Source organism: Miniopterus schreibersii, assembly GCF_964146895.1.
Source record: "Miniopterus schreibersii genome assembly, chromosome: X".
Lineage (NCBI taxonomy): Eukaryota > Metazoa > Chordata > Mammalia > Chiroptera > Miniopteridae > Miniopterus > Miniopterus schreibersii.
Genome location: NC_138104.1, coordinates 27,628,621 through 27,686,622, shown reverse-complemented (window position 1 = coordinate 27,686,622; position 58,002 = coordinate 27,628,621). Strand labels below are relative to the sequence as shown.

General features: G+C 38.4%; 1 protein-coding gene across 1 annotated transcript; it reads left to right on the top strand.

Annotated features, from left to right (window-relative positions):
* Window positions 1-5,674: 5,674 nt before the first annotated feature.
* FAM199X (family with sequence similarity 199, X-linked) lies at window positions 5,675-32,342 on the top strand. Its single transcript, XM_081126614.1, has 6 exons — window positions 5,675-6,206; window positions 14,212-14,431; window positions 25,526-25,675; window positions 25,925-26,086; window positions 27,380-27,640; window positions 29,528-32,342. The coding sequence occupies exons 1-6, from the start codon at window positions 6,010-6,012 to the stop codon at window positions 29,696-29,698; spliced, it is 1,161 nt and encodes a 386-aa protein (XP_080982740.1). The 5' UTR covers window positions 5,675-6,009; the 3' UTR covers window positions 29,699-32,342.
* Window positions 32,343-58,002: the final 25,660 nt, after the last annotated feature.

Sequence of the window (58,002 nt, the reverse complement as noted above, 5' to 3'; positions counted from 1 at the left end):
CAGGATCCTCACCTCACCCCACCATTCTGCAAAGCTTGTATATTATCAAAGATTTTATTTTAAAAATTTTGCTTGTTTTAGGACAGCACCAAGAGACTCTTTAATATACTATCCCAACTCCAGCCAAAGAGGTAGTAATTTCCACATTAGCAGTCCACAGAATCAGGTATTTCTACCTCAGCCCAAGAACAAAGGGAAATCTCCTCTTTCACAGATTAAAACAACAACAACAAAAGAATCCCCTCCTCTCCCTCAGAGCCTACAGTACCCAGGGTCTTGTTATTCTTGCTGCACAACCACCTACTTTCACTTCCCAATTTATCCTCAGGCAGTCCCCAGTGGTGTTTTCAGGAGAAAGTCTGGTGATGGTAAACCAAATACTGTTTTGTTCCCACGCCGTACCACGTTTGTAGTTCCCTGACCATCTTCACTCCCTTTTTGCACTTCAGAATGCATTACCCTGCACACCTCTGGACTTGAATTGCAGAACAGCAACATGGTATATTTTTTCCCCCAACACCCAACAATAACACACACGTCTGGGCTTGGTCTTACTTAAATTGGATACACTTAAAAAAGAAAAAGGAGAGATAAACATAAGAAGGTGTTTTACTTAATTTCCCCATATTTCTAGTTGTCAAACTATTAGGAAATGCCAACATAGTGGTAAAGCTGTGAGAAGTCCAGTTCCAGCGGCCAGGAAAGGTAAAAATCTTTGTGCAAAGCAAAAGTGTTGACAGAAGAAAAACAGCAGACAGGGGTAACTTTGGGGCCAGTAGGAATAAACAAGGGGAGGGAAGGTTTGGGTGCAGAACTCAGACACAAACAAGAGACCCTGCCTTTACAGCTCCTTTCATCTTAAGCCCCATATCCCCATTCCAGAGACTTCATCTGTTTTAAATTCTCCTAACCAACCCGGTTCTTTCACTGTGGGCAAAAATCACCAGCTGCTAATGCTTAGCAAAGAGAGTAGGCGAGGGGAGAGGATATTCCTAAATACAATGTTAGAAAGGGAGATGTGTTCCCAACATCCCTAGTTGTTTCCATAACATAGTTTCAGAAATATCACACATAGTTTAAGTGTTCAAGTTCTGCAGTGCTTTCTATAGTATGTTTCAGTTATATGTTTCTTAACGGCTGGTCTGGGGTACTAATGCCCTTGACAGTGCTTCTGTATGTAGTGTGCATACACTGCTGGTCACCAGTTTAGCCCCCTTTACAAGGCAGATAGACCCACCCCTCAGCAGCTGGGGGTGCTAGCTGCAAACTACAGCTGCTCTCTTCTCTGGAGAATTGCACTCTACAGAATAAGAGCTTCAGTTCTCTGCAACATACCCACTCCCCTCACAGCCCTGAAAACTGCAGTAAATGACTGACTGACGATGAGGGTACATAATGCCAGCCACCTTGCCTCCAGTGGACAAATTCTGTCGTGCAAATCTTACTCCAGCACTCCTTGTGGGGTCAGGCTAAAGCCGGTCTCCAACTGGCTTAGTGTCTTTCCCCCTGTCCTATCCTGCTTCCTTCATTCCTCAAACATAGGACCCAAACATACCTAAAAAACAATTTTTGAGTATATTTGAATACATTTCAAATATATTTGAATTACATTTGAACTGTAATTCAAGTATATTTGAATTACATTTGTAATTAGTTCCCATAATTATTTATTTTTACTTATTTAAAAATAATTATTTATACGTTATAATTTATTCTTTTAATTCTTTTAAAAATGTGTTGTTTAGAATATATTGATCATATCCTCCCTCCAAAATAATCAGATTATAGAGGGCCCATTAATTGGTTGCTTTTGATTTTCCCAGTGTAACTGAAATAAACATTCTCTATTTCATAAGAAAACAATATCATTAATTAAAATTTTCTACTGATGTGAGAAATGTTGTTTCTGAAAACCAATTTTACATTAGTCAAATAAATCACAATATTTATAGGTCTTGTGTGGTAATTTAGCTGCATACAAGACTGTCAGTATAGTGTAGGAAAGACTACTATATGTACTTGCTTAACACATGTGTATATTGAAGAGGAGATATGACTTTCCTAACCTATCTGTAATAATGGTTAAATGAAGGTTTGGTAAGAACTGAAGAATGGTGAATCACCCATTCATTTAAAATTTTAAAGTACTTAAACATTAGGATAGATAGAATTACACAGAGGAACAATATATCTTATTTTCTTTTCAGAAATAAGATGAAAACTATATGAGGGCAAATATGTAAATTTTATTATAATAGTTCCCTTGGTTGATATTTCTCAAAAATGTTTTGGCCATCGACCCTTAAGAGTTTCCATGATTGCTTATGACTAATGTCACATCATCCATTGCTAATCAAAAATGTTTTCTAAGTCCATCATCTTTCAAAATTCACCAGTTTTACCACAGAAATTATATGGAATTTCAGTACTACAGTGTTTCATCGAAAATACACATCTTTCCCAGCTTAGTAGACAGCTGCTCATATTCTAAAAGCCCGGGTCAAATGTCACTCCCTTTGTGAATCCCCCCACAATCTCCTTTCTCTCAGGCAGAACTCATCCTTTCCTTATATGTGCAGTCATAGATTTTTATACATATCTCTTTTAGACCCTGTATCTCACTGTATTATAATTATATGATGCACCACTTAGCAGTTGTGTTTAGCAGTCATTAAAAAACCATTATTTTTCTATCACATACAAGAAATCCAAAGGTAGGCAATTCAATATTGTTATGTTGGCTCCTTTTACCTTTCTGCTATTTTGCAAGATCAAGCTCTGCCTTCCTAGTTCAAATTTTCCTCAATGTAACATTATTGCTGTAGCTCCAGCCATCACATCCATACCTGGACGAGAATGTGTAGGAAGGTGATGTAAAAGGGCCCCTGACTTTAGCAGCCTCATAGGTACCATTATTCCTACCCCCCACACCAGGGCATGCATGTACACACACAGACAAAATTATGAAGCGTTCTAGGAAGCCCCACCCAACAACTTCCACCCACATACCATTGTCCTATATTTAGTCACATTGACACGCCTTTCAGAAAGGCTGGGGAATTAATTTTTTCATCTGGGTACATAGCTACCCTCCAACAAAATAAGGTTTTGTTATTTAGAAATAACACATAGAAAGGGTGTGTGATATTTAAATAGCAACCCCTGCCCCCTTCAATCCCTTTTGTCTTACCTGTTTCTTTACCTAGGTTGTTAATTTCTGGAAGGTTTAGCATATGTCACATTCATTTTGAATCTCCAGGACCTAGAACAGTACAAGACACTCAGTGATTTACTGTTTATTTCCTTTACCTGCAACATGAAGGGTTAGTCTGTGTAACCTGATTCCATGATTTATCACAATAACTTTCTGTGCTTTATGCTGACTTTACTATCTCCTTAATTAAGAAAACAAAGCTTCCTCACCTACAAAAGGGCTAAGGTTTTTTTTTTGTTTTTTTAATATATCTTTATTGATTTCAGAGAGAGGAAGGGAGAGGGAGTGAGAGAGAAGAAACATCAATGATGAGACTCATTGTTCAGGAGCCCACAGCCCGGGCATGTGCCCTGACCGGGCATCAAACCTTAATCTCCTGGATCCTAGGTCGATGCTCAACCGCTGAGCCATGCCCGGCCAGCTGTGGGCTAAGGTTCTTGATCATCACGTTATCTATTATTATTTTTAAATGTTTTGTTACTTTCGGTGAATAGCCAAATCGTTTCTCATCACCAACTGTCCTATTTTAAGCGTTCAAATATCCTGACAACTTTTGATTGAACCCTAAATGTAAAATGAAATAAAATAGTTTTCAGTGTATCTTTGGCACCTAAAGCTATTTTTGTTATTTCCCAGAGGGCCCCTGGACAGAGAGGTACTAAAAAGTGTTTATGATGTTAGTATTGATACGTTGCACGGGAAGAGCTTTCCAATCAGAAAGCACGCTAGGCCTTCCAGAAATTAAGTATATTTAATGATTTATTGAGATTACATATGCCTTTACTGTAAGCCAATGGCTTCTGGCGCCAACAAAAAACCCCAAGTCGGGATATGGTGGAGAAGGAAACCAGTTATTGCTTCACAGTAATATAACATAGCTGTAAAACAGCGCGGCTGTGGGAAAATAAACAGTGCTTCAGCGTGAGCGCTGTGAAACCAGCAAAGCCTTCGCGGAGACACCTGGAGCAGCGCGCCGCTCTGCGCCGCTCTGCGCCGCTCTGCGCCGCTCTGCGCCGCTCTGCGCCGCTCTGCGCCGCTCTGCGCCGCTCTGCGCCGCTCTGCGCCGCTCTGCGCCGCTCTGCGCCGCTCTGCGCCGCTCTGCGCCGCTCTGCGCCGCTCTGCGCCGCTCTGCGCCGCTCTGCGCCGCTCTGCGCCGCTCTGCGCCGCTCTGCGCCGCTGCGATCTTCGGTTCTTCAGCTCCAGAAGCAAACAGCAGTCTTCAATCTTCCGTGGAAAATGCTTGAGATGGTCGCCGGGGAGCTGACTTATATAGCCAGAAGGCCCCGCCCCTCGTCCCTGATTGGTCAGCATAGAGCCTCTCTGATTGGTCAGAGCTGCACAGCTCCGATTGGATGGGTAAAGACTCTGTCTTATTGGTTGAAATGGGACGCCAGGAACTCCTTTATAAGGGCTGGCTCAGTTGGCAGAAACAAAATGCAGGCGTGTAGTGTAGCCTTACGCTGCAAGTGCATTTTGCCTGAGAGGCTCCTGTGCAGAAATGGCTGCGAGGCTCTGCTTTTTCTAAAAAAATTTTAGCACAGTTAGCCACCAGGATCCATTCTTAGATCTCAGGGTTCACATCATTTTATATGGAAATGTGCTTCTTTCTACAAAATACTAGTAGGTAATTTTTGAAATCGCGTTCAGTTGGCAAAATAAATTGGCAATCTTGTGTTTTCCTCTGAATATTTAAAAAAATATATGCATCCACAATCTGGAACCACTTATCTAAATACAGATAAAAGAATGAACAGTATGTGACACTGTAAGTTGATTTAAATTGAACAAGTTAAGCACCCTTTCTATGGGAGCATTGGCAGGAATACTTAATTCTCCTTTGAGAGTCAGGGAAGGTTTCACAACGTAGGTAGCGTTTTAGCTGTGGCTTTAAGGATTAGTAAGGGAGAAATGGCAGGGCAGTCCAACCAGAATGCATAATGCAAGCCACAGCACAGAGTACAAAAGACCTCTTCGTGTTCAGCAGCCCTAAGTACCCTGGTGGCCGTTCCTGTAATTCTCAGTGTTTGGTGAGAATTATAGGCAGGGACTATTTTTCTCTGCTTGGCTCATTTTCCCTCAAGTCCATTGCACAGTACTGGGCACACATCTGCAGGAGCTCAATAAATACTTTAAAATTGGGACAGGGTGATCGAATGTGCTGGGAACCAGGGCATCTGGATTCTTTCTCACACAACCACAGTATTACCTTGGCCAAGTCCCTTTTCAAAGGCCTGCAGCTACTGCTTAGTAACGAGCCGCTGATGCAAAGGCTGAGGAGGGGGTTGCCGTGAAGTGCCCCCGGCCCTTTAGCACCTGGAATCCCTGATTGGCGGCGTGGAGGGCGGTGCGGCGGCGGCTGCAGCGCGCAGAGATTCAGTTCTTCCTCCGCTCCAGCAGGGGGCGCAGGGAGCGGCGTCCCGCCGTCCTTCCCCTCCAGGCGGGTGCCAGGCGGACTGCAGCAGTCGCGGGCAGCTAGCACAGTGGGCGGGCCTGGGGCGGCGGCGCTGCGCTGACGAGGCTGGGCTCGGTGGCAGCAGCTGCGGTGACTGGGGCGGCTGCGGAGGCCACTGGGAAACTGACTCGGGGGCCGGCAGGTTGCAGTGGCCTGGAGCAACCTCCTCGGCAACTGCCACATTGCCGGGGCAGCGGCGGGTCGCGGCGATCAGCCTGCTAGTGAACTGTGGCGGGCAAAGCCAGGCGCGGCGGCGACAGTGGACAGGTTGGAGTGGGGGCAGGGGCGGACGTGGGAGCAGCCCGGGACCAGAGAGGTAGCCTGAGCCCGGCCATCTCCAGCCATGTCCGACGAGGCATCAGCCACCACTTCGTACGAGAAGTTTCTGACCCCCGAGGAACCCTTCCCGATTCTTGGACCCCCTCGCGGGGTGGGCACCTGCCCGAGCGAGGAGCCGGGCTGCCTGGACATCAGCGACTTCGGCTGCCAGCTGTCCTCTTGCCATCGCACCGACCCCCTCCACCGCTTCCACACCAACAGGTATGAAGCGCTGCTGGGGGCAGGGGCGGATTGCCCACACCCCTGCCTCAAGTCTGGGACCACTGGGTCACCCCCCGAGCCTGGCGCTCCGCCCAGGGTCTGCACTTCCATTCACCCCTCCCCCACCTTTCTCTCCCACTAGCCAGCATTCCTGGGCCCCTTCCCGCTCCCCCTCCCTCTTTTCACCCTTGCCCTCCCGATTTTCCTTTAGGCCGGCCGGCATTTTACTCTCTTCCCCATTCATCATCTGACCGTAGCGACTCCTCCTCCTCCCTCCCCTCGTCTGTCCTCTGCGAATCCCAAATCCCCACCTTTGATTTTTAGCTGCTCCCATTTCCTTTCACCCGCAAAAGTTTAACCCCTTCCATTCCCGGTAAGTGGGTTTTGAATGGCTCAAAATTAACCCATGGATCTTTTGAAAGGTACTTTTAAAGCTATCTTAATTTTCCCAATTTTTAACCTGTCTCACAACTCTATTTCTACCCTCCCCCCCCCATTTTTTAGCGAAGCTCTAGGAAACCGGACGGTTTTTTTTTTTCTTTCTCTTTTATGAACTCTTTGCCTTCGAGCTTTAGGCCCTTCCAAAATGTTTAAGCTTAAATCTGGAAGATTCCTTCATGTAGCACATGCCTTGGTTTGCTCCCTGGGTGGAAAGATGGAGGGAGGCTTAGGACAGGCTTGCTTAATACAAATTTATTCAGGGGGTGCATATCCTAACTGGTTTTATTAGAAGAGAGTATTTTGGGGAATTCTCTCAAGCAAGCATTTAAGTGTTATACCGAATATGGGGGATTTGAAGATGCTTTAACACTTAGCCCCAACCTTTAATATAGGTAGATGTTTGAGATACATATACAAAGGACTGGGAAGGTGTGTGGAGAAAAGGAGAGCAGGAGAGGGGTTCAGCTATAGAAGTTGAATTAAGGAGTCTAGTTCTGATTTCTCATCCAGTTTATAATATGAGCACGAACAACCCTTCTTTTCACATTTTAATGTCTTTTGTATTTTCCTGGCCATCTCTTAAATCAGTCTACAGATTTACTGAGCTTCTACCAGATACAAGGGATGTATAAAACATGATTCTTACCTAAAAAAGAAAGTTATTATCATCTGGAAGCAAGGTTCTATAGTTAAGCAATTATCCGAAACATCACTACAACATTTTAAAAGGAAGTGGTGGTAAACTGAGGTCCAGAGAGAAAAGACTGAATTCAAGGTCATAAAACTGAGTTAGGCAAAACCAGGACCGCTCCTTTGGAGCCAGTGCTGAAACTTGGAACAGAACTAATGGCTACAGTGTTATAAATGGTGGTTATAGTTTTTTAGACTAACTCACAGAAGCCTATTTAACCCATGCGGTAACTATTACATGAATGTCACATATGCATGAAATCTAGTATGCTTAGGATTGTTTGCATTGGAAAATAGTGTGAAATAATATGTTTGCACATATTTGATACTTACATTTTGCAGCATTGGATTCGGTTAAATACACAGAAAAGTGAAATGATTTCAGTACTAGCTTGCTCTGATAATGAGGTCAAGGGAGTGTAAGGACAGAGGCTGAGGGTAAGCCCTGCCAAAATGGGCTGGGGTGATGGGGGAGTGAAGCAAAGAGAATAATATGTTCCCTACAGCTTTCCCCTCCCCATTTGTTCCTCGTGTTTTTCTTAGAGATGCTGTAAAATCAAGGTTGTTTTGCAGAATAGGGCAGTGAAGATGGAGGAGGAAGTTCCTGTTCAGCCACAGTTTTCCCAAGTCAGGTGTTATTTTTCCTAGATACTGCCTGCTTTTTGAAAACCCCCCTCTCCTCCCCTGCATTTTGCAAGGCTTGGAATGGCAGTAGGAGGTCTAATGTATCTTTCTTTGTATCCTTTTCAGCAGAGATTAGGGGAAGCAGAATTCACAATATTTATAGCAGATGATGTTTCTTCCCCGGGTTACCTTGCTTTTTAAATCTTTTCTCCTTCTGAAATGTTCTGCCTTCTTATCCTTCCTCATGATGGTGTTTGAGAGGACCATATGTTTCCAGTCATTTCTTTTCAGGAAGAAGCAAACAGCTAAATCAGGTATATGGATCAAGTTTAGGGAGTTCTTTTATTTGGAGTTTTTATGTGTCACTTTTTTTTATTCACATCACATCATTCACCAATTCAAGCAACAGTCCAAAAATCATAGCTGTATAGTTGAGTACTGATATTCTGCTTTGGGTTTAGTCATTATAAAAAAATTTTCATTGAAAGTAGAAAGCATGTCAGTGGGTAGACACTTGATTTACCTTTATTTTGCTTCTTCCTTGTTGCCTGATAAGAAAACTGTGGAGATTGTTTAAATAATGCTGTTGATAAGGGCCTTAGTGCTGTGACGATGACAGTTCTGCATCTGTTCATTTATTGGACTCTGGGCTATATTTGCAACCTTCATTGACCAGGAAAGTCAGGCACTATTACTTATGATCCCTAAGGTTGAATGTGTGTAGTGTTCAGGTTAGAGTCACCTGTTACTTAGATTGGTGTATCACTGGTCTAGGTTCAGTGGAAAGTAAATTACATGAACATAGCCAGTTTCCTAAGAGCCTACACTTTTTTAGTAGTATATTTTAGGATTTTATGACCAAGTAGGGTTTGTCTGAAATTTTGGGAGAATAAAATAAATTTCAATAAGCAAAAAGACTTAAATATTTTAAAATTGAAATATCAATATCGATATGGAATATATGGTATATAATGTTAAAGACATTTTTATTTTATTTTATTTTTTTGGTTTTGGGAACAGGATTTTTCTGATGTAGTTGTGGGTTTTGTCTTAGCAGTTATCCACCCCAACCTCCACCATCATCAAAAAGGATGTCATTTAGCAAATTGAGAAAAAGTATAATGTTATTGATAGGTCCTATAATTAAATTGTGAGATAAAGGGGGTTAATATGAACTACTCTACGTGTTATTTTTTTTCATCTTTCGGGAGTATATCCGTAACTTTGACATTGAAAAATTGTGAAAAGTGTTCGGGAGGACAGTGCCTCACTTTTGTACACCCTATTGGCAGGATAGGAAATAAAATACTATGTAAAGCCTGTTACTCGGTTATGTGATTTTAAAGCCCTGTTTACAGTCACAGTAACCAGAAAAACCCCAAGTTGACTGTGTGCTTTTTGTACCACCCACAGTAGAAATCAAGGTGCAGAAGAGCTGTGAGTTGCAGGTGGAGAACCACGTTCCATGAAGTGAGGTTACAGAGGCAAGAGGAATTTGGTTTGGGGACTTGTTGAGACAAGTTAAAAATGGGGATCAGGCTTTGGAGAACTATCCAGGCTAGGAATGTAGATTTGGGAGTAATCAGAATAGAAATTCCAGGAGCATGACATGAATGGAACTGTGGGTTACAAAGGTTGAGGCAGTAGATGAAACTTTTCAATAAATTTAGCTGTGAAAGGAAGGAGAGGAGATGTGGTAATATTTGAAAAAATAAAGTGAAGATTTCTTTTTTTTTTTTTGGCCTTGTTTAGTTTTTCTTTTCCAGGAATAGAGATTTTAGCTCCTTAGAAGCAGCCCATAGGAAAGGGAGAAATTGAAAATACAGGAGAGGGTGGTATGGCAGGAGATGGATGGGATTAACTCAGAAGCCCAAGTGGAAGAAATAGCCTTAACAATGACCTGGAGTGTTTTAATTTTCAGACTGTAGAGGGGGTAGGAGGAATGTGTAATGATCCCAAGACTATTGAGGTCACTGGGAAGAGAGTTAGGGGGGTTGTGTCCTCTGCTCTGACTTGGGACTTGGGGCTCCACAGGAGTAGCCGAGGTCAGGCTTGCTGTATGGGGATTCTGGCGGTGAGTCAGTGATGAATACTCAGGATATTAGGGGACTGGACCCTTAGAGTGAATGGCATAGATTTGGAATGACTTTCATCAGCCTGACAGGAGGATTTTATTCCACAGTACTCACTGGCTGGATTCTCATCCTGAGAGGTAATGGTTAGGTCTACATGAGAGAAAAAGGGCTTCAGAAGAATGTGTATATGGTTCATGTGCTTTTCTTAATTTTACCAAAATACCATTGAAAGTCTTTTGTGTATTCTTAGTGAAAAAGCTTTGCAGATAAATCTTGGCTTTACCTTTTTTAAAAAAAAATTAAAATTTGGGCAGCAAGCCTAGTTACTGAGTTAAACCCCATTTCATTGGGATTCTTTTCGACATTTTTCTTTTAAGGTAGTGGAGAAAGTCTCCTTTGTGAATAATTTTATGGTTATAGCTAGGCTCTCAGTTTTAGGTAGCTTTCTCTTAGCGGAATAAGATGTAAAGGCTTTGTAAATTTGAATAATTTAGTGCTAAGCACGTGCACACAGTAATTATTTGTTACATATTTGAAACTGACAGAACAGTCTAAAAGAATCACAAATTTTTCTATGAAAGCTCACGATAGAAAATTGTAGGCATATACAAAAGTGTATAGACCACTCATGATCCCTTTCGCTAAAGATAAGTGTCAATATTTTGATGTTGTTGCTTTTAATGTTCTTTTTATGTACACATACAAGTTTTAAAATCAGGATCAGGCCATATATATAATTTGTGACCATGTTATTTGCACTTACATTGTGAGTGTTTTCCTTTTCAATAAATAGTCTGAAAATAAGATTTTTATTACTATAAAACACTGTTATTTAATTGTTCCCCATCCTTGGAGTCATGTATTTTTCCCCTTTTTGGCTATTATAATATTGTTTAGATATGTTTGTGTGTACATCTTTTTCCCCAAATTTCTGTTTGGAGAAGGGGATAGATTTCTAGATTACTGAGTCGAAAGGAATAAACATTTTTAAAGCTCTTGATATATATACACTACCAAATGCTTTCCAGAAAAATTATGCCAATTTAACGTTACCACAAGTAGTGGATAAAAGTCCTTCCTGTTTTGTTTTTATCCACATTGCCTTTAACAATAAAAATATTTGCAAATTAGAAGATAATAGAATTAAAAATAACTCTAATAGTAAAACATGCTATTTTTCTGTTTTGTAAATGATTTGTTTCAAGTATGAGCCAGGTTTCACGCCACTGTTAATTATTTTTTAAAAAGAAAAAAGGCTTCTAAGAATATCCAGAACCCTTTTGTATCTGTTATAAAGTCATGGATCTGGAAAACTGAAGAACATCCTGATTTTGCTCTAAGATAACATGAAACCAATAATAAAGTCTGTAAAATTCCTGACTCCCTGGTCAGTGATCTAACCATAAGATTATTAAAAAGATTTTTTTGAAGTCATTATTGCTCATAGAGGGAAATACACATTTCTACCAAAGATTTTCAAGCTGAAAAGGAATTCTCATTAAAAACAATTATCTAACAGCTTTTCCTAGCATATAACACAGTACTTGGTACATAGAAGATACTGACTAAATGTTGGTTGAGTGGGTCAGGGAATAAAGGTTCAAAAAAAGTCATGTGGGATTTGAAGGCACAAGAGAAAAAGTAGTTTGCACAGGACACAATGTAGACAGTTTACTTGTGTCTAGGACAGAATTTACGATTGCTGTTCAAAGCTTTTATATTGTCTTCTTGCATAACACGGGCAATTTGGTGAATTCTACTTGGTATGTTGATTTTTAAAAAATGAGGATACTTGCTACCTAGCAAGCATGTGATGAAATTAGGCAATATTACAAGGTATATCCTTGGATTCTTAGATGAATTTTATAATTTGCCTATTAATAAAAGTTTGTTGACATCAGCTTTTATATTTACTGAACTTTAATGGTTTAGGGTGTATGTTTCTCTGTGTCTGTTTCAGTTATTTAAAATACTTTATCTTTAGCTCAGTGGAAAAAGTGCGATAGAAATTGCTGGGCTGCCCAAATTTTATAAATTAAGAACTTTGGAATTAAGGTTAATCATACAAATTAAGAGAGGGAGTTAAAAAATGAAATACACAATTCAAGAAAAAACTGGATTTAATGAATGAGAAACAACCTAATTATAGGTAAAAGGCTTTTCTTCAGGAAATCATTATTTCAGTACCTTATTAGTATTGAATATACTAAATCACTATCTTAAGGATTAATTCCCTAGGTTACTGCCAAAGCAGTGAAGATTATCGCCTTACTAGAATAAAGCAACTGGAAATTTACAAAAGAAAACAGACTTGTAGATTTCAAGACCAAAAAAAAATAAGTAAATTATAACCCTCCAACAAATATTACACATGAAATGTTAATATTCTTAATGCATAAAGAATTCTTTACAAAACCAATAAGGAAAACATTAATGAAGAGAAAAACGCTGTAGCAAAATAGCTAATAAAATTTTTAATTTTGATGTTACCAGTAATTAAAGAATTAAAAATTGATGTAAAAATGTTTTCTCTCATCAGGTAAAATTTTAGAAATGAAAATTCCAGTGCTGTTAAGGTTGTAGTGAAATGAGCACTTTTATATACTGCTCTGCAGAGTGTAAATTGGTGCAGCCTTTCAGAAAGGTATTTGACTAAGTATATTATGGTCTTTAGAAGTGTTTATATTCTTTGGTTCAGTACTTTCCTTTCAAGTAATCTATCCTGAGAGATTATATATTTGGATAAGTAATTACAAACAAAATATTTTATCTCAGTATTACTTGTAATACCAAAAAATTGGGAACAGCTTAAGTATATATTATTGAAGGAATAAGGTTAAATAAATTATGATACAGTTAACCAATGGAATATTATATAGGCCTTAAATTTTTTTTTTTAAAGTAATATACTTGGGGAAATACTCAGTAGATAATGTTAAGTAAAAGAAAGCTGGATACTTAAATACATGCAGAATGCTGATTCTGTGAAAAAATATATATTCATGCAGGAAAAGGTACCAGAATATTACAGATTAGTTATTGCTGGGTATTATTGGTCATTTTAATCTCCTTAGTTACCCCATTCTTATTCAAACACCTTTGTAATTATCATGTATAACATTGATATGTAAAGGTTTTTAAATATAAGAAACACTTTTGCCCCACTAGCGTGGCTCAGTGGTTGAACATCGACCTGTGATCCCGGAGGTCACGGTTCTGTTCCTGTCAGGGCACATGCCCAGGTTGTGGGCTCGATCCCCAGCAGGGGACATGAAGGATATAGCCCATCCATGACTCTCTCTCCTCATCACTGATGTCTCTCTCTCTCTCTCTCTCTCTCTCTCTCTCCCTCTCCCTCTCCCTCTCTCCCTCTCTCCCTCTCTCCCTCTCTCCCTCTCTCCCTCTCTCTCTCTCTCTCTCTCTCTCTCTCTCTCTCTCTCTCTCTCTCTCTCTGAAATCAATAAAAAGAAAAAAAAGAAACACTTTTGAGTTTCTACCTGTGTACTCTGTTGGTGCTTTTCTCTGCTCTGCAATGACTGCTGTCTTCCTTTAATGATAATAATAGCTGCCATGTAATGAGCGCTTTTTATGTCTGCTAAAAGCTCTATATGCACTCTCTTGCAGTTTTCACAATAACTGCATTTTAAAAATAAGGACACAGGCTTGGAGAGGGTGTGTTTTGCTTAAGATCAAATAGCAGGCAAGTGACAGAGCAAAAATTTGAACTCAGTTTGACCACAGCTTTACTCATAACCAGTATGTTATATGTTTTGCTTATGGATGAAGGTTTTACTTTATCCCTAATTTAAGTAAATTTTTCTTTTAAAATATTGTATTATAAAAATTTTCAGACAGATGCACAGTTAGAGAGACTAGTGTAATGCACCCAATATGCCCATCACCCTGTGCAAGTTATTCACATATGGCAGTGTGCTTTATCAATACCCCTACTCATTTGTCAACCCCATCCTTATTATGTTGAGGCAAATCCCAGACATATTTCATTCATAAATATTTTAGTCCATAGCCTTAAAAGATAAGGGCTCTTTTGAAAATAGTCACAATATCATTATCATACCCCAAATAGACCCCCATTCCTTATAAATGTATTATATCTTTAAATTAGGTGGATTCTGTAATTCCTGTTGTGATTTCTTTTGTGTCCTTTTTTAAAGGTGGAACTTAACTTCTTGTGGAACAAGTGTTGCCAGCTCGGAATGCAGTGAGGAGCTGTTTTCATCAGTTTCTGTTGGAGATCAAGATGATTGTTATTCCCTGTTAGATGATCAAGACTTCACTTCTTTTGATTTATTTCCTGAGGGGAGTGTCTGCAGCGATGTCTCTTCTTCTATCAGCACATACTGGGATTGGTCGGACAGCGAGTTTGAATGGCAGGTAGGTTTTTTCCCTTATATTGCCATCATTATTTCCTAAGAAGTATGAATTTCTCTTGTGATATTTTCATCTCTACCTCAAAGCAAATTTCTCCAGTGTCTATCTAATCCTACAGATTCTCTGTCAGCATTAAGAATTAGATGGAATATGTATCCTTTATTTTTGCTGATGTACCTTTTAGGCTTCTGATACTACTAATATCCTTTTGTAGATTTTCAAATAATTTAATACTTGTAAAATGTTCCCATTATTATATATCATCAGTACCTTTCCATGCATGAATCTAAGCAAATTTACTCTTCCTACATTATAATAGCTTTCATGTCCTGATAGGCATAGCATCCTTATATCACGGTCATGTTATATATCTAAGATCAGAAACCACTATTACCATAAATATATAATTTTGAGTTCTGTTATTAGAAATATAGTTTCTCATTTTGTATTCTTTTTGTATGTAGAAATTTTTTTTTCCTGATAGTGTTTTTTCTTCTTGTAAAATGGCTTTGTGGCAAATTGTTTGGAAATGCTGCCTGATAATGAATGTAGTCTATCAGAAAATATAGATTGTGTTATTGCAATATCCATTTTCTGATTGTGAAAGACAATAACATTTAAAGAAGCTTTTTTTGCATACAGCAAATGTTATATTCAACAGATACTTGAATGCTTAATATGTTTGAAAGCCATCTAAATACTTGGAAGTTGTATTCCAAAGAGGAATGAAATATTTTATTTCAAACAAATTTTATTAAACTAATATAGAATGACATAAAATTAAAAATAAGAGCTTCCAAGTTCCACACTGCTGCGGTTAGCACTTTTAAGAGCTTGTGCAGATACAAGTATGTTTGCATAGAATTAAATCATACGTCAACCACTGTTTGGCCCTGTGCTTTTTTCAGCTAATATATCTCAATCATTCTGATAGCTGCATCATAATTTAGATTGGTTTCAATTTTTTTCTTGTTATAAAAAATGCTATGAGGACAGAAAAAATCCACAACTTCTATATTTTTGTTTTATATAATTTCAAAGGCTTCTGTTTTATGTATAGTTGTAAATGTGATTTGGATAAAAATTATAATTTTTTAAACTTAAAAAAATTAAGATAAAATTTGCCATTTAAATAATTTTACAGTGTGTAATTCAGCAATTTTTAATATATTCACAATGTTATGTAGCAATCACCACTAATTCTAGGACATTTCCATCGCCCATAAAGAAATCCATACCTGTTAAGAGATAGTCCCAACTCCCCCCGGCCCCATCACCTAGCAGTCACTAATCTACTTTCTCTATGGACTTACCTTTCTGGAGATTTCATATAAATGGACTCATATATGTAGCCTTTTGTTTCTGAATTCTTTTACTTACCATGTTTTAAAGGTTCATCCATGTTGTAGCATGTAACAGTACTTTATTCCTGTCTTAGTTAGCTCAAGTTGCTATAACAAATACTATAGTCTGGGTGGCTTAAACAACAAACATTTATTTCTATAGTTCTGGAGGCTGGAAGTTTGAGATCTGAATGGCAGCATAGTCAGGTTCTGGTCAGAGCCCTCTTCCTGGTTTGCAGATGGCTTCGTTTTGCTGTATCTTCATGTGGAAGGGGAAGAGAGAAAAGAGAAAGAGAGCTCAAGCGCACGAGCATGAGAGTGCAAGCAACTGTGGTCTCTCTATCCCTTTATAAAGTCACCAGTCCCATCATGGGGCCTTTCCCTCATGAATTATATATACCTAGTTGCCTCCCAAAGTCCTACCTTCAAATAGCATCACATTTGGGATTAGGGCTTCAAGGTACAGAGTTTGAGGGAGGGGACACAGAAACAGTCCATAGCAATTTCTTTCTGTGGCTGAATATTCCATTGGTTGTATGGATACACCACATTTTGTTTATCCATTTATCAGCTGATGGGCATTTGATTTGTTTCCACTTTTGGGCTGCTATGAGCATTTAGGGACAAGTTTTTATATGGATGTGTATTTTTAATTCGCTTGGATATACACTTAGGAGTGGAATTGTTGGATCATGTGATAACTTTATATATTTAACTTTTTGAGGAACTGCCAAAATGTTTTCCAAGGTGGCTGTACCATTTTACATTTCTGTCAGTAGTACAGTCATGCCCCACTTGACAGGGATACATTTTGAGAAATGCATTGTTAGGTGATTTTGTCTTGTGGACCTCATAGAGTGCACTTACACAAACCTAGATGGTATAGCCTATTACACACCTAGGCTTGTGGTACAGCCTGTTCCTCCTAGGCTGCAAGCCTGTACAGCACGTTACTTTATAAAACAACACAAGATTGAATCCAACACGTAGAAAATAATGCAATCAAGAAGCACGATAAACACAAGATGCATGAGGCTGCTGCCAGAGTAACATGACACTGTTTGACAGCAAACTTTTTTTAATAAGTAGAAAGTACTCTAAAATAATGATAAAAAGTACAGTATAGTAAATATATTAACCAGTAACATAGTCATTTGTTATCATTATCAAGTATTATGTACTGTACGTAATTGTACGTGCTATACTTTTATACCACTGGCAGCACAGTAGGTTTGTTTACGTTAGCATCACAACAAACACATGAGTAGTGCGTTGTGCTTTGATGTTATGACTGCTGAGACATCACTAGGCAGTAGGAATTTTTCAGCTCTGTTATAACCTTAAGGGATTACCCTCATATATGTGGTCTGTTGTTGACTGAAACATAATGTGGCACTTGACTGTATGAAAGTTCCAGTTTCTCCACATCCTTGGAGATAGCACTTGGTATTGTTTGTCTTTTGGTGTAGCCATCCTGCTATTTGTAAAGTGGTATCTCATTGTAGTTTTGCTTTGCATTTCCCTAATGATTAATGATGTTGAGCATCCTTTCATGTGCTTATTGGCCATTTGTATATCTTCTTTGGAAAAATGTCCATTCAAACCAGTTGCCTATTTTTAAATTGTATTGTTCATCTTTTATTGTTGAATTGTAAGAGTTCTTTATATGTTATGGCGACTAGACCCTTATTCTACATGTTTTGCAAAAATGTTTACCATTTTGTGTGTTGTCTTTTCACTTGATAGTGTCTGTTCACTTGGTAAGTGTTCTTTGACACACAAAACTTTTTAATTTTTTTAATTGAATTTATTGGGATGACATTGGTTAAGAGGACTGTAAGGTTTCAAGCGTATAACTCAGTAACATATCACCTGCATGTTGCATTGTGTGCTTACCACCCAAAGTGAGTCTCTTTCTGCCGCCATTTATACCCCCTTTGCCCTCTTTTACCTCCTCCCACCCCCAAAAGCTTTTAATTTTAATGAAGTCCAATCTGCCTTTTTTTTCCCTTGAATGCTGTGCTTATGATGTCTTTTTTTTTTTTTTTTTTTTGAAACACACCACATTGGTTATGCCGATTTTCACTTATTTCGTTTTCAGAGTTTTTTTTTCTTACATTTAGGTCTTTGATCAATTTTGAGTTACTTTTTGTATATGGTGTAAGATACGGGTCCAAATTCATTCTTTTGCATGTAGATATTTCAGTTGTCCCAGCACCATTTGTTGAAAAGGCTATATTCTTTCCTTATCAAATGGTCTTGATACCTTTGTGGAAAATGAATTGGCCATAGATATATAGGTTTAGTTCTGGACTCTCAGTTCTATTTGGTTGGTTGAATATATATGCGTGTGTGTGTGTGTGTGTGTGTGTGTGTATGTATATATATCCTTATGCCGGTACCACACTGCTTTTTTAACTTTATTTTTATTGTTGACACTATTACAAATGTCCCTATTCCTTCCCCCACCTTTGCTCACCTCCACCCATCCCCCCTGCCCTTCCCTCTGGCCGTCACCACACTGTTGTCTGTGTCTATGTATCATGTATATTTGTTCTTTGGCTAATCCCTTCACGTTCTTTCGTCCAGTCCCCCTCTCCCCTCTCCCCTCTGACAGCTGTCAGTTTGTTCCATGTATCCGTTTCTCTGTTTCTATTTTGTTACTTTATTTTGTTCATTAGATTCCACATATAAGTGAGATCATATGGTATTTCTCTTTCTCTGACTGGCTTATTTCACTTAGCATAAAAATCTCCAGGTCCATCTATGCTGTCACAAAAGGTAAGATTTCCTTATTTTTTACAGCGTGTTGTCTTTCATTGTGTAGATGTCCCACAGCTTTTTTATCCACTCATCTACTGATGGGCACTTGGGCTGTTTCCAGATCTTGACTATTGTAAACAACACTGCAACGAACATAGGGGTGCATAGATTCTTTCAAATTACTGTATTGGGATTCTTAGGATACATTCCTAGAAGTGGGATCACTGGGTCAAAAGGCAGTTCCATTTTTAATTTTTTGAGGAAACTCTGTACTGTTTTCACAGTGGCTGCACCAGTCTGCATTCCCACATAGTGCACAAGGATTCTCTTTTTCTCCACATCCTTGCCAGCACTTGCGGTTTGTTGATTTGTGGATGGCAGCCATTCAGACAGGCACGAGGTGATATCTCATTGTGGTTTTAATTTGCATCTTTCTGATTAGTGCTGTTGAGCTTTTTTTCATGTCTCTTGGCCATCTGTATGTCCTCTTTGGAGAAGTGTTTATTTAGGTCATTTGCCCATTTTTTAATCGGATTGTTTGTCTTTTGTTGACTTGTATAAGTTCTTTACGTATTTTGGAAATTAAGCACTTATAAGATGTATCATTGGCAAATATAGGGTGTCCCAAAAAATGTACACACACTTTGAATGATTATAAAGGCAGTGTTTGTACTTCAACTGTGTTTTCAAACTTACAGTAGCATTTTAGGACGAATTTCCTTTGTTCGAAGCTTAGTCTGGCTGAAAAGAACGAAACGTCAATTTAGCTATCAGCTGTTAAAGTGTGTATACATGTTTTTCGGATACCCTGTATGTTCTCCCATACAGTGGGTTCCCTTTTCATTTTGTTGATGGTTTCTTTTGCTGTGCAGAAGCTTTTTAGTTTGATGTAGTCCCATTTGTTTATTTTTTCTTTTGTTTCCCTTGCCCTAGAAGATGTATCAGCAAAAATATTGCTATGAAACATGTCTGAGATTTTACTGCCTGTGCTTTCTTCTAGGATTCTTACTGTTTAGTCACTTACATTTAAGTCTTTTATCCATTTTGAGTTTATTATTGTATATGGTGTAAGTTTGTGGTCTAGTTTCATTTTTTTGCATGTACCTGTCCAATTTTCCCAACACCATTTATGAAAGAAACTGTGTTTATTGTATGCTCTTGTCTCTTTTGTCGAGTATTAATTAATCATAAAGGTGTGGATTTGTTTCTGGGCTCTGTTCTGTTCCATTTATCTATATGCCTCTTCTTATGCCAGTACCAGGCTGTTTTGAGTACAAGGCCTTGCACTATAGTTTGATATCAGGTATTATGACACCTCCAACTTTCTTCTTTCTCAAGATCACACTGTTTTTAACTTCCCTGGCTTTGTAGAAAGGTTTGAAAGCAGGAAGTGTGAGCTCTCCCACTTTGTTCTTTAGCAAGATTGTTTTGGCCATTTGAGGTCCCTTTTGCAATTCCCTGTGAAAGTTAGGATTAGGTTGTCCATTTCTGCAAATAGGGCAGTTAGAATTTTGATAGGAATTGCATTGAATCTGTAGATCGATTTTGGGAGTGTTGCCTTCTTAATAGTACTAAATATTCCAGTCTATGGACATGGGGTGGAATGTCTTATTTAGGTCTTCTTTAGTTTCTTTCAATGATGTTTTGTAGTTTTCAGTGTCCAGGTTTTGTACTTCATTGGTTCAGTATATTCCTAAATATTTCATTCTTTCGATGCAATTGTAAATGGAATTTTTTAAAATTTAATTTTCAGACTGTTCATTTCTAGTGTATAGAAATACAACTATTTTTGTATTTTGATTTTATATCCTGCAACTTTGCTGAACTCATTTGTTAGCTTTAATAGCTTATTTTTCTCTGTGGATTCTTTAGGGTTTCCTGTATTTAAGATCATGTCATCTGTGAATAGAGGTAGTGTTTCTTCTTCCTTTCCAATATGGATAGCTTTTTTTCTTATGTAATCGCCCTGCCTAGATCTCTAGTACGGTGTTGATAAAAGTGGCAAAAGCTGGCATCGTTTTCTTTTTTTCAGTCTTAGCGGAAGAGCTTTCAGTCATATTTTCACCATTGAGTATAATAAATACTAGCTGTAGATTTTTCATAAATGCCCTATAACCTATTGAGGGATTTCCATTTTGTTGCAGTTTGTTCAGTGTTTTTATCTGAAAGGGTATTAGATTTTTGTCAAATGCTTTTTTTTTGCATCTGTTGAAATGATCATGCAGTTTCTCTCCTTCATTGTATTAATATGATATACAACATTGAGTGATTTTTGTATGTTGACTCTTCCTTGCATTCCTGGAATTAATCCTAATTGGTCATGGTATTCTAAACCTTTTAATATGCTGCTGGGTTTTGTTTGCTAGTGTTTTGTTGAGGATTTTTCCATCTGTATTCATAAGGGATATTGGTCTCTAATTTTCTTGTTATGGCTTTGGCCTTGTAAACTGAGTTAGGAAGTGTTCCCTTTTCTTCAGCATAAAATATTGTAATAAGATTTTCTCATTTAACATATAAACTTTTTCATGATCTTCATAATGACTTTTTAAATGACTACATAATGTTCCTGGTACTAGATGTGTCATTTCCCTGTGTACGTGTGTTTAATTTTTTTTCTCTTAAGGTAAGACAGAAGTGAGCATCTTTGTGTGGGTACCTTTTTCAGTGCCTCATTTTTTTAAGCTCACACTTTGTGTTTAAAATCAGACTACAAGGATTCTTAATGAAGTGTAATTGGATGGAGTCCTGATAATTCAGAGAAACAATTTTCTGCTTATTTCATGTGACTTATTTAGAGTTCGTATAATGTTGCAAAGTGGCACTGGCAAGCATTTTTAAATTGCTGACTTCTTCACTCATTTCATGAGGAGTTAGAGTGGGGAGCTGTCCTCAATCACTCACTGTTAATGTGCATGACTGACTAGAACGCTGGAACAAAAATCAGGCCTGCCTTAGTAATGTGTTTTTCCACTTATGAAATTGGAGTGTGGGTACTCTGTTGCCATGGATATTTTCTATTTAAATATGCTGAAAGGTTTAAAATGCTCTCTTGTTTTTGTAGGACCTTATAATGATGAGCAGTAAATTATCCAGGAAGATAATTATAAATGGTGTGTTAGGATTAATATAGACTAAAAATTGTTGACTGTAGTTTAAAAATTCGTGTTACCTCTGTTGTGATTAAAAACTGCATCTGTTTAAATCTTTCTTTTAAACAGATGTTTCAGTTACTAAAGTAAATATAAATGATTCATAGATTCTGGAAAGATAATACTAACTACTTAATAAGGCATGATTTTAACCTTAGAATGAAGTAGCATCTTAGCATTTGAAATAGCCTCAAAGCATTAAGCTTTGCTCATCATTTTCTTTTCTTGCAGTCCTTTCATTATTAAAGATATATGTAACTAGTCTTAGAGCATGAGAAATTATTTTATTGTTGAGCAGGAAAGTATAGAAAATTTAAAGAGTAATTCAACTGTCACACTTGAAACCTAGCGGTGCAATCTGAAATTACATGTCAGCTGTTACAGAAATGAGCTTACTTATAAAATTTTGCTGAATACTGCAGTAAATAATGTCAGAGGTTTGATTTAATTCACCCTATGTGTCACAATTACCGATTATAATATAAATATAGCAGATACCCTTGTCTATGGAAAATATGCAGTGAGAATTACTAAGCACTTTTATCTTGAAACGTATTATCAGGTATAAAATGGAAAATTGCTGGTCTAATAAATATACAGGAGCCCATATAATTAATTGTCATGTACATCTGCTGCTCTCATCCCATATCTCCAGTTGATTACTTCGCATTTCTACTTGGATGACCTTATTATTTAATGCTAACCTAATATATGATGCTGAGTCCTTGATCAGTAATGAAACTTTCAATTGTAGTGCTTCTGTGGGAAAAAAATAAATTCTGCTTTGTGACCTGTCTTAGAGTGTAGTGAAAAATGACTATTATCATTTCAAAGGACACTTGTACTTGCTTCTCTCATAATCACTGCAAACTCCATATCCCAAATTGCATCCTATTCTCATCCCCAAAACCTGCAAGGCAAGACATCCTTGCATAGTTGAAAGCACTGGACTTGTGTCCTACTTTGGACATCACTTTTCCTTATTTGTAAAATGAGGGTGTTAGACTAGAAGATCTATAACATTGCTTCAGGTGTCTTGCTCTAATAACTGAGGTGTTTGAGTGCATCACCCTGGATGGGTTATATGACTGAAATGCTGCTAGTTTTCTAATGGTCTCACGTTGGTCATCTGGCTATTACTCTTATCCATTCAGTTATAAACAGCCTTGTAAATTGTTTTTCATTTGAAGTTTTCTCTGTTCTCATTTTTCTTTCCATTTTTGCTTATCTTGGTCCAAGCCTAGATCAAACAAGAGCTTCCTATTTCCAGTCTTTCCTCATTCTGTTTTGTCCCCACACTGCTTTTCAGCTCATCTTCCCCCAAGACCAGTTTCATCAGGTTGCTTCTACTTAGGAAGTGTTATTGGCTTACTTCCACATAGCATATAAATTTCTGTTTCTTCTGGTAGCTTTCAAATCCCTAGCACGATTTTCTGTTTTAATCGTATTGGTGTCCTGAACCTCATCCTATGTTTTTTCCATCTTTTTTACTAAATTATTCTCCTTTCCTGAATGCCTTTTCCTTTAACCCGCTTCTGCCGTTCTGAGAGACTGACTACCTTGTGAAACTTAACCCAGCCACTTTGGTAGCATATGGCATTCTCTGAGGGTTTGTGCCACCTTTTTTAAGGGTCCAAAACCATGGCAAGAGATGGAAAACGCAAAATATGCCACTTTATTAAGTGTCACCTATGTGCCAGGCATGTTACCTAATTTAATTTAAACCTTTCAACAATCCTTGAGGTGGATGTCATTAACCATAACTTATACGGAGGGTTCTGAGGCCCAGAGAAGTGAACTAACTGCCACAAGATCGTGGAGCTGGGATTTGAATTCTGTTTGGCATCTTTTTCCTTCTCCTTAAAAAAACTGACCAAAGGGTCATTAGTTGCCTTTTTTACAAACACCCCCAACAAACACATAGAGTTAAAGACACAGATTTAAAGTGCTCAATCTAATCTGGCACCTAGCATGTATTTGCTAAAAATTTAGATGGGCATTTTTCTTAAATTTTGAGAGTATAGATATTTTGAGAGTTTCTTTCTCTACCTAATTTATCAAAGGAGCTCAAAGTAGGGTAGGCCTTTCATCTGATGAGTGTCTCATTTTCTTTTAGGAACCCTAGGGAGATCTTTAATGAAGTCTTTCAAAGGGAAAATAGTAAAACATTTTCTCTTTTGACATTAAAGGCTGAAAAAGAGATGGCCTTTATTTGTATGTTCAGTAATCATCCTTTCATGACAGTGAATAGATAACATCGGGGCTAAGAGTGAGCAATTCAAACACTGTTGTTAATGAGATTTTAAAGGAAGTCATACAGATTGTTGGAAGTTACTGAAGCACTTGGACTCATCAGTGACTGTCAAAATGAAAATGTGATTTTTAAGAGCAGTAGCTAACTTAGACAGTTTCCTTCTAAACATTGAGGTCACCTTGCATGGTGATCGACCCTATTTTTGTGGCTTCATTCCCCTCTTCTTATGCGATTGACTCCCCAATGCTTGGTCCTGTGTAGCTCTCCTAAGCTTTAATCCTGCAGCTTCAACTTGCTGCTAGATCTTTCCATTGGTGACCTGTCATCTCAAACCTAACATTCATAGTTTGCTATGTTGTATAATTGTATGTTTATGTTGTATTATGTTCTCGAGTATAAAGTTCTTGTGTGAGGATCATGACTTACACTGCTTTGAATCCCCTGTACCTATTATAGTGCTGTGGGTACAATAGGAAGCCAAATACATGTGATTACAGTAATTTCATGGCAAAAGTAGCTTTTCTCTTTTGGTAACTTCAAAAGCCTGGTCGATATTCATCCAGAGTTCAGATATAATTGCAAAGTCTATGGAACCAAACAACAACTAAAAGGTCCTGTTTTGTATCTTGTAAAAACAAAAGCATTGTCTTAAAAATTGTTACGTAGTCCTTGCAGAAGAAAAGATTTTATCTTTTTGATGAATGACTTAAACACATTTATTTAAACTTAAACCCTGTCTGAGTTTTGGAGGTGATAAATGTTTATTACCTTGATTGTGGTGATGGTTTCAGCGTAAATGCATATGTCCAAACTCATCAAATTGTGTACATTAAATATGTTATAGTTCTTTGTATATTAGTTATAAATCAATAAAGCTGTTAAAAATTCATTCTAACTGGCTTTTGATAGGCAATACAAAATTGTAGCACATATTTTTGCTGTTCACCTCACTTTAAACATTTGATTTTCTGCATATTAGGCTTGCTTGCATTTCTCCTTTGCCTACACGTTGTCTCTTACCTTTTTTCCCTAAGTTTTCTTTTATAATCCTTCTGGTCTTTAAAGTGCTTTGCTTTATATTAAGGACATATTTTAAATTATTTTCATTATCTCGAGGTTGTTAGTACAGACTTGAGAACAAAGACCATGATTTATTTGTCTTTAGGTTGGCACTATGTCTAGCACAGTATCTGGCAAAGAGCCAGGTAACAGCAGATCACTCAGGTCTCCTGAGATGGAGACCAGAGCTCCTTTTTCATTATGAAAAAGGGCCCTAGCCTGCATTCACATTATGAATTAAAAAACTTGATGATGATTGACTCTTAAGTTCGCACTTTAACAGGTCTTGATTTTAAGCTTTTGGAAAATATCTCCCATTGAATAAGTGACTGACTATATACAGAGTATATTGATGCTGCTGTACTGCCTAAAATAGGAGTGAATCGGAATTAATGTCTTCTGATTCTGTATTTATCATTAGTCTTTGATTAAAGTAATTTTTAATAAATACAAAATATGTTGTGGTATTTTAAATGTATTTTTAAAAATATTTTTCTTTCCCTACCCCCTTCTCCTTATTTTTATAAAGTTACCGGGCAGTGACATTGCCAGTGGGAGTGATGTGCTTTCTGATGTCATACCCAGTATTCCAAGTTCACCTTGCCTGCTTCCTAAAAAGAAAAACAAGCATCGGAATTTAGATGAGCTTCCTTGGAGTGCAATGACAAATGATGAACAGGTAGAGATCTTGGCATTCTTAATTAAAAGCATATAAGTGGAGAATATGTGAAGCTCAATTTATTGCCTGTTTAAGGTCACAGGGTAAATATGGATTGCTTAGTGAATCTGAATTTGAGCTATAACTAATTGCTTTATAGGGAACAAATATAATATTAAGTGCTTTGGTATTTAAAACACATTATAAATGACACACTAAACAGTCAGGTTTTGGCATTGATCTTGCTTATTATAATTTTTCATCACATAGGTGGAATATATTGAGTACCTGAGTCGTAAAGTCAGTACTGAGATGGGTCTTCGGGAGCAACTTGATATTATTAAAATAATTGATCCTTCTGCTCAAATCTCTCCTACAGACAGTGAGTTTATTATTGAACTTAACTGTCTCACAGATGAAAAACTGAAGCAGGTATGTATAGAAAATACAGATTGTTCAGCTATTAAAAATACCATTGTTTTATAACATGTATACTGAATAATCATATGTAAATGCATACATAATTAAGGTAAAAAATCACTGCTGTGACATGTAATAGTAGAAAAATGATGGTAATATTTGAGAACACTTTTTTAAATAAAGATTTTTTTTTATTGATTTTTAGAGAGAGAGGAAGGGAGGGAGAGAGAGAGAAATGTCTGTGTAAGAGCAAAACATTGATCAACTGCCTCCTGCATGCCCCCTACCAGGGATCAAGTCCACAACTGGCTCATGTGTCCCGACCAGCAGCCTTTTGGTACACGGGACAATGCCCAACCAACTGAGCCAAACTGGCCAAGGTGAGAACACGTGGTTTTAAGAGGTTTTATGTACATCTCACTTGGCAGGATCATGTGGGTCTAGAACCTGCTTTTTAGTTGTATAGGCTTTGAAACTTAATTTCACTACATGAGGGGTGGTTACACTAAAATATAGATTTATTCTAACTCAGCTTAGAAAAGATTGATCGACAGAATGAAAATACTGATTGAGAGGTATGCTTGAATGAACATCTGAACTTGAAGGATTTGAGTAGTCTTACGGAGTAATTGAGTCTGGCTAGGATAAAATGTAATTAATTTTTCCTTCTGCTATTTTGAAATACACATTTCTGTTATCTTCTAAATACAGTTTTTAGTGCTCTCTTTTTCGCTGGTACATAGCTAAAACGTTCTACTTTTTAAATTTTTTGCATTTATCATTTATGAAATATTTTTCTCTTTTCAGTATGTCTCTCAACAGACTTACTATAATTTTCTATATTCCAGCCCATTTTTCAATAGTATGGTAAATAGATGCCTTGCATTTGAAGGCAGGTACCATAGGCCCCTAGCTAAGCTTTATGAGACACCCTAATGTTAGATATAATTAGCATTTTACATAAATCATCTTTAGTGGAGACCTTTTAAAAATCTCATCTATATTATTTTATTGTTAGTTTCTCTCTCTGACTCTTATTATCCTATAATCCTAAATTCTGGAGGCCAGTAGCCTTTCATTTACTGATTATATTTTGTGTGCTTTTAAAATCTGACTCCATTATATGTATTCTAGAATTTTGAACATTGTCAAGAGATTTCTTTTTGTCCTTATATTCTACCTATGTATATCTGTAACACTTTTGACAGTCCTTTAACTTAAGTACACCATTCTTCTTTTCTCCGGTATTTTGAGGGTAGAACCTCAAGTAACAATAGTAACCAGTTTTTATCTGCGTGTTCCAAGGTCAGAAACTATATCAAGGAGCATAGCCCTCGCCAACGGCCTGTAAGAGAGGCCTGGAAGAGAAGCAACTTTAGTTGTGCAAGCACCAGTGGAGTGAGCGGTGCCAGTGCCAGCAGCAGCAGTGCCAGCATGGTCAGTTCTGCAAGCAGCAGTGGGTCCAGTGTTGGAAACTCTGCTTCAAACTCCAGCGCCAACATGAGTCGAGCACACAGCGACAGCAACTTGTCTGCAAGTGCAGCAGAGCGGATTCGGGATTCAAAAGTAAAACATTTAATACAAAACGTTACCTTTCAATATTAACACTAATACCCCCTCATATGAATTTTTTGAAGAGTTAAACTTATCCTGCTATTTAGATGCCCAGGGGCTTTGGTTTTAATTTTTTGTCTTACATTCTTTTATTTATTATGTATATGCAGATCTGTTTTTTGTACGATATTTGGTTATACAGTGGTACCTCGGTTTTCGAATGTAATCCATTCCAGAAGACCGTTCGAGTTCTGAAACTTTCGAAAACTGAAGAATCAGCAGCCAACAGCTGGGCCTCAGGATCTTGCTCTCAGCGGGAGCCGTGTGGCGTGTTCCACTTCCAAGGCCTGTTCGAAAACTGAAGCATTTCCTTCGGGGTTTACAGCGTTCTAAACCGAAATGTTCATCAACGGAAATATTTGAAAACCGAGGCACCACTGTACCAAATAATCATACCAAGGCATTCTATTGGTAATCTTCCCTAAATCTGTGGTGACTGCATAAGGGGGTAGGGTTGGCAAGCAGGTGGTTCAATTGAACAATTGAACAAAACCTTCTAGGCTGAGTGCTTTGAAATACTGTTGTGACCTGCTGCGATATCATTCAATTTTATCTGATTTTTGTGTCTGTTTTAAGTAAGATAAATTGATGGAAACAATGAGTGAGTCTCAGGATTGCAATAGTGACTGTTAACTCACTTGCTGAGCGCATCTCACTATATTGCTGATGTTGCTGTCTATTAACTCCTAAGAAAGTTCTGTCTGTTTTTTGTGTATGTTAAATGTTTTGTTAATGTTTTAGTCTTAAATGTTTCTTCTTAACCCTTTTATAAAAATGTAATAATGCTTTCTCTAATTTCTGTCTACTGTTTTCACAAATGAAAAAAGTCTGGCCTGGCTGGGCATGGCTCAGTGGTTGAGCATCGACCTAGGATCCAGGCGATCAGGGTTCAATTCCCGGTCAGGGCACAGGCCCGGGTTGTGGGTTAGATCCCCAGTCAGGGGCGTGCAGGAGGCAGCCGATCAATGACTCATTATTGATGTTTCTATCTCTCTCTCTCCCTCTCCTTTCCTCTGTCTGAAATCAATAAAGATATATTAAAAAAGAAAAAGAAAAAAAGTCTATAATACTGAGCATATAAAAATAGGAGTGTAAGTATATGTATGGTTCTGTGACGCTTAGCAGGGGAGTTCAGCTCTTGCAGCAGTGGTCTGGAGTGAACTTAAGGAAGATAGGGGTATCTTTATAACTCTTTGGGAGCCCAGTGGTGACTAGACGATACACAATGATTTCTTCTCTGGCTTTTACCGAAGTAACAGAAATGTAGCCAGCTTTGTTGGTTGCCAAGGGATTCCTCTGGATCTGTGGTCATTCTTTTTTAGCAACGGTTCACCAGTGACAAGGAATAGAGTGCCCACTGCATTTCTAACGGGCTTTTAAGAAAGTATTTGCCTAATATGGAAAATACATTATTTTTTTTTTCCAGTCATGGTAAAACTGCTAGTGCTTTTGAATGAAAGGCACATTAGAGATTTTGGAGATGTTCTCTACATTTGTGTTCAGTATTGTTTACTATGTGTTCACTCTGCACTGACACCAATGTACCTTAATTTGATTTCTAAATCTTTGAAACGATTAGTTATCCATAACTAGTTAAAATGATCAAGTTTCAACCTTCCCTTATCAGAAGATTCACTGGTCAAATACCATAAAAATAGACTCTTGAAGAATAATTTTCAAGTCTAAGCCAGAGGCTCACTTACTGGAAGCAGGATCATACTGCAGAGGAATTTGAACACCTCTAAAAATTCTGAAAATACAGAACTTGGTCTGTAAAATACTTTGGGGTGGACATGCCTGAACTAAACCTTACTGATTTAGAAAATTTTATTTTGACAGAAGCGATCCAAACAGCGGAAGTTGCAGCAGAAGGCCTTACGCAAGAGGCAGCTGAAAGAACAGAGGCAGGCTCGGAAGGAGCGGCTCAGTGGGCTCTTCCTTAACGAAGAAGTGCTGTCCTTGAAAGTAACCGAGGAAGACCACGAAGCAGATGTAGATGTTTTGATGTAATAAGGGTGAAGTTATCAGCATTCTTTCTAAGCATTAAAGCATTCTATTCTTACTCGTTTACATGCATCTTGACCAAACTTTTGGTTAGGGCTGTGCTGATGTACCATTAATAATTTAGGCCAGTGGTTCTCAGCAGGTGGTCCCTGGACCATCATCTTCAGCATCACTTGAGAAGGTGTTAGAAATGCTTACGACCGGGCCCCACCCCAGACCTAGTGAATCAGAAACCCCAGGGGAGAGTCCCAGCATTGTGCTGTAACAAGCGCCAGGTTCTTCTGTCGTGCACGCTAGTTTTAAGAACCACTGATTCAGTAAATCTTTTGACTATTTAAACTTTAGGGTGGTTAAGTAGGTTTTTTCAAATAGTAACTTTAAAGTTTAGAAGATTTCAAGGTACTGCTGACAAGTAGTTTATTATGTCAGTATATGTACATGTGTAGAGATCATAATTCAGTTTCCTTAATGTTATGATTTCTTAGTTTACTTTTTCTAAAGGGCCACAGCGTAATTCTCAGTTTCTAGTGGAAGTCTTTTTTTGAGGTTGTGGGGATGGAGTGTGGACTGCTGTTTACAATAGTGCCTTCAATAGGTTTAGTTCTATCTGTTTTCATTAATTATTAACTCAGAAGTGTAAAAACAGGCCCTACTATCTTTCCTGTTAGGTTTGGTTTTGTTTTTCACTTTATGTACATTTAGAATCCTTTCTGTAAGTGATGACTACTGAGGAAATAGTGTTACTAAGAGCTGAATTTTAGACTCGATGCTATGTTGATTAATATTCAAATGAGAAAGCAATTAAAACAACTCATTCTACTTTTTAAGTGCTTTCTGAAGTTTAAGGCTGTGAAACTGTCTTAAAGGCAGAAAATATCTCAAGTTCTTTTTGGAGGTCTTTTTTTTTTTCTTTTTTTCAGCACAGCTCTAATTTTAAAATATTTGGTATAACAGCATCTGGCATGTGAACAGGTTAATGTTCAAAATTAACTAAAGGAAACCCTTACAGTTCTGCTAACCTTCCCTATAAAACTTTAGAAATACATAAAGCAGTGATATATTAGAAAAGAAACTTAGGTTGTTGGTGGTTAAAGTAGAACTAATTTTAAATGTGAAATCATGGAGTTTCTTTAAATGCTTTCATGGAGAGTTTGTTATGAACATTCAAAGTAGTGTGACTCCTTTTCTTCTACCACACATCTTTAATCATTCACATGGGCTAACGAAGGTGGAAACTGATACTACTGACAATCAAGCTGCTTTCTGATTTTCATAATTTTTATTTTATTGTAGATAACTTTTGGAAGGTAATCATGATACTATAGGAGTTGCAGTCAGTATTTTTAAAACTGGAGTCAGAAGTTGATGGGAATTTCTACTTTTTTTTAACTTTCTAATTATAGCAAGTAACTTGTTAAGATAAAGATTAATGACTTAAATTATTAATTTAAAATTCTTAATCTAAAGGCGTAACCTTTGCTTATAGTCATGTGTTTTGAAAATTTGATTTCATTTTGGTTCCTTGAAGATTAAAGAATTGAAACTGAGGATAAAAATTGATATATTGCAGCTTTGCTGAGGTCTATAACATTTTGAAGACCATTATACTTTAAAATGTTACTAAAATAAAAAATAAAAGTATATATGCATATATGGTTATCAGGTGGAATAGTTTTTCTGACTTTCCTCTTACCCCTCTTTGGTGCTCCTAACCAGCTTAGAGAGCCCAAAGAGAGCTTGGGGATAGACCCCAGAATTCTCTGAGGAAGGTGGAAAGGTAAAACTCATGTTTTCCCTTTCAAGTATAGGGAGAGTAAATGGAGAGAAGAGCAAATACAGCTGAATTTTCTGTCTGCTCTTAGCAAAAGCAGATTCTAGCGAATGATTGTTCTCTTTATCTGCTATTCAAGAAAACAGGCCCCTTTTGGAGACCACAGAGCAGAATTTATCTGTTAAACACTTTGAAACAGTTTACTTGACAGTGACCAGTAAGAGAAAATCCTAAACAGGGTTGTGATGTAATAAAGCGAATTTCTCTACTCTCCCAACAATCACATAGTCTTATTACCTCAGATTTAACTTAGGTCACTATTAAACAAGTTTACCAAAGCACCACAAAGCCAATTTTAAAAGTATATAAAGGTTTGAGAGTTTATAGTAAAGTGCACCATGAAATTTTGTGTAAATCTGGGTGAACTGTCTTTATGGTACTATAAATTAGAGATAGCTCATAAAGTGGGTTTGGAGGAGATTGAAATACTTCCTTTGATTAAAAGAAAAAAGTAACACAACTTGGGTTTGCGTATGACTGAAGAGGGAGATTATAATGTTTTTTTCCATTCCCCTTCAAAAAAACCCAGCAGAAAAAGACAAAAAGTTCTGTTGTCTTTGTTAATGTGCTATACCCTTGTTCTAATGCCTCGTGTAGATAATTTAAATTTGAATTATTTCTTTCTTGGAATAAATAATAACTTATTCAGTCTGTTATATCTCTGAGTTCAATTTAAAACAAACCCAACTCTGTTTTTTTTTTTTTCTTTTTAAATATAAGCCCCAACTAAGCCTTGTTAACAGAGAACATGATAAAGTCCCCTCAGATTTTTCCAGAAACATTTTATTAAAGATCTTGTATGTATGTCAATTATATTTCAATAAAAAGAAGAAAAAGAAATATCATAGAAGTCTGTCAGTCCCCACCACAGCTTTTTAAAGTATGAACCCCAAGTTAAACAAAATGCCATGTCTTTTTTAGATTTACAATGGAATTAAAGTAAGGTGGTGTAGTTTGAAGCATAGTGGAGTATAAAGGGCCAGTTCATTGTTTTCCAACAAAAACTTAGAATTAAATGACACATTTTTCCCCATGAGACTTGTCTCATTTTTTGTTAAGTTGTGGCTGTTTTTTCCATTTCCTCAGTCCTTAATATTAATTAGTATTACTGAATTAATCCTAGAAACTGACTTGTAATTTTGACTTTATAGATTGGGTGGACATCTCATTTTATGGAGTTTTTAAAAGTGCTAAATCCTCTCATAAAGGCAAAATTCAAAGAACCTATACTATGTAGGTATCCAGATTCTGATAAGCTTTAGAAATTGTGAAATTTATCAAATATGTTAATAATTTATGCTTAAAATATTAGTTACTACATGACAAATATAGAAGCCTTGTTTCCAGATTCTCTAGCAGAGATTTTTGTTTGTGGCTCACTCTATATAGCCTCATGTGCCTTAAAGGTGAACTCCATACTTTTTGTCAATATCAGGCTTTTCCAAACTAAAAAATAATCTAAATGTTGTAATTAGTTTTCTAAAATGCCCATGCTGTTGGATATTGGTAAGAAAAGCCATTAAATTGAACCAATCAGTGGTAATAGAGTATAAGAAAACAAAAACCTTCAGATTTTAAATTTCACTTGCCTAACTATGTTTTGACCCATCTAGGTCATTGAAGAACATTGAAAGTTATCTAAAATATAGCTTAATGTATTCTTTTATTTTTTCCCCCTGAAAAACATCATAAGCCAGAATACTTTTTAAAACCAGGTAATAATTTTTAATGCGAAAGTACTTCAAGAACAGAGATTATATAGCAAGTTGATTCTTTTGTTAACTTTAAGGATTCTTTGCATTCATTTGTGTAATAGCTGGAACACTCCTCTCCCCTTTAACAAATTACTTTTTAGCACTCCTATCTCCAAGAAAAATGTTTGCTTGGAATTGAAAGGGAGTTACTTAAAGTCAGTTTATAGTTTGAGAGGGTTGATAGGAAAATTTCCAGTTGCATTCAAATAATAGTATTGATGGTGAGCACACTGACATTCAGCATGTCTAAACTTAGAGGTAAATTTAATCCTTAAAGGGACTGTTAGTTAAAAAAGAAGTATTTGTATATACATGTACTGTGGTAATTTTGGATTCATTTTAAGTCTGACAAAGTAAGATACATTTTGTCTTTATAATGAAAATATGATAAATGGGTGAGAAGCATCTGAGAGATAGTTAAACGTAGGCATCTGTCAGGATAGTATCTGGCACATAGCTCCTTAGGGTGCTTAATTCTTAATTCTTTGGAAAATAATTTACTTATTCCAAAAGGTTTAGAAGGAACTCAGATTCCTCTAGCTGGGTGTTAAGAGTAAGGAAGTTGCATGGTATAGCTGAAGATCTGAGTTGACTCACTAAAATTTCATTTTCATATTTTTCTAATATTAAAATTATTTTCAGCCCCCCTCACAGTTATATTTTAAATTAAGGTTATTAATGTTTTAACCTAGCTCACATTATAATAATTAATTTTTAATTGACATTCATATTGAACTCAGCAAAACTGGTTTGATCTCAGATTTCAATATGTAGTATGTTTTCTTTGTTGTCAAGTTTCGATGTTGCATCTTTGGTCAGTGGAATCTATGGAAATATGTGTTCTTTTATGTGGTAAGGGATGGGAGTGGAAAAGAGAAGAATTGCTCTAATTATACATAGGCATTTTGACTATATAAAGGTAGTTGTAGACTTAATCTGTATAAATGACAAGTTAATATTTACGTATTCTGAATTGTTCTAAGGAACAGTGGCCTGAAGCCATGGCTTGTTTTGTGGAGCTGCTTGCTCTTTAATGGTAGTTGACCAATTGGATTTAAGTTGAAACTTCGGGGGTAGGTTATCTAGCTCAGGCTTTTAGGAATAGAGCAGACCAGGTCTGTTCCTGTAGTGGATCAATTTAATTTCTTTTTTAAGTACTCTAATTTAGATATAGGCATTATCCATTCTAAATCTTTGGGTTGGGGGTTTAATAAGACTGTTGTCAAAAGCTATTAAGGATAAACACAAATACATGTAAAACATTTCACAGATAGTTAAAAATTTCCCTTTTTTGGTTTCAAAGGGTTAGTTCTATAGCATCAGTATCATAACCAAAGCAAGTAGGAAGTTGACTCGTTTGGAGAATCTTCAAGTAGTCTTAAATGCTGTAATGTATCAGATTGTTAACCAGGATTTTTTCCTGTATTTCTGCTAAATGTATTATTATATTAAGGCACTTTTGTATATAACTGTCTTCTGTACATTCTGTACTTACTACAGTGCACATAAAAGCTGTTTTTCCTGAAGCTGTGAGGGGGAAACAATAGGTGTAACACAAGTCATTTCTATTTTGAGTTCCTTCTTGTACTTGAAAGTAGTAGTTCAGTAGTTAAATCTAAATGAGTGTGTATGGTTGTAATTAAAACTGGCAATGTGACAGAACTGTCTTTTGAAACTGAATATCAGAATGAAAAGAGTTGTTTCGCTTATTAAGTACTCTTGTAATATGTTAATTCGTTTTTGTGTGTGTGTGTGTGTGTGTGTGTTTTTATGTACCATGAGTTTTTACAAACCCCATTGCTGCTGAATCCACTCCTTTCCATGTTCCATCCCAGAAAATTTATCAAGTGAGAATTGCTCTCATTTTTTTTGCTCACAGTTTGATTAAGGCTCCATAAACTTTTGTTTTGTAAAAGCCTCAATTTCTCAAATTTCATTGACAAATCATTTTTTTCTGGAGAGATCAGATTTCTATAGAGATTAGAATTCATAGCAATTGAAAATTAGGTCTAACTTTTGTTTACAAAAAATCAGATCTATTTTCCTTATATACTGATCTAGAATCTTTTAAAGTTGTAATTATATAAAAGAAATGGCTGTGAGCAGTTTTATATGTAGATACAGAAGCAATTCAGCTTTTCAGCAGCAACTTTATCTCTTGCCGCTAGAGGGGGGTCTGGTTGCTCGCTCCTTCAGAAAATGTCTTAGCTGCTTTTCTTTTGTTTTTTAGAGGTTGAAATCAACCTCATTCTCAAAATTCCTTTTGTGATATTAAATTCTTTCATTTATTAGTCTAAGGTGAGTTAATTAAGCTTGTGTAATAAAGCTAGTCTTACTCATGCTTTTCTGTAATCTTCAGTTTTTAATAAATGTTAGATATTAAGTAAAACGTGTGTTTGTGTTTTATTTATTTATTGTTTTATTTATTTATTTATTTTAGAGCTGTACTGTCCATTATGGTAATTACTAGCCACATGTGGCTATTTAAAATAAATTAAAATTAAAATTTAAAATTTAGTTCTTTGGTCCCGTTAGCAAAACTTCAAGTGCCAAGTAGCCACATATAGTGAGAGGCTACTATATTTGAAACCACAGGATACGGAACATTTCCATTATCTAAGAAAGTTCTGTTGGGCAGTACTGATCCTAGAGATTTGATGACTTATATAGAGACTGTTATCATTTTACCAATGAAGAGTAATCAGTGGCTCGAAACTGCTGCCCATAATTAATTGTTGTAGGTGACTGGTGTGAGAAGGACAACAAGCTGTATTAAATAAGTAGAGGTGTCAATTTAAGAATCATCCCTAGAGTGTTTCTCTATTCTTGTGATGTAAGAGCCTTAATAGAGTCACTGTTACTTGGGTCTGACAATTCCCTACCCTGTCAATATCAGTTTGTATCTTATGGTGGGATGTTTGCATTACATTATCCATGTTTCTTAGTAACAGGTTGACAAATACTAGATTTAGGTAAATGGTTTTCCCTTTGTAATGGGGAAAACATTTTTAACATTCCAGTTTATTTGATTGCCAGGATCCTAGTATATGCCTATTTTTTCTTTTAAAAGTAGCAGATAACTGAATTTATATACTTTCAGCTTGGTCTTATAAAACTTTTCAAGTAGGACAGTAAAATGAATCCCCACATACCCATATCTACTTCAGCTCTTCTCTCATGGCTAATCTGTTGTTTTTTTTTTTTACCCTGTCACCCACTCACCTTATCTCAACTCCCAGTGATACTAAAGCTAACTCCAGGTAACTTTTCATTTTTATATATTTCAGTATCAGATTTTAAAAACAAATAAGGACACTCTTGTTTTATACTTAACTATGGCACCATCATCATACCTCCATAAATGAAAGTAATTCATTATATTAAGTATCTGTTGCACTTACTTGGCTTGGAATCAAAACCATAACCATTTGAAATCTTTCTGTATTTTGTTAGCAGTAAGGAAGAATAATTACATTGCTTGATAAGTTGTGATGGTATGTCTTGAGCACATTTTCATTGAAAGTGAGATATCTATTGCTTTTAGATTAAGACAATTCCAGTAGTTTTCTTTACTACTTTGTTCATAAAGCCATGGCATAATTTGGGTAGCAGGCAGGAGGGAGGGATGGAACTATCCTTGGACAAGGTAAAGTTGAACAAGGTATTTTTTGTCTCACCTACCTCTGGGTCTAATTTTTTTTTTTTTAAGTCAAAATTGGCCCACATGGTGAAGATTTGAATACCTAGTATTTATAAGTTTTGAAAGGGTACTATGAGGGATATAAAGAAAAATAGAGAGTCTTTTATCCCTTAGAAATTAAGTGTAAGAAATCTTTTTTAACAGATGTGACTGGGACTGTTGCTTTTGGTTTTATATTCTAACTTACTGAAGTTTATCCTTTCCAAATAAATTGTACAGTTTGGGAGCTTGAAGGGACTTTGGAGGTCATTTAGCTGTTTGTTTCTCAAATTTGAGTGTGCATCAGCATCCCCTGGAGGGCTTTTAAAACACAGATGGCCAGGCCTCACTTCCAGATTTGGTCTGGGATGGGGTCTGAGAATTTGCATATTTAACAAGCTCCTAGGTGCTGCTGATGCTGCTGGTTTAATGAACACACAGAGAAGCATTGGTGCAACCCCTTTTTTCCCTGCCTCCATTTTGCACATGAGGAAATTTACTCTAACAGGAAAGTGACTTCTTTGCCCTAAACTGGTTAGTGACATAGCCAAATCAGAATTCTGATCTTAAGTTTCCGTATTCACACCCCAAGTCCAGTGCTTTTCCTATTGTGCATTTGTTTCCTTCAGACTAGTCTTCAAATGACTCCTCTGAATCTTCTCTGAACATTTGTATTTTCTTGGTAGTGGTAAATCTTTATCTCCCTAGATGGGAAGTTTCTAAGTTGTAGTCTGGGGATTAAAATTGTTGGCAAATTTTTGTGTGTGTGCTGATGTCTTTTTCTGGGGAGGGTGCCATCCCTTTTATCAAATTCTCAAATGAGTTTTCTTACCCCTAATGGCTAAAAAGACTGTCCTTTTAGGGAAATTGTGATTTTTGGACATAACCAAGGGTGATTTGGAGGCTGTCTGGTGCTTAATGTGGGTGAGAAAGCTAGAAATTATCACATTTGGTCAGTGGGGTGTGATTTTTCAAATGTAATAAGACAGGTTTTCTTTTGTGGCCTAAAAATTGGCTATGATGTATATTAAAGAGTTACAGAAATGTTTTGGGCAATAACAGCATCACTGGACTAGGCTATAGTGATGACATGGAATGAGGATGTTTTAAATTTGGATATATTGGCTTAATGGTTAAAAAGTCTTCATTACTTCAGTCATAATGTGTTCTAGAGAAAAATCTTCCACTCATGCTTTAGGCATATTGGTGTCTAAATTAGATTTTGCAAAATTGTTTATCAAATCCGAGATAACTAGATAGTAATCTAAAACTTGGAAGATGTATAGACTTCTTGATTTAGTGGTCATTAAACCAGGCTCTTTATTTTGCATATGAGAAGTTTCAGGCTAAGAGGTGAAGTGCTTCATACAGGTCCTATGACTGAATGATAACAGATTCAGGACTAGAATCCAAGTCTCTTGAGCTGTAAACTAGAGCTCTTTTCACTGTATCACACTGCTTTATCTCATGCTGCTACTTTTCACAGTGGTTTGGTAGAAACCACCTTAAGAGTTTGGTATAGACCAGTGGTTAAAAGCGGACCCCACACCAGCAAAATCAGCATCACCTGAGAACTTGTAAGAGGTGCAAACTCCCAAGCTCCACACCAGACCTACCAAAGTTAAAACTCTGGGGGTGGGACCCAGCAATCTGTGTCTTAACAATCCCTTCCCCCCACAAAGGATTCTGATACATGTTCAAGTTTGAGAGCCACTAGTATAGAGTAAGGATTCTCTACTCTGGCTGAACATCATCATCATCTGGGGAACTCTTAGAAAATAATGGTGCCCAAGTACCATCATCTTCACTAACCAAGAAATTAAAATTAGAACCTTATAGGTGAGGCTCAGACATCTATTGTTTTATAATAAACATTTTGGAATAATTTTAAGTTTGTAGAAAAGTTGTAAAGATAATACAGAGAGTTCATGTAAGCATACCCATTACTCAGTCCCCTAATGTTCACATCTTTTGTAACTGGTACGTTTGTCAAAACTAAGACATTAACATTGGTACATTACTGTGAACTAAAGACTTTATTCAGAGGTCACTTGTTTTTCTATGAATGACCTTTTCCTATCCAGAATTCAATCCATGATTGCTCATTGCATTTAATCATCATGTCTCCTTAGACTCCTCTGGTCTGTGACAGTTTCTGTCTTTCCTTGTTCATGATCTTGACAAATATGAGAATAATCGGTCAGGTATTTTTTGGAAAGTCGTCCCTCAATTTGGGTTTGTCTGATGTTTTCTTCATGGTAGGCAGGTATTGGGATTTGGGGAGGATTACTACAAAGGTGAGGTGCTATTCTCATTACATCATCCTGAAGGGTACATACTATCAACACGACAACATGAGGCATGCTGAGTTTGACCATCTGGCTAAGGTAGCATTCTCCAGGCTCTTCATTGCAAAGCTATTTTTCCCTTTCCATACTCTGGAAACAAGTCACTCAGTCCAGCCCACACTCAAGTGGGAGAGGGGAAATAGGCTCTACCTCCTAGGAAGTGAAGTATCTACATATATTATTGGGAATTCTCTTTGGAAGACTTGCTTTTCCTTCACTTATTTAATCATTTATATCAGCATCCATTCATGGATCTTTATATGTTGCATTATAACAATATTATGTTATTTATTTTGTTCAGATTTTTTCAGCTTTGGACATTGGGGATTCTTAAAGGTTGGATCCAGTGTCCATTTGACCTATCTCCATTTTCTATTTTGAGTACTTTGTCCACAATGATGCTTCCGCACTAGAATCAGCATTTCTACAAGGACCTGGGCATTAAAAGCTGCTCAGGTGGCTAGGGAGGGCAAGATGGCTACAGCCTAAGGAAGCTTCCTCCACTTGCTCACAGCCTTGGACCAGACTTGTGGCTAAACTGAAGAATGTTCTACTTGGAAAACCAGATGAAAATAACTGAACTGAAATGCTGTGAGTGGGGAGAGTAGAGAGGGGACAGGAGAAGATGCAGAGTGGATGAACCAACTCATGCAGCTGTGCAGTGTGGCTGGGAAGTGGGAGGGAAGGTGCAGCAGTATAGCTCCTGCCCCCTGGGAGCATAGGGTTTCAGCCCCACACAGGGCCCCCCAAACCAGTGCAGCAGAAGGGAAGGGGAACCCATGTAACATCAGACAGTGGTAATCAGTGGTGATTCAGTCCCCGGGGGGGGGGGGGGTGCTCAGGCCACACTGTCCCAGGCAAAAAAATGAGTGCTTGGTTACACCACCAGCCTGGGAAGTTCTCCCTGATCTGTGTTTGCAGGAGGGGCCAGTCAGCAGAACTCCGGACCTGCCGAGGGTCTGACCCAACAGTGAATCTGGGGCTGATTATTCTCTGAAAGAACTTGTGGCAGAAAGCAGGATGGGGGCCACTGAGAGTGCCCTGGGAAAGAGGCATGATCTTCTCCACTTCCAACAAAGAGGAGGCCCCCCTTCTCCCACCTGTGGAACTGCTCTGGGCTGAAAAGCTGCACCCATGTGGCTAGGCCTGCGGGTGTGGGGGACTCAGACATCTGGCCTGGTGGGAGCCTGGGCAGAAGCCCTACTCAGCAAGAGCTGGCCATGTTGAAGGATTATTGAGCCAAGGGGGGGGCTGTTTTTTTGGTGGGTTTTTTTTTTTTTTTGGATTTTTTAAAAATCCCCTCTTGCTTGGGGTGGCAACAAGGGGGTGCCAGGGACCCAGACAGAGCTGAGGCATTGGAAGGAGAGGAAGCACCCACTTGCCCCTCCTACAAGCTACGGCACATGCAAAACTGTTTAAACCATCCTGACACAATCCGTTACCCTCACAGAGCCCATTTCAGTGGAGGAAGAGAAAGCAGCTCAGTACAAGTACATTGAAGGGGCAAGTCCTGGAGCAGTCACAGCCTCTGTGCTAGGGAGGCCCTGCCCACTGGACTACTTGGGGATCCACTCTGCAAGGCTTCAGCCAGGTTGCTCAGGGCCAGGCAAGGACAGTGACTCACATTGGCCTGCACCAGAGAACTGCCCAGAAGGCCTGGGACCCACAAACCAAGGGGCAAGATCCAACAACATTGGAGCAAAATCTAGCAAGCTCCACAAAGAGCAGGTCCAAAGGATTTTTTGTTTATTTGTTTCTGTTTGTTTTTTCTTTGGTTTGTTTTTTCTTTCTTCTCTCATTCTTCTTCTTCTTCTTCTTTTTTTAAACATATTCTCCTATTGCTATCTTTCATTTTAGTGAATTTTTTTCTCATCCTCTTTACTTTTGTTGTTTGTTTTTCGTGTTGTTTTTGGTTTTGTCTGGTTTTGTCTTGCTTTGTTCTATCAGCACCTGCATAACAGTTGGCCCAATGTGGTCAGGGTTAAGACTCACAGTCAGCAACCCTGGGGGCTGAGCCTACCCACAAATGGAACAACAGCAATCAAGACCCAAATTCAACAGAAGAGCCCACATGATCCACACAAGAGTCATTCCTAGAGCACCCAGCTCAGAAGATCAAGCTGGGTGCTCTTCTGGTTCCCACAAGAAGGCCACCCCACCAAGACTGGGAGGCATAGCAGTCTTATCCAATACACAGAAACAAACACAAAGAAACAGCAAAAATGGGGAAACAAGAAAGAAGCCCCAAATGAAAGAACAAGAGGAATCTCCAGAAAAAGAGATAAATAAAATGGAGGCAAGCAATTTATTATATATAGATCTGAAAGTAATGGTTATAGGATGCTCAAACAACTTAGTAAAAACTACAAGAAACTTAATGGAACTACAAGAAACTTAGTGGAAACAGCATAAAAACAGATATAGAAACCATGAATAAGAACCAATTGGAAATGAAGAATAACGTAGCTGAAATAAAGAATACCCTGGAAGGATCAGCAGTAGACTAGAAGAAGCTGAGGACCAAATCAGTGAATTAGAACACAAGATAGGAAAAAAATCACTCAATCAGAGCAGCAAAATGAAAAAGTACTTAAAAAGCATGAGGACAGTGTAAGGGAATTGTGGGACAACATGAAACAGAACAACATCTGCATCATAGGGGTACCTGAGGGAGAAGAAACTGAGCAAAGGATAGAGAACCTGTTTGAAGAAATATTGACCAAAAACTTCCCAAACCTGGCGAAGGAAAAAGTCACACAAGTTCAGGAAGCACAGAGATTCCCAATCAAAATGAACACAAAGAGAACCACAGCAAGACACATCATAATTAAAATGGCAAATGTTAAGGACAAAGAATTTTAAGGGCAGCAAGAAAGAGACAGTCAGTTACCTACAAGGGAGCTCCCATAAAGCTGTCAGCTGGTTTCTCAACAGAAACACAACAAGCCAGAAAGGAATGGCATGAAGTATTTATAGTAATAAAAAAGAAGGAATTGAAACCAAGACTATTCTATCCAGTAAGGCTATCATTCAAAATATATGAATGATAAAAATAGATGAAATAAATAGCTTCGCAGACTAAAAAAAGTCTAAATGAGTTTATTACCACCAAACAAGCACTACAAAAGGCTAAAGGGACTGTTGTAAGAAGAAGAAATAGAAAGGGAGGAAAATAGGCATAAAAAATAAATGACAATAAATAAGGAGCTATCAATAATAACCTTAAGTGTAAATGAATTAAGTGCTCCAATCAAAAGACATAGAGTAGCTGAACTGATAAGAAAACATGAACCAAATATATGCTATCTACAAGAGACCCACCTCAGAACAAAAGATTCACACAGGCTGAAAGTGAAGGGATGGAAAAAATTTTTCCATGCAAATGGAAATAAGAAAAAAGCTGGGGTAGCAATACTCATATCTGATGAACTAGACTTCAAAATGAAGGCCATAACAAGAGACAATGAAGGTCGCTACATAATACTAAAGGGATCTATTCAACAAGAGGATATAACACTGGTAAACATATATGCACCTATTATAGGAGCACTTAAATATATTAAAAACTTCTGGTGGACTTTAAGGGAGAGATCAACAGGAATACAATCATAGTAGGGAATTTTAACACCCCATTAACATCACTGGATAGATTTTCTAGACAAAAACAATCAAGGAAACCACTACATTAATGACACACTAGATCAGATGGATTGAATTTACATTTACAGAAAATTTCACCCCAAAGCTGCAGAATATACATTCTTCTCAAGTGCACATGGGATATCCTCAAAGATAGACCACTTGTTAAGACACAAACTAAGTTGCTACAAGTTCAAGATTGAAATCATATCATGCATCTTCTCATATCACAATAGCCTGAAACTAGAAATCAACTACAATAAGAACACATGGAGGCTAAATAGCATGTTATTAAACAATGAATGGGTTACCAATGAAATCAAGGAAGAAATAAAAACTTCCTGGAAACAAATGAAAATGAACGCACAAGAGCCCCAAATCTTTGGGACACAGCAAAACCAATCCTGAGAGGGAAGTTCATAGCACTACAGGCCTACCTCAAGAAATAAACAAACAAAAAAAACTCTAATAAACTACCTAACCCTACAACTAAAAGAATTAGAGAACAGCAAGAAAGGCGTAGATGTTAAAGTACAGTAGTGTCATACAGCAGAAAAGACTAGATGGGTGCTAGGCAAGAGGGGTAGGGTCATGGATGGAGCTAAGAAGGGGCAGAACTAGAGTGTGAACCTATTTACTTCTCATTGCAAAGCCCACACTTTGGACCTCTAACAGTAAGTTACATCTTTGCTCAAACTGTTGCCTTTTTCTGTCATCTCTGCCTGAGGAAATCCTGTCCTCTCAAGGCCCATTTCAAATGCAGCCTCCTCTGTGACACCTTCTCAATTTCATGCTCTCGATGTCTAGTAGATGTCAGCTCTTCTGTTGCTATGAGATTGGGGATTAGGGAGAACCAGGCCTCTGAGGAGTCAGAGCAGTGAATTCAAATTTTAACCACATAGAAACCACATTTGGGAGGGAGGGGGTTGGGTGGAGGTGGAGACACCCCACTGAATAGGGAAAGGTTCTTTTCTGTCCAGAGACCAAGGACAATAAGGCCACCCTCTCTCTAATTGAGCATGTGCTGTTGGAAGTGTTCCATGACCCAATGGCTAGGGACCTATGTGTAGAGGGAAGGGTGGCAAGAATGCCAGAAAGGCAAAATAGTTTGAGAAACTTGTTAAAAAGGTAAACTGGTGGTTCACACTTCCAGATATTGTTGACTGACACTTGAAATGGAGTACAGGAATCTGCCTTTTAAACAAGTGCCTCATATATTTTGGATGCAAGTGGTCTATGGAGCACTCTGAGAAACCTGGCTCAAGTAAGGTGATCTGGGTGACCTTGGCTGCATGTCACCTAGGTAGTTTTAAAATTAACAATGGACAAGCCCCACCCAGGACCAAAAAAAAAAAAAAATCAGAATTGTTGGGGAGTGAACACAGATAGCAGATTTTAAAACTCCCCAGGTAATTCCAATATGCAGCCAGGGTTGAAAGCCAGTGATCTGAATAACAGCAGGTCTTTTCCTAGTACCAGGGAGAAGTGGAGAGAATCTGAGAGACTGAAACGTAAATACATTAAAAAGACAAGTATATTTCATTTTTATTTCCCACTTTAATACACTTTATACTTTCATGTTAATTTTTCTTAAGCAGTACCTTTGAATCCCTCCACTATTTGAGGAACTCAGCAGAATTTAGTTCAATTTAGTAAACATACATTAGTTGGCAACCATGGATGCTCTCTGGATCCTACAGTAACTACAATGATTATACTAGTAATGACGCTTTTTCTGTGTCCTAAGCTGCATGTAAAGCCACTACTCATATTTTCTCATTTATCTTCACTGCAACCCTATGAGGTAAGTACTATATTGTTCCCATTTTACAGATACTAGCATTGAGACACAGAGAGGTTAAGCAATTAGTCCAGAACACACAGCTATAAGCCACAGAACTGGGATTTGAACCCCTGGGGCAAGATTCCTGAACTTCACTGTACAATGTGGTAGCCACTAGCCACATAGGGCTATTGACCACTTGAAATGTAGCTAGTCCAAATTGAGATGTGCTGTAAATTTTAAAAAACCTGGTTTCAAAGACAGTATGAAAGAATAAAAACATCTCAATAATATTTCTATATTATTACATGTAGAAATGCTAATGTTTTAATATGAGTTAAAATACATGGTTACAATTAATTTTATCTGTATCTTTTTACCTTTTTAACATGGCTACCAGAGAGTTTACAATCACATATATGGATCATATTATATTTTCACTGCACAGATCTGCTCCGGTGGCTTCATGCTAAACCATGACTTTTGCTTGAATTACAGATTCAGCAGATGGTTCACACTGTAAAGAAGCTTACAATTGGAGTAGAGAGCATATATGAATCAAATATTCCTTTCTAAGATTGTATTATAATTAAGTGCTATGAAGGAGAAAGGAGAGAGACTATCTAATGTGTTATGTGGCATGGGGAACTTATAAACTGGTTCCGAGAAATATTAATAGTGAAAGTGAGGATAAGGGAAAACATGGGTTCATTTGGGAAAAGGCTAATGGTCTAATTTGGGACATATGGTACAGCAAGGATAATAGAAGATGAGGCTGAATAAATGAGGACCAATTTCTAGCAGGCTTTGAATACCAGGCCAGGAAGTTGGGACTGTTTGTTGTCTATTATAGGGAGCCATTGAGAGGTGTAAAGCACAGGTGTCATAAAATGACTTGGTTTTAGAAATGGTTAACCTTCCAGTTGTATGGAAGTGGCAGTGGAGATGAGGTTGGAGACAGAGAAACTGGTGGTTGGGAAGAGTTAGGAGGCTGTGTCAATAATGCTGGGAAGAGGCTATGAGCACCTGAACTTGATTGTTGGCAGTAGAAATTAGGAAGGCCTGGGTTGATTTGGAGAATACTGCTGAATTAGAATCACTAGATTTGGCAGTGGGTTGGTGCAAGTCCTGAAGAATGGGTCGAGTAAGATTCAGTAAATGCAAACGTCAATAAACATTGAAGGGGGTCCAGGGTTGGATTCCAGCCAAGGGCACGTACGTCGGTTGCAGGTTTGTTCCTCAGTTTGGGGCACTGACAAGTCAAAGGGTTCAGGGGAGATAGAACCAGATGATCCTTAAGTGTCCTTCCAAGGCCAGTAGTCATTCTAAGACCTGTGTCGACAGTAGAAGATGTCAATAGGTATAATATTGTTACCTTAGACACCATCCCTATTTTGTTCTCAAGATCTATTTCTATTAGCTGCTTCTCCCCCCTGAACTTGTGATCAACTCTCATCAAAGAAAGTTGCAACAAATTTCTATTCCAACAAATTTATAGATGCTAAATTTGATGAAAGGGAGGAGAAAGAAAAGGGAACTTGTAAAATATTTAAATATAGGATGGGGCAAAAGTAGGTTTACAGTTCGTATGGAAAAATAATACAATAATTAATAAATAATAATATAAGAATAAGCTCTGTTTTGCATACTCACAATTGTAAACTTACTTTTGTCTCACTCTGTATTTTGCTGCCCAAGAAGATACAATGACTAAGATGCCCTAGCCAGTTTGGCTCAGTGGTTAGAGTATCGGCCCACGAACTGAGGGTTCCTGGGTTCGATTTCAGCCAAGGGGGCACTTACCTCGGTTGCAGGTTTGAACCCTGGCCCTGGTTGGGGCATGTGTGAGAGGCAACCAATCGATGTCTCTCTCACATTGATGTCTCTCTCTCTCTCTTTTTCTCTCTCTCTCTCTCTTCTCTCTCTCTCCCCCCCTTCCACTCTCTCTGAAAAGTAATGGAAAAAATATTCTTGGGTGAAGATTATATATATATATAACTTGACTGCAAGAAATTACTGAACCCGCCGGCCGAGCGTGGCTCAGTGGTTGAACTTCGACCTAGGATCTAGGCGATTGGGGTTCGATTCTCGGTCAGGGCACATCCCCGGGTTGCGGGCTCGATCAATGACTCTCTCATCATTGATGTTTCTATCTCTCTCTCTCCCTCTCCTGTCCTCTCTCTGAAATCAATAAAGATATATTAAAAAAAAAAAAAAAAGAAATTACTGAACCAAAAGTGATTAACATCAGCTTAAAGCTTTTAGCCCTTTTCTTCTTATTGATTCTCAACAGAATACATCTGTAAATGATAATAGTGCTCAATTTTAATTACAGTAAGTGTCAGATATCATGCTGCTCTTTCAACAGCTCTTGGAGTGTACAAAGCAAATTAATGTGGATAGAAAACAGTTGTAATTTAGTTCAGTTTACTAGTGTATCTTTTGCTGCATACAATTGCCTTTGACTTAAATGGTCTTCATTACATATAACATATAGAGAAAACCATGTGATCCATGGTTTTCTACATAGATAGCCCTGCTAAAAAAGAAAGATGATCCCAGTAGCAGGCACTGCTCTGTCAGGCTCCTTCAGAGGTTGAGGAGAGGAGGTACAGGCCAGGAAGGTGAAGAAGCAGAAGCAAATATTATTTCAGCAGAGAGTGGTCCACAAAATGCCTCTTTCTTTGGGAATTCCACATGTCTCAATACAGAGCCAGTCCTTATCCAAATTATTAGGTGGGCAGCCAGAGAAAAGGGAGGAAGCCTAGAATAGAGTGGTGTCATGGGAGGCAGGTGCAGAGAATGTTTGAAGAAGAGTGTGTCTTTGTGGCCTAGGATGCTATAAACAGATGACCCTATAGCTGGAGCACTAGGAAACAGGGTTATTATTTAATGCCCTTATAGCAAAATTAGGTTGCCATATTTGCAACCCTTACTACAGTATTTATCCAATGGAGTCCAGAAACCACCTGCATCAGTATCAGGAATGAGGGAAATTTTTAAAAAAAATGGATTCTGACTCCTAGGCTCCACTCAAGACCTACTGAATTAGAATTTTTTGAAGGTAGGACCTAAGAATATGCATTTCAACAGGCTCCATGTAATTCACCTCATCTAATTTCCTTTCTCTTTATCTGGGGAGAAATAAGAAATGGGAAAGGTTAGTCTGGGATAGGGGCACAGGAGTAGAAATATGAACAAGATATTCTGATCTCTACCAAGTAATAGAAGGAACAATTCCTTATGTCTATATAACACTTTATCCCTTTCTACTTTTCTGATTTTGTTTTGAAATATGTCTGATTTCACTTGGTCCCTAGAACAATTCTGTACACATGGGACAGGGTTTTGCTCTTATGATTTTATATGAAACAACATAGATACAGCAGGTTAAGAGGCTTGTTCAAATTTCAGAGATAGTAAATAGAGCTGAAACAAGAACCCAGAATGCCTGAGTCCTAATCAACCAGGCTTCTTTCCATTATGCTACATACAAAGGGTGGCACAACAGGTTATAATGTGACGATAGGAGGTAGTATGGAGTAATAGTGAGCATTTCCTGAGTGCTTACTCTGTGGCTAAGGGTTATATTAGGTGTATATTTATTCTTCTTGTCAGTTCTCTATTATTCCAATCTTATAGAGAAGGATGCTAAAGGCACAGAAGTTAGGTAACTTTCCCAGAACCAATAGCTGGGAGGTGGCAGAGCTAGGATTGGATTGCTCTAACACTGACCTCTCATTGCTTTAACACTGTATTAAACTTGACAGAACAAGGGCTTTGGAGTGAGACAGACTTGACTTTAAATCCTAGCTTTTATGTACATTGTGACCATGGACAACAACTTCCTTTCCCTGTGTTTTTTTAGAAATAAATTTTATGTTGATATATAATAGTCAGTGAACTACACATACCATAAGTCTAAAGTTCTGTAAATTTTCACGACAATAACGCTCATGTATTCGCACTAAGATCAAGAAGAGAACACAGGCAGCACTCAGAAGTCCCCTTCATGCCCTCTCCTGATCATGACAAACATTTTTCCTTGAGAGGAGCTTACCTTACTTCCAATTTCATAGATTAAGGTTTTCTTTTTTAATACTTTACATAAAATGGAATTTTATTAGTCTGTTCAGGCGACTGTAACAGACAATCACAAACTAGGCAGCTTAAAGAACAGAAATCTATTTTCTCACAGTTCTGAGGTTGAAAGTCCAAAACTAAGATGTAGGCATGGGTGGTTTCTGGTGAGGGCTCTCTTTCTGAAGGACCTGGGCCAGTGCCAAGAGGGCAGAGTGGGCTTCCAGAGCTTCTTTTCACTAATTGCTAGGCTCACCATCGCATGGAAAGCCTATTTTGTAATACATATGGAGCAGAAGGGAAAGAAGTAGGCAACACTGAGCAGTTACTCTTGCCCTGATAAGAGTTCTCCCAATGCGTGCTTAAGAAATCTCTGCCCCACGGCTTCTTGCCTGTATAAAAATTTCATGAGCAGATTGGGATCCTTAGAAAATGTACAAATAAAATCCCACCCCCAAGTAAAAAGCCAATTAAAGCCAGATAAGCTTTTGATTTTTATATTGCTTATAACCTCTTGCACTCCATAAACAAATTTCTTTAAAAAAAATTCCATTTGAATTTTGCCTGTGGACTGAGGCTTTCTCATGGTTTGCAGAGGAAGAAATAATAAAGAATAGGTGAAATGAATGGACCTTGATTTCTGGCCTTGGCTTTGCTTGTTACACTTGGATAGCGGCCTTGTGATGTGTGATGACGTCTTCATCTCTTTGTGTTCCATGTTTACTAGGATCATAGCTGTTAACTAGTCTCATTTTCTTTTTGAAATTGATGGATTAAATACCTTCTTAAACAAAGTGATAAGGAGAGTTAAGAGGCAAAAGAATATGTTCATCTGATGGAAAAATAGGTTTGGCCATGGGGATGCCTGAAGTTTAAGCCTCTGTGTTAAATAAACAGCAGAAGAACCAGTTTAGCACACTGCAATATTTCTGTCTGACTCCCTGTTGGATTTGAGGTTTTTATTTTTAATATATCTGTATTGATTTCAGAGAGAGGAAGGGAGAGAGAGAGAGAGAGAGAAACATCAGTGATGAGACAGTCGTCATTGATCAGCTGCCTCCTGCATGCCCCCGACTGGGAACTGAGCCTGCAACCTGGGCATATGCCCTGACCCAGAATCAAACTGTGATCTCTTGGATCCTAGGTCAATGCTCAACTGCTGAGCCATGCCTGGCTAGGGTGGAGTTGAGGTTTTGACATAGTAGGTGGGCCCAGGGAATTCATTGGACATCGTTAGAAATTCCTTCTGGTTAAAATGAAGAAATAGAACCATCTTGGGTGTTTTTTTGTCTGTTTTTTTTTTGTTTTTTTTTAACAGGCTTAATTCACTTTATTTTTCTTATATAAAATAGGAAGTGGTGGAGGGAGGGGGGGGATTGCCTCCCCCACACACCCGGATTGACCTAGAAACCGATCAAGAATAAAATCTGTCACCTTTTGGTGTATGGGATGATGTTCCAACCAAGTGAGTGACACTGGCCAGGGCATCTTGGGTGGTTTTCGAAGTGCTGGGGCTGGAGACCTGTGCCAGGGACAATCACATAGTAAGACCTCCTCTCTGTCTTGACTTTCCCTCTTTCCTCATGAATATTTCAATCCTGGAGACCCCTTAAGGTGATCAGTTGAGTTAAAGTAGAAATGAGAGGAAAAGAAAGAGCAGTCTCATGATGGGGACTATAAAAGAAGATGTTAGGGACTGATTGGCATATTAACCTGACTTCTGTTTTACCTTTCTTCTTTTTTGTAAAGCTTAGCTGGCCAGGGCCACCTCCTTGTGCCCCCACTGGCTAGCTCCCAGAGACACTATATAGTTGCCAGCACCCACTCGCTACCCAGCTCAGTTACCCCCGCACCCCCGCCCCGCCACACACACACACACACCCAGCAACAGCTCGGGGCTCAGCCAGGGACATGGATTTATTTTTCTGCTATGTCGCCATAGCCTCCTTTCCCACTCTTGATTTTCAAACATCTTTTGGTTCATCTCTTTGTCTCCCTTGTTCAAAGGGGAACTAGTTAAGGCTATCCCTTGGTTTCTATTCTGCCCTTTGTTTTTTTCCCTAAACCAAAATTCTTGGACCAGGGATATAAAATTGTATTTCAACTTTGTAATTCTCATAGAGACCCTAGTTTTGTCTGGGGGCTGTGTGTCAGAAGGCTTCAGGTGTATCAATTATGCTGCCCATGCCTGTGTGATGCCCCTTCAATCACTTGTGTCCCCTTGTTTGTGAAGCACAACAGAGTGTGCTTTCAGAAGGAGTCTTTTGTATTCCTAGAGTCTAAAAATATTTACATATAAATGTTGGGAATCCAGACAGTCTCCTTAAAATCTACACTTTGCATGGAAAGGCACACAGACCATTGGGGTGCATTTGAATAATTTTTTTTTTTAAATTTAAAAGTCATTTATTGTGTAATATTGGGCCATGACATGGTTAGTAACATTATATAAATTTAATTTCTACAAATTTATAATACAGCATACCACACTCCATTATGTACTCATTACCCAAATATTAGACTCCTTGTATTTGACCCTCTTTACCTTTCTCATCCTCACTCTTGCTTTTTCCCCTTTGGTAACTACCATGATTTCACCTGTATGTAGATTTAGTTTGTTTCTTTGTTTTGTTTGTGAATCCCACATTGCCCATGTCAGAGGAAATATAGAATGTGCCAACTTAACTTCTTGATTAATAAATCCTTCAGTTTTGCAATACTATGCAGCTGTAAAGAAGAATCTTGTACCTTTTGGGACAGTATGGATGGACCTGGAGAAAATTATGCTAAGTGAAATAAGCCAGGCAGAGAAAGACAAACATCACATGATCTCGCTTATATGTGGAACCTAAAGAACTTAATAAACTGGTGAACAAAATAGATTCAATGACATGGAAGCATAGATGAGACTGACGAATGTCAGAGGGATGGAGGAGGGCGGGTGGGTGGAGGGGGAGAAAGTAACCAAAGAATTTATATGCATATATGCACAACCCAAGGACATGGACAATGGCGGGGAGAGCGACCGGGGAGGGGGATGGGATGGGGTGGAATGGGTCATTGGGGAGAAAAAGGGACATCTGTAACATTTTAAACAAAAATAAAATTAAAAAATTAAAAAATAATAATAATAAATCCTCCAGTTAGTAACTACTCTGTGATAAGAATCACGAGACCCAAATATATTTTTTACATTTTTTCCCATTGAGTGAAAATTGTATACAAACAACTCTCTAAATTGAAATGTGAGGAATTTTTCAATCATGTTTCTTCGTGTCCCTAGCTATTTATGTAAAATATTGGCCTGACTCATGAATCAGCATATATTCCTATATCTGGTCATTTGTCATTCAACTAAAGTAAAGGAGGTTGTGAACTGCCTCAATCTCAGCCTATTGTGAAGGCTTCCCTTACTCACTGTACTGCACAAATATTTACAGATGTTTTGTCATGATGCAACCCTCCAATTTCTGATAGGTCCTCAATATCATGCAGTATTAACTGTAAGACAGACCACATCATCACGTCATCTATCAACAGGACTCCATGAGTACACATATCAAGACAGAAAGAGGGGTCCACAGTACAGCAGAGGGCAATGAAAACAACTGAGCCACTACTTATGTGACTGATTTGATCTCCCAGTTTCTCACTTTTGATCATGTATGTATTACTTTATTTTTTTGTGTGTTTTTTTTAATTTTATTTTTGTTTAAAATATTACAGATGTCCCTTTTTCTCCCCAATGACCCGTTCCACCCCGTCCCATCCCCCTCCCCAGTCGCTCTCCCCGCCATTGTCCATGTCCTTGGGTTGTGCATATATGCATATAAATTCTTTGGTTACTTTCTCCCCCTCCACCCACCCGCCCTCCTCCATCCCTCTGACATTCGTCAGTCTCATCTATGCTTCCATGTCATTGAATCTATTCTGTTCACCAGTTTATTAAGTTCTTTAGGTTCCACATATAAGTGAGATCATGTGATGTTTGTCTTTCTCTGCCTGGCTTATTTCACTTAGCATAATTTTCTCCAGGTCCATCCATACTGTCCCAAAGGGTACAAGATTCTTCTTCTTTACAGCTGCGTAGTATTCCATGGTGTAAATGTCCCACAGCTTTTTTATCAACTCATCTACTGGTGGGCACTTGGGCTGTTTCCAGATCTTAGCTATTGTAAACTGTGCTGCTATGAACATCAGGGTACATATATTCTTTCTGATTAATGTTTCAGGATTCTTAGGATACATTCCTAGGAGTGGAATCACTGGGTCAAAAGGCAGCTCCATTTCTAATTTTTTGAGGAAACTCCATACTGCTTTCCATAGTGGTTGCACCAGTCTGCATTCCCACCAGCAGTGTACTAGGGTTCCCCTTTCTCCACACCCTCACCAGCACAAGTCGTTTGTTGATTTGTTGGTGATAGCCCATTTGAATAAATTCAAACCGTTGCATCATGGCCCCTGTCCCACAGTGTTGGAGTGATGTATGAGGAGAGGGAATGACATTGATCAAACCAAAACATAAATAACTACATTTCAAAATGAATACTAATTGCATAATGACAGTTTCCAAACTATTAGCTTACTTTGCAAAGTTAATTCAACACAAGCTCAGAGTTGGCTGTTGCTTACATGTTGTGCTGCCAGTTAGCAGGCACAGCTTTGCAAGGAGATTGAGGAGATGAGGGTTATTGTAGTGGAAGCACATTTAGCCTTTTGTGAAAAGAGTACAAACTTCATCACTCTCTCAAGCCCCTGATGTTTAGCGATCAAGACTGGACACCAGGACACTGCATGCTTTCAGGGGAAGTTGCTTACTTTTCCTAGAAATGGCCTGGTGCCGAGGCTTGTGGAGGAGCCTTGGGTTTGTAGTCCCTTGAAGGAAAGTGTTCTGGGTAGATGGAGGTGATAAGCACTGAAGAGCTGACCTTGGGCTGGTGTGTGCTGTCCCTAGCTGGGAAATCCTGGATCCATGGGAGGGTATGGTCACATAGAAGTTGGCCTTCTCGAGGATGAAATTTGCATGCTACCTCTGGCAGGCCACTCCCTGCTCTGGGCCTATATAAAATGAAGGGAATGGACAGGATGATGGTGGAAGCCTCCTCCAGTTTACAAAGAATACCAGGGTCTCTTCCTCTGAGCTGAGTGTCCCCAGAAGAAGAATGGCACTTTGCTTGGAAGGGTGACATGAAAGGATGGGACTGGTTCCCTGTCATTACCATCCTTTTACTGTAGGACTCATATATATTCATCTCATTTGCCAAATTAAAGTGAAGTTGTGTGAAAGTTCCTCAAAGGAAAATGAGAAAGTGTCTGCTAAGACAAGGAGCTGAGGCAAGGGTTCATTCTCTTTGGGACATTCTATTTTCTTGACTAATTGGGGGAGAACATTAAGAAGATCTCAAATGAATCCTCAAATAAAAATAATTTCATGCAGCATTCTTAGGAAGAAGGGATGTGATGAGGGTTATGTTATGATATCATTTGCCTCTAGAGAGTGTCCACTCAAGATTTGAGAACCTCAGTCAGGTACCACTTTATACTAATTCCCCACCTCCATCAGCAGGAGGCCTTGGGCTGCAGGATTCAAATTAGACAAAGTTGGATTTACCAATTAAGAAATTCAAGAAAGGGTTCTATTATTTTGCACCATTATTTTACTTTCAGGTTTTCAGCGTTTCCTAGAGTCATACCAGCACCAAATGGCTGGGTGGGAAAACAGTATGTCCATTCTCAGAGCATGCCTAGTTTTAGGTATAATACTCTATGATCAGAATTCAGGCAAATGTCTGTCCGTTTGAAAACAACTCAGATTGGACTCAATTCCCCTATTTTTAATATATTTATAGTAACTCTTTGTTTAAAAAGTCACTTTTCACACCTATTTCAAGGGAGGCCCTTGTACTCTCAGCTAGAGAATCATTTCTAGTCCCTTCTGTCCTTGCCCCTTTCCCCCCTAAGTATTTGTAGTACAAATAATGGCTGCAAATTTGATTCTCAGGCACTTCTAGGTTAGATCACCAAAGTACTGATTAGATTTCTTTGAAACAAGATCCAGGGTACATAATCTAGTTTTAATCAAAAAAGCTTTATTTTCCCCCCAAAGACTTCATAGCTTCTCTGCTTAATTTGACCATGGAAGTTACTATTGTGAAAGCTCCCTGTCATGTGTTCTTCAATGTGAAATAACTTTAGAAAGAGCACATCCAGAATTATTACTGTGAAATACTGAAGCTCCTGTACCACTCCTGGGATTGTGTTTTTGCTGATAGCCAGTTTCTAACAAATTTTAATAAATCAAAATAATTTCCTTAAATTACAGTAATTAATTTCTGATCCAGGCTCTAGGGATATTTGAAATGCACTTTAAGAGGAATATTCTTTGTGGGATTATTTTAGAACACCTCTCCTTTTTAAAACCTAGACTGAGGGGAATCTTTATGCAAAAATGTTTTGCATATTTCCTCTGCTCTATTAAATCACCCTTCCTTAAAGCATCTGGCATCTGGAAGAAGTAGGTATTATTTTAAAAATAGTATGTATGTCTCATGAAGACCCCATCCACTCATGGGAAAGAGTATTCTTCCAGGCAGCTAGAGGTGAAAAAAATGTTCTGTTGGTGTGTGTCAAAATGGTTATGAGAGTTAATTGCAGGATTTGTGTGCTAGGTAGTTTCTGATTTTGAGTCTTAGTGTGGCAAGACTGGATGGGGTACTGAAGCTTTTATTTGTACAGACTCTGTAGTTCCAAGAGGACTTCAAGCATTGAGGAACCTGATATTTAACAAGAAGGAAAGTGGTCAACATTGGAAAATAAGAATGGCTGGGTGAGTTATTTTTAAATCCTCACCCAAGGACATGCTTAGAGAGAAGGGAGAGAGAGAAAGAGAGAGAAATAGAGATTAGATAGATAGATAGATAGATAGATAGATAGATAGATAGATAGATAGATATAGAAACATCAATGTGAGAAAAAAATATCCATTTGTTGCTGTTTGTATGTGCCCAGACCAGGGATCAAACCTGCAACCCAGGTATGTGCCCTGACCTGGAATCAAACCGGCAACCTTTTGGTGCACTGGACAATGTTCAACCGAGCTATGCCAGCTGGGCAAGAATGGCTGGGTTTTAAATCACCTGGTGAAATCATCAGGTGAGGCCCAGTCGGTATGGCTCAGTGGTTTAGCATCGACCCATGAACCAAGAGGTCATGGTTTGATTCCCAGATTCCTGATCAGAGCACATGCCCGGGTTGCTGGATCCCCAGTAGGTGATGTGCAAGAGGCAGCTGATCGATGATGTTTCTCTCATTGATGTTTTTATCTCTCTATCCCTCTCCCTTCCTCTCTCTCTAAAAATCGATAAAAACATAAAATCACCTGGTGAGGATAGCAATTGCATGCACAGGTGCCTTCCTGGATGTTCCTCACTCCCGATAGAGGCTGGGACCTCTGGGATTGCAATAAGCTCCTGGCTGCAGAAATTACATGTTAGATATAACTGCTTTGCTGATGTTTAGCATCCATATATGTGAAATGAGGAAAGGAAAGAAAAATTATCGGACAACACTGCAAAAAACATATGCTTTCCCAAGAAAATTGAGCCTCCCTAGAAGCTAGGAACATATAACTGCTGTGAAACTTGTCTTTGTTACCTCCCCTCTCCTCAACCCACCTCCTAGGAGAGGAAATTCCGATGTCACCGTGACACCCTTCTCTGAAGTCATTGCAGTCATTTCCTAGCATGACTGTGTTCACAAAATTATCATACATTGCTAGAGATTGTGCAAAAGCCAAAGTTCTACTGAAAATAATGTTTTAAAAATAGTGGGCCTGGTCTCCTTCCCCAACCTACTGTGTTTTTCTTCTCTCCTAGCAGTTTTACATGAAGAAGACAGCATGAAAGCAAAGGTCTGTTTCCGTTCAGTGACTGCTTACTCTGGAACATTGTTCAGGGGGCCATCTCTTGGATGTTGAAAGTGACAAATACACTTGATGGTGTGACTGTCCATCTCTGTGCTGGGGATGCTATAATAATAGGCTCTCTTAGCCTGGGGGTAAGAAAATAGCCTTTTTAAAAATCTTAATGTAGTCCCCTCTTGTGTCTCTGAACCAGAATGGTTCCTATTCTATCACCTCCACAACATGGAGGGCTGTGAACAGAATTTGGAGTATGGATGGATGTTTGGCTCCCACTTTCCCTTAAAGCCCCATGAGTAGCCTCTTAGGAAGTTTCCCTTAGAGTCCATGGCTGTTGAATTTTTGGCATGAATGGAACATGGCCCTGTCTGGAAATACAGTTTTCTCACTGGAGACTCACCCTTCCTTATCTTGCACGTATATGTGCTCCCAATGAGGTGGGGTGGGAATTAAGCTGTCAGGAGGAAGCGTGGAAGGAAAATGTGTGGTCAGTGTAAATCTGCCATCAGCACTTGTAGAACAATATGTTGTGCATGGCTTATTGATGGTGACTCAAGGCTATGCACAACATGAAAGGAGGCCTCTGACATCCTGCTTGAATGGCATTCTCTTAGCCATTCCCATGCATACTATACTTATTCCACTTATCACTCACAACCAATATTGTTAACTTGCGTCTTTATTGAAAATGCAATGTGCCTTACAATAACAATAGGCACTGAAAATTTTATTTATTAAGTTCATTTAACAAATTACTTTTGATGTGCTATGCACAGTTTATATCTGGCAGAAAAATATTTTGGAAAACTGTTTTGAAGGCCATACTTCAAAGGGGACCTGGGAAATTACCACCGAACATAGGAGCCCATGCCACACCCATAGGAGCAAGAGCAACGGGAGGCACAGGTGGTGGGGGTAGTACAGGCATCATGGGTGGCCCACGTGGCAGGGGTGGCCTAGGCATCAGAGGTGGCCCAGGCATCAGGAGTGGCCCAGGCATCATGGGTGGCCCACGTGGCAGGGGTGGCCCACGTGGCAGGGGTGGCCCAGGTGGCCCACGTGGCAGGGGTGGCCCAGGTGGCAGGAATGGCCCAGGTGGCAGAGGTGGCCCGGGTGGCATAACTGGACATGGCACCATAGGAACACATCTCATTGCAGGCTCCAGAACAGGGATGGCTGCATAGTGCCCATCATAGATTGGCCCCACGGGGGGGCCCATGGCCATGGGGACCATATTTCTATACATCAGTGCCCTCTGTTCTCTTCTCCACTTGGTCC

Excerpts from the sequence above, each read along its gene's own strand:
- FAM199X (XM_081126614.1), top strand. The coding sequence starts at position 6,010 with ATGTCCGACGAGGCATCAGCCACCACTTCGTACGAGAAGTTTCTGACC. Across the intron at positions 6,207-14,211 it reads CACCGCTTCCACACCAACAG|GTGGAACTTAACTTCTTGTG; the intron begins GTATGAAGCGCT and ends CCTTTTTTAAAG. Across the intron at positions 27,641-29,527 it reads AGCGGATTCGGGATTCAAAA|AAGCGATCCAAACAGCGGAA; the intron begins GTAAAACATTTA and ends TTATTTTGACAG.